The sequence below is a fragment of the Symphalangus syndactylus genome, chromosome 5 (assembly GCF_028878055.3).
Source record: "Symphalangus syndactylus isolate Jambi chromosome 5, NHGRI_mSymSyn1-v2.1_pri, whole genome shotgun sequence".
Lineage (NCBI taxonomy): Eukaryota > Metazoa > Chordata > Mammalia > Primates > Hylobatidae > Symphalangus > Symphalangus syndactylus.
Genome location: NC_072427.2, coordinates 127,684,654 through 127,747,382, shown reverse-complemented (window position 1 = coordinate 127,747,382; position 62,729 = coordinate 127,684,654). Strand labels below are relative to the sequence as shown.

At 44.6% G+C, this 62,729-nt stretch overlaps 1 protein-coding gene across 1 annotated transcript; it reads left to right on the top strand.

The window, feature by feature from the left end:
- Positions 1-21,851: 21,851 nt before the first annotated feature.
- Positions 21,852-62,520, top strand: SORD (sorbitol dehydrogenase). Its single transcript, XM_055278966.2, has 9 exons — positions 21,852-22,520; positions 38,468-38,501; positions 41,304-41,468; positions 49,210-49,369; positions 53,404-53,522; positions 56,275-56,340; positions 56,942-57,117; positions 60,013-60,134; positions 61,047-62,520. The coding sequence occupies exons 1-9, from the start codon at positions 22,332-22,334 to the stop codon at positions 61,210-61,212; spliced, it is 1,197 nt and encodes a 398-aa protein (XP_055134941.2). The 5' UTR covers positions 21,852-22,331; the 3' UTR covers positions 61,213-62,520.
- The last annotated feature ends 209 nt before the right edge of the window (positions 62,521-62,729 follow it).

Sequence of the window (62,729 nt, the reverse complement as noted above, 5' to 3'; positions counted from 1 at the left end):
ACTCCAACAGACCTGCAGCTGAGGGTCCTGTCTGGTAGAAGGAAAACTAACAAACAGAAAGGACATCCACACCAAAACCCATCTGTACATCACCATCATCAAAGACCAAAAGCAGATAAAACCACAAAGATGGGGAAAAAACAGAGCAGAAAAACTGCAAACTCTAAAAAGCAGAGCACCTCTCCTCCTCCAAAGGAATGCAGTTCCTCACCAGCAACTGAATAAAGCTGGATGGAGGATGACTTTGACGAGTTGAGAGAAGAAGGCTTCAGACGATCAAACTACTCTGAGCTACGGGAGGAAATTCAAAACAATAGCAAAGAAGTTAGAAACTTTGAAAAAAAATTAGAAGAATGGATAACTAGAATAACCAATGGAGAGAATGGCTTAAAGGAGCTGATGGAGCTGAAAGCCAAGTTTTGAGAACTACGCGAAGATTGCAGAAGCCTCAGTAGCAGATGCGATCAACTAGAAGAAAGGGTATCGCTGATGGAAGATGAAATGAAGCGAGAAGGGAAGTTTAGAGAAAAAAGAATAAAAAGAAATGAACAAAGCCTCCAAGAAATTTGGGACTATGTGAAAAGACCAAACCTACGTCTGATTGGTGTACCTGAAAATGATGGGGAGAATGGAACCAAGTTGGAAAATACTCTGCAAGATATTATCCAGGAGAACTTCCCCAATCTAAAAAGGCAGGCCAACATTCAGATTCAGGAAATACAGAGAACGCCACAAAGATACTCCTCGAGAAGAGCAACTCCAAGACACATAATTGTCAGATTCACCAAAGTTGAAATGAAGGAAAAAATGTTAAGGGCAGCCAGAAAGAAAGGTCGGGTTACCCACAAAGGGAAGCCCATCAGACTAACAGCTGATCTCTCGGCAGAAACTCTACAAGCCAGAAGAGAGTGGGGGCCGATATTCAACATTCTTAAAGAAAAGAATTTTCAACCCAGAATTTCATATCCAGCCAAACTAAGCTTCATAAGTGAAGGAGAAATAAAATACTTTACAGACAAGCAAACGCTGAGTGATTTTGTCACCACCAGGCCTGCCCTAAAAGAGCTCCTGAAGGAAGCACTAGACATGGAAAGGAACAACCAGTACCAGCCACTGCAAAAACATGCCAAATCGTAAAGACTATCGAGGCTAGGAAGAAACTGCATCAACTAATGAGCAGAATAACCAACTAACATCATAATGACAGGATCAGATTCACACATAACAATATTAACATTAAATGTAAATGGGCTAAATGCTCCAACTAAAAGACACAGACTGGCAAACTGGATAAGGAGTCAGGACCCATCAGTGTGCTGTATTCAGGAAACCCATCTCACGTGCAGAGACACACATAGACTCAAAATAAAGGGATGGAGGCAGATCAATCAAGCAAATGGAAAACAAAAAAAGGCAGGGGTTGCAATCCCAGTCTCTGATAAAATAGACTTTAAACCAACAAAGATCAAAAGAGACAAAGAAGGCCATTACATAATGGTAAAGGGATCAATTCAACAAGAAGAGCTAACTATCCTAAATATATATGCACCCAACACAGGAGCACCCAGATTCATAAAGCAAGTCCTGAGTGACCTACAAAGGGACTTAAACTCCCACACAATAATAATGGGGGATTTTAACACCCCACTGTCAACATTAGACAGATCATCGAGACAGAAAGTTAACAAGGATATCCAGGAATTGAACTCAGCTCTAAACAAAGTGGACCTAATAGACATCTACAGAACTCTCCACCCCAAATCAACAGAATATACATTTTTTTCAGCACCACACCACACCTATTCCAAAATTGACCACATAGTTGGAAGTAAAGCTTTCCTCAGCAAATGTAAGAGAACAGAAATTATAACAAACTGTCTCTCAGACCACAGTGCAATCAAACTAGAACTCAGGATTAAGAAACTCACTCAAAACTGCTCAACTACATGGAAACTGAACAACCTGCTCCTGAATGACTATTGGGTACATAATGAAATGAAGGCAGAAATAAAGATGTTCTTTGAAACCAACAAGAACAAAGACACAACACACCAGAATCTCTGGGACACATTCAAAGCAGTGTGTAGAGGGAAATTTATAGCACTAAATGCCCACAAGAGAAAGCAGGAAAGATCCAAAATTGACACCCTAACATCACAATTAAAAGAACTAGAAAAGCAAGAGCAAACACATTCAAAAGCTAGCAGAAAGCTAGAAATAACTAAAATCAGAGCAGAACTGAAGGAAATAGAGACACAAAAAACCCTTCAAAAAATTAAAGAATCCAGGAGCTGGTTTTTTGAGAAGATCAACAAAATTGATAGACCGCTAGCAAGACTAATAAAGAAGAAAAGAGAGAAGAATCAAATAGATGCAATAAAAAATGAAAAAGGGGATATCACCACCAATCCCACAGAAATACAATCTACCATCAGAGAATACTACAAACACCTCTATGCAAATAAACTAGAAAATCTAGAAGAAATGGATAAATTCCTCGACAAATACACCCTCCCAAGACTAAATCAGGAAGAAGTCAAATCTCTGAATAGACCAATAACAGGTTCTGAAGTTGTGGCAATAATCAATAGCTTACCAACCAAAAAGAGTCCAGGACCTGATGGATTCACAGCTGAATTCTACCAGAGGTACAAGAAGGAACTGGTACCATTCCTTCTGAAACTATTCCAATCGATAGAAAAAGAGGGAATCCTCCCTAACACATTTTATGAAGCCAGCATCGTCCTGATACCAAAGCCTGGCAGAGACACAACAAAAAAGAGAATTTTAGACCAATATCCTTGATGAACATTGATGCAAAAATCCTCAATAAAATACTGGCAAACCGAATCCAGCAGCACATCAAAAAGCTTATATACCATGATCAAGTGGGCTTCATCCCTGGGATGCAAGGCTGGTTCAACATACGCAAATCAATAAATGTAATCCAGCATATGAACAGAACCAAAGACAAAAACCACATGATTATCTCAATAGATGCAGAAAAGGCCTTTGACAAAATTCAACAACCTTCATGCTAAAAACTCTCAATAAATTAGGTATTGATGGGACGTATCTCAAAATAATAAGAGCTATATACGACAAACCCACAGCCAATATCATACTGAATGGGCAAAAACTGGAAGCATTCCCTCAGAAAACTGGCACAAGACAGGGATGCCCTCTCTCACCGCTCCTATTCAACATAGTGCTGGAAGTTCTGGCCAGAGCAATCAGGCAGGAGAAGGAAATAAAGGGTATTCAATTAGGAAAAGAGGAAGTCAAATTGTCCCTGTTTGCAGATGACATGATTGTATATCTAGAAAACCCCATTGTCTCAGCCCAAAATCTCCTTAAGCTGATTAGCAACTTCAGCAAAGTCTCAGGATACAAAATCAATGTACAAAAATCACCAGCATTCTTGTACACCAATCACAGACAAACAGAGAGCCAAATCATGAGTGAACTCCCATTCACAATTGCTTCAAAGAGAATAAAATACCTAGGAATCCAACTTACAAGGGATGTGAAGGACCTCTTCAAGGAGAACTACAAACCACTGCTCAATGAAATAAAAGAGGGTACAAACAAATGGAAGAACATTCCATGCTCATGGGTTGGAAGAATCAATATCATGAAAATGGCCATACTGCCCAAGGTAATTTATAGATTCAATGCCATCCCCATCAAGCTACCAATGACTTTCTTCACAGAATTGGAAAAAACTACTTTAAAGTTCATATGGAACCAAAAAAGAGCCCGCATCGCCAAGTCAATCCTAAGCCAAAAGAACAAAGCTGGAGGCATCACGCTACCTGACTTTAAACTCTACTACAAGGCTACAGTAACCAAAACAGCATGGTACTGGTACCACAACAGAGACATAGATCAATGGAACAGAACAGAGCCCTCAGAAATGATGCCGCATAGCTACAACTATCTGATCTTTGACAAACCTGACAAAAACAAGAAATGGGGAAAGGATTCCCTATTTAATAAATGGTGCTGGGAAAACTGGCTAGCCATATGTAGAAAGCTGAAACTGGATCCTTTCCTTACACCTTATACAAAAATTAATTCAAGATGGATTAAAGACTTATATGTTAGACCTAAAACCATTAAAATCCTACAAGAAAGCCTAGGCAATACCATTCAGGACATAGGCATGGGCAAGGACTTCATGTTTAAAACACCAAAAGCAATGGCAACAAAAGCCAAGATTGACAAATGGGATCTCATTAAACTAAAGAGCTTCTGCACAGCAAAAGAAACTACCATCAGAGTGAACAGGCAACCTACAGAATGGGAGAAAATTTTTGCAACCTACTCATCTGACAAAGGGCTAATATCCAGAATCTACAATGAACTCAAACAAATTTACAAGAAAAAAACAAAAAACCCCATCAAAAAGTGGGCAAAGGACATGAACAGACACTTCTCAAAAGAAGACATTTATGCAGCCAAAAAACACATGAAGAAATGCTCATCATCACTGGCCATCAGAGAAATGCAAATCAAAACCACAGTGAGATACCATCTCACACCAGTTAGAATGGCCATCATTAAAAAAGCAGGAAACAACAGGTGCTGGAGAGGATGTGGAGAAATAGGAACACTTTTACACTGTTGGTGGGACTGTAAACTAGTTCAACCATTGTGGAAGTCAGTGTGGCGATTCCTCAGGGATCTAGAACTAGAAATACCATCTGACCCAGCCATCCCATTACTGGGTATATACCCAAAGGTCTATAAATCATGCTGCTATAAAGACACATGCACACGTATGTTTATTGCGGCACTATTCACAATAGCAAAGAGTTGGAACCAACCCAAATGTCCAACAACGATAGACTGGATTAAGAAAATGTGGCACATATACACCATGGAATACTATGCAGCCATAGAAAATGATGAGTTCATGTCCTTTGTAGGGACATGGATGAAACTGGAAAACATCATTCTCAGTAAACTATCGCAAGGACAAAAAACCGAACACCGCATGTTCTCACTCATAGGTGGGAATTGAACAATGAGAACTCATGGACACAGGAAGGGGAACATCACATTCCAGGGACTGTTGTGGGATGGGGGGAGGGGGGAGGGACAGCATTAGGAGATATACCTAATGCTAAATGACGAGTTAATGGGTGCAGGAAATCAACATAGCACATGGATACCTATGTAACAAACCTGCACATTGTGCACATGTACCCTAAAACCTAAAGTATAATAAATAAATGAATAAATAAATAAATAAATAAAAATGCTAAAAATAAATAAATAAATAATGTAGAGAAACTTAGACAAAAGAAATAAAGAAATGAAAAATTAAAAAAAAAAAAAGATTTAGGTGAGGACACAGAGCCAAAACATATCATATAATATGTACATACATGCACACACACACACACACACACACAAATGGTTTTGATTCTCTGGAGAACCCTAATACAAGTGGTTTAACAGAGTTTTTGTTGTTTTTAAATTACAAGTGGAAGGAGCTTTCTGTTTTATGATTTTGGATTTTTTTGTTTTAACTGCAGTATGTTCAAATAATGGTATTTATATTATTTCAACTACGCATACATAATTTTGTTGTTTAGGAATTCTATAACTATATTGTTGTGGGGCAATGTTAGAACATGACCTGTTTTGGCTTTAGAAATGTGTAACTCTCCTTTCAGTCATTGATGTTTTTTATTTGTCCTTGAGACTCCTGTGGCTTCTGTTTTATGAAAGTCATTTCTATGGTGTATTCAACCTACTGCTCTAAACTGTTTGCTTAAACTGGAATGGTAAATTGGAGAGAAATAAACTTATATTTTTTGAGACTGCAAAAAAAAAAAAAAAAAAGAAGGCCATTACATAATGGTAAAGGGATCAATTCAACAAGAAGAGCTAACTATCCTAAATATATATGCACCCAACACAGGAGCACCCAGATTCATAAAGCAAGTCCTGAGTGACCTACAAAGGGACTTAAACTCCCACACAATAATAATGGGAGATTTTAACACCCCACTGTCAACATTAGACAGATCAACAAGACAGAAAGTTAACTAGGATATCCAGGAATTGAACTCAGCTCTAAACAAAGTGGACCTAATAGACATCTACAGAACTCTCCACCCCAAATCAACAGAATATACATTTTTTTCAGCACCACACCACACCTATTCCAAAATTGACCACATAGTTGGAAGTAAAGCTCTCCTCAGCAAATGTAAAAGAACAGAAATTATAACAAACTGTCTCTCAGACCACAGTGCAATCAAACTAGAACTCAGGATTAAGAAACTCACTCAAAACTGCTCAACTACATGGAAACTGAACAACCTGCTCTTGAATGACTATTGGGTACATAATGAAATGAAGGCAGAAATAAAGGTGTTCTTTGAAACCAACGAGAACAAAGACACAACATACCAGAATCTCTGGGACACATTCAAAGCAGTGTGTAGAGGGAAATTTATAGCACTAAATGCCCACAAGAGAAAGCAGGAAAGATCCAAAATTGACACCCTAACATCACAATTAAAAGAACTAGAAAAGCAAGAGCAAACACATTCAAAAGCTAGCAGAAAGCTAGAAATAACTAAAATCAGAGCAGAACTGAAGGAAATAGAGACACAAAAAAACCCTTCAAAAAATTAATGAATCCAGGAGCTGGTTTTTTGAAAGGATCAACAAAATTGATAGACCGCTAGCAAGACTAATAAAGAAGAAAAGAGAGAAGAATCAAATAGATGCAATAAAAAATGAAAAAGGGGATATCACTACCGATCCCACAGAAATACAATCTACCATCAGAGAATATTACAAACACCTCTATGCAAATAAACTAGAAAATCTAGAAGAAATGGATAAATTCCTCGACAAATACACCCTCCCAAGACTAAACCAGGAAGAAGTTGAATCTCTGAATAGACCAATAACAGGCTCTGAAATTGTGGCAATAATCAATAGCTTACCAACCAAAAAGAGTCCAGGACCTGATGGATTCACAGCCAAATTCTACCAGAGGTACAAGGAGGAACTGGTACCATTCCTTCTGAAACTATTCCAATCGATAGAGAAACAGGGAATCCTCCCTAACACATTTTATGAAGCCAGCATCGTCCTGATACCAAAGCCTGGCAGAGACATAACCAAAAAAGAGAATTTCAGACCAATATCCTTGATGAACATTGATGCAAAAATCCTCAATAAAATACTGGCAAACTGAATCCAGCAGCACATCAAAAAGCTTATACACCATGATCAAGTGGGCTTCATCCCTGGGATGCAAGGCTGGTTCAACATACGCAAATCAATAAATGTAATCCAGCATATGAACAGAACCAAAGACAAAAACCACATGATTATCTCAATAGATGCAGAAAAGGCCTTTGACAAAATTCAACAACCTTCATGCTAAAAACTCTCAATAAATTAGGTATTGATGGGACGTATCTCAAAATAATAAGAGCTATCTATGACAAACCCACAGCCAATATCATACTGAATGGGCAAAAACTGGAAGCATTCCCTCTGAAAACTGGCACAAGACAGGGATGCCCTCTCTCACCGCTGCTATTCAACATAGTTCTGGAAGTTCTGGCCAGAGCAATCAGGCAGGAGAAGGAAATAAAGGGTATTCAATTAGGAAAAGAGGAAGTCAAATTGTCCCTGTTTGCAGATGACATGATTGTATATCTAGAAAACCCCATTGTCTCAGCCCAAAATCTCCTTAAGCTGATTAGCAACTTCAGCAAAGTCTCAGGATACAAAATCAATGTACAAAAATCACCAGCATTCTTGTACACCAATCACAGACAAACAGAGAGCCAAATCATGAGTGAACTCCCATTCACAATTGCTTCAAAGAGAATAAAATACCTAGGAATCCAACTTACAAGGGATGTGAAGGACCTCTTCAAGGAGAACTACAAACCACTGCTCAATGAAATAAAAGAGGATTCAAACAAATGGAAGAACATTCCATGCTCATGGGTTGGAAGAATCAATATCATGAAAATGGCCATACTGCCCAAAGCAATTTATAGATTCAATGCCATCCCCATCAAGCTACCAATGACTTTCTTCACAGAATTGGAAGAAACTACTTTAAAGTTCATATGGAACCAAAAAAGAGCCCGCATCGCCAAGTCAATCCTAAGCCAAAAGAACAAAGCTGGAGGCATCACGCTACCTGACTTCAAACTATACTACAAGGCTACAGTAACCAAAACAGCATGGTACTGGTACCACAACAGAGACATAGATCAATGAAACAGAACAGAGCCCTCAGAAATGATGCCGCATATCTACAACTATCTGATCTTTGACAAACCTGACAAAAACAAGAAATGGGGAAAGGATTCCCTATTTAATAAATGGTGCTGGGAAAACTGGTTAGCCATATGTAGAAAGCTGAAACTGGATCCCTTCCTTACACCTTATACAAAAATTAATTCAAGATGGATTAAAGACTTAAATGTTAGACCTAAAACCATTAAAATCCTACAAGAAAGCCTAGGCAATACCATTCAGGACATAGGCGTGGGCAAGGACTTCATGTCTAAAACACCAAAAGCAATGGCAACAAAAGCCAAAATTGACAAATGGGATCTCATTAAACTAAAGAGCTTCTGCACAGCAAAAGAAACTACCATCAGAGTGAACAGGCAACCTACAGAATGGGAGAAAATGTTTGCAACCTACTCATCTGACAAAGGTCTAATATCCAGAATCACAATGAACTCAAACAAATTTACAAGAAAAAAACAAACAACCCCATCAAAAAGTGGGCAAAGGACATGAACAGACACTTCTCAAAAGAAGACATTTATGCCGCCAAAAAACCCATGAAAAAATGCTCATCATCACTGGCCATCAGAGAAATGCAAATCAAAACCACAGTGAGATACCATCTCACACCAGTTAGAATGGCCATCATTAAAAAGTCAGGAAACAACAGGTGCTGGAGAGGATGTGGAGAAATAGGAACACTTTTACACTGTTGGTGGGACTGTAAACTAGTTCAACCATTGTGGAAGTCAGTGTGGCGATTCCTCAGGGATCTAGAACTAGAAATACCATTTGACCCAGCCATCCCATTACTGGGTATATACCCAAAGGACTATAAATCATGCTGGTATAAAGACACATGCACACGTATGTTTATTGTGGCACTATTCACAATAGCAAAGAGTTGGAACCAACCCAAATGTCCAACAATGATAGACTGGATTAAGAAAATGTGGCACATATACACCATGGAATACTATGCAGCCATAAAAAATGATGAGTTCATGTCCTTTGTAGGGACATGGATGAAACTGGAAAACATCATTCTCAGTAAACTATCGCAAGGACAAAAAACCAAACACCACATGTTCTCACTCATAGGTGGGAATTGAACAATGAGAACTCATGGACACAGGAAGGGGAACCTCACACTGCGGGGACTGTTGTGGGGTTGGGGGAGGGGGGAGGGATAGCATCAGGAGATATACCTAATGCTAAATGACGAGTTAATGGGTGCAGGAAATCAACATGGCACATGGATACATATGTAGCAAACCTGCACATTGTGCACATGTACCCTAAAACCTAAAGTATAATAATAAAAACGAAAACAAAAACAAAAAAAATAAAAAATAAATAGAACATAAATAAAGATGATTTATAATGTTAAAAAAAAAAGAAACTGGTAAATGAAAAATCTTACAACTACCAGACCTTCTGACTGTCTGTCTATGTATATGTGTTGTAAGCACGATGTTTGTATAAAAGAGCTCTAATTGGCTTAGAAAAATAAGCACTTACCATGCTGTGGAAGCTTTGGTCTTTTGCTCTTCACAATAAACCTTGCTACCACTCACTCTTTGGGTCCGTGCCATCTTTAAGAGCTGTAATACTCACCGTGAAGGTCTGCAGCTTCATTCTTGAGGTCAGCGAGACCACGAACCCACCGCAAACCAACTCCGTACACATCTTGGGAGCTCGTCCAGTATAGCACCATGCAGTGAGTACCATTGGACCCCTTTCACTTGCTATTCTGTCCTATTTTTCCTTAGAATTCGGGGGCTAAACACCAGGTACCTGTCGGCCAATTAGAAGCAACTATTATGGCCACCTGACTAAAGACAGGGGTGTCAGGCTTTCTAGAAAAGGGCTCTCTAACAACCCCCGACTTGTCAGAGTTAGGAGCATTGCTTTGCCTGAAAACAGCCACTGCTTTTCCTATACTTCTGGGCTGAGCCGAGGGTCAACAGAGAGGAAAGCCATTCAGCTCTGGGGTCCCAACAAAAAGTTAATTGACCCCGCAGCCATGAACAGAGCTCTCAAAGTTACATTGCCCAAGCGAGACTCATCCATCCATCCTATCTATCCTATCTATCCCGACCATTGCCTCCTGGGTCCTAATGCCTGTCAGACAAACTTCCTCCCACCTCTCTTCTCTGAGGCTAGTCCTGCTTCTAAAAACTACTCCCTGTCCCTGGTGCTCTTCTAGTTTCTCTGAAAAGAATGGTTTCTAGTATACATTTCGAGATTCTGTTCCCTTTTTTAGGCACCCGGGCTCACCAATCAGACATAATTATTGCCCAAAGCCCCGTCGCAGAGGGGACTACCTGGAATTTTAGGATTCCTCTTCAGACTAGTAGGCCTAACAAAGGCTATTCCCAAAGCTAAGATATGGGGAGCCTCAGAAATTATAGACTCCAAAATTGGGGGTGGATATCCTTCCTGTTCATATGATGAGAAGTGAGGACAAAAGGCATCACTCTTACAACCCTGGAGATCCCGTCCCTCCCTCAAGGTATGGCCCTCCACTCCATTTTGTGGCATATCATCTGTATAGGACAAGGGTAAGGTCCCAATACCAACAGAAGAAAATGCTTAGGACTCTAACAGGTTTTCAAGAATGTGTCAGTAAGGGCCACTAAATCCGTTTTTTCTCAGTCCTTTTTGTGGTCTAAGAGGAAAGGCAAGGGTGCAGGTTTTCGAGAATGCGTTGGTAAGGGCAACTAAATCCGACCTTCCTCGGTCCTCTTTGTGGTCTAGGAGGAAAACTAGTGTTTCCACTGCTGCTTCTGTGAGCAAAACTATTCTGAACAGCAGCGTCCAGGACCTGTTGCAGGTTCTTGGGCAGGAGAAAAAAAAAAACAAACCAAAACCACGGGCATTTTTTTCTTTCAGATGGGAAACACTCAGGGATCAACAGGCTCACACTTGAAGTGAATCCTAAGCCATTGGGACCAATTTGACCTGCAAACCCTGAAAAAGAAGAGGCTTATTTTTTTCTGCACTATGGCTTGGTCCAAATATTCTCTCTCTGATGGGGAAAAATGGCCACCTGAGGGAAGTATAAATTACAATAGTATCCTGCAGCTTGACCTTTTCTGTAAGAAGGAAGGCAAATGGAGTGAAATACCTTATGTCCAAGCTTTCTTTTCAATGAAGGATAATTCACAACTATGCAAAGCTTGCAATCTACGTTCCACAGGAGGACCTCTCAGCTTACCCCCATATCCTAGCCTCCCTACAGCTCCTATTCCTATTAACGATGAGCCTCCTCTAATCTCCCCCACCCAGAAGGAAACAAGCAAAGAAATCTCCAGGGGACCACAAAAAACCCCGGGGCTATAGGTTATGTCCTCTTCAAGCTGTAGGGGGAGGGGAATTTGGCCCAACCCGGGTACATGTCCCCTTCTCCCTCTCTGATTTAAAGTAGATCAACATAGATCTGGGGAAGTTTTCAGGCGATCCTGATAGGCATATAGATGTCCTACAGGGTCTAGGGCAAACCTTCGCCTCACTTGGAGAGATGTCATGCTATTGTTTTGTTGCTGTTGTTGTTGTTTTGAGATGGAGTCTCACTCTGTCACCCAGGCTGGAGTGCAGTGGCACAATCTCAGCTCACTGCAAGCTCCACCTCCCGGGTTCACACCATTCTCCTGCCTCAGCCTCCCGAGTAGCTGGGACTACAGTCGTCTGCCACCACGCCTGGCTAATTTTTTGTGTTTTTAGTAGAAATGGGAATTCACCGTGTTAGCCAGGGTGGTCTCAATCTCCTGACCTCGTGGCCTGCCCGCCTCAGCCTCCCAAAGTGCTGGGATTACAGGCATGAGCCACCTTGCCTGGCCAATGTCATGCTATTGTTAGATCAAACCCTGGCCTTTAATGAAAAGAATGCAGCTTTATCTGCAGCCTGAGAGTTTGGAGATACCTGGTATCCTAGTCAAGTAAATGATAGAATGAGAGCTGAAGAAAGGGACAAATTCCCTATCGGTCAGCAAGCCATCCCCAGTATGGATACCCACTGGGACCTTGACTCAGATCGTGGGGACTGGAGTCGCAAACATCTGTTGACCTGTGTTCTAGAAGAACTAAGGAGAATTAGGAAAAAGCCCATGAATTATTCAATGATGTCCACCATAACTCAGGGAAAGGAAGAAAATCCTTCCACCTTCCTCAAGTGACTATGGGAGGTCTTAAGAAAATATACTCCCCTATCACCCGACTCCCTTGAGAATCAATTGAACTTAAAAGATAAGTTTATTATGCAATCAGCTGTAGATATCAGGAGAAAGCTCCAAAGGCGAGCCCTGGGCCCTGAACAAAATCTGGAGGCATTATTAAAGCTGGCAACCTCAGTGTTCTATAATAGGGACCAAGAGGAACAGGCTGAGAAGGAAAAGCAAGATCAGAGAAAGGCCACAGCCTTAGTCATGGCCCTCACATGAACAAACCTTGGTGGTTCAGAGAGGACAGAAAATGGAGCAGGCCAATCACCTGGTAGGGCTTGTTATCAGTGTGGTTTGCAAGGACACTTTTAAAAAGATTGTCCAATGAGAAACAAGCCGCCCCCTCACCCATGTCCACTATGCCAAGGCAATCACTGGAAGATGCACTGCCCCAGAGGACAAAGATTCTCTGGGCCAGAAGCCCCCAACGAGATGATCCAACAACAGGACTGAGGGTGCCCAAGGCAAGCGCCAGCTCACGTCATCACCCTCACTGAGCCCCGGGGAAGTTTAACCATTGAGGGCCAGGAAATTGATTTCCTCCTGGGCACTGGCACGGCCTTCTCAGTGTTAACCTCCTGCCCTGGACCGCTGTCCTCAAAGTCCATTACCATCCAAGGAATCCTGGAACAGCCTGTAACCAGGTATTTCTCTCACCTCCTCAGTTGTAATTGGGAGACTTTGCTCTTTTCACATGCCTTTCTTGTTATGCCTGAAAGTCCCACACCCTTATTAGGGAGGGGCATATTAGCCAAGGCTGGAGCTATTATCTATATGAATATGGGGGACAAATTACCCATTTGTTGTCCCCTACTTGAGGAGGGAGTCAACTCTGAATTCTGGGCATTGGAAGGACAATTCAGAAGGGCAAAAAATGCCCACCCAGTTCAAATCAGGCTAAAAGACCCCACCACTTTTCCTTATCAAAGGCAATATCCCTAAAGGCCTGAAGCTCATAAAGGGTTACAGGATATTGTTAGACATTTAAAAACTCAAGGCTTAGTAAGAAAATATAACAGTCCCTGCAACACCCCAATTCTAGGAGTACAAAAACCGAATGGTCAGTGGAGACTAGTGCAAGATCTCACACTAATCAATGAGGCAGTAATTTCTCTATATACAGTTGTACCCAACTCCTATACCCTGCTCTCTCAAATACCAGAGGAAGTAGAATGGTTCACTGTTCTGGACCTCAAGGATACCTTCATCTGCTTTCCCCTACACTCTGACTCCAAGTTTCTCTTTGCCTTTGAGGATTCCACAGACCACACATCCCTACTTACATGGACAATCTTGCCTCAATGGTTGAGGGATAGCCCTCATCTGTTTGGTCAGGCACTGGCCCAAGATCTAGGCCACTTCTCAAGTCCAGGCACTCTGGTCCTGCTCCTTCAGCATGTGGATGATTTACTTTTATTATTATTATTATTATACTTTAAGTTCTAGGGTACATGTGCACAATGTGCAGGTTTGTTACATATGTATACATGTGCCATGTTGGTTTGCCGCAACCATCAACTCATCATTTACATTAGGTATTTCTCCTAATGCTATCCCTTCCCCTGCCCCCCACCTCACAACAGGCCCCCATGTGTGATGTTCCCCACCCTGTGTCCAAGTGTTCTCATTGTTCAATTCCCACCTATGAGTGAGAACATGTGGTGTTTGTTTTTCCGTCCTTGTGATAGTTTGCTGAGAATGATAGTTTCCAGCTTCATCCATGTCCCTGCAAAGGACAAGGACTCATCCTTTTTTATGGATACATAGTATTCCATGATGTATATGTGCCACATTTTCTTAATCCAGTCTATCATTGATGGACATTTGGGTTGGTCCCAAGTTTTTGCTATTGTGAATTGTGCCACAATAAACATACCTGTGCATGTGTCTTTATAGTAGCATGACTTACAATCCTTTGGGTATATACCCAGTAATGGGATCGCTGGGACAAACGGTATTTCTAGTTCTAGATTCTTGAGGAATCGCCACACTGCCTTCCACAATAGATGAACTAGTTTACACTCCCATCAGCAGTGTGAAACATTCCTATTTCTTCACGTCCTTTCCTGCATCTGTTGTTTCCTGACTTTTTAATGATTGCCATTCTAACTGGCGTGAGATGGTATCTCATTGTGGTTTTGATTTGCATTTCTCTGATGATGAGCATTTTTCCATGTGTCTGTTGGCTACATAAATGTCTTCTTTTGAGAAGTGACTGTTAATATCCTTTGCCCAATTTTTGATGGGGTTGGTTTTTTTTCTTGTAAATTTGTTTAAGTTCTTTGTAGATTCTGGATATTAGTCCTTTGTCAGATGGACAGATTGCAAAAATTTTCTCCCATTCTGTACGTTGCCTGTTCACTCTGATGGTAATTTCTTTTGCTGTGCAGAAGCTCTTTAGTTTCATTATATCTCATTTGTCTATTTTGGCTTTTGTTGCCATTGCTTTTGGTGTTTTAGTCATGAAGCCCTTGCCATGCCTCTGTGATGAATGGTTTTGCCTAGGTTTTCTTCTATAGTTTGTATGGTTTTAGGTCTTACATTTAAGTCTTTAATCCATCTTGAATTAATTTTTCTACAAGTTGTAAGGAAGGGACCCAGGTTTAGCTTTCTACATATGTCTAGTCAGTTTTCCCAGCACCATTAATTAAATAGGGAATCCTTTCCCCACTGCTTTTTTGTTTGTTTGTTTTTTGAGATGGAATCTCACTCTGTCACCCAGGCTAGAGTGCAGTGGCACGATCTTGGCTCACTGCCAGCTCCACCTCCTCACCTCCTGGGTTCACGCCATTCTTCTATCTCAGCCTCCCGAGTAGCGGGACTACAGGCGCCCACCACCATGCCTGGTTAATTTTTTGTATTTTTAGTAGAGATGGTGTTTCACCGTGTTAGCCAGGATGGTCTCAATCTCCTGACCTCATGATCCACCCACCTTGGCATCCCAAAGTGCTGGGATTACAGGCATGAGCCACAGTGCCTGGCCTCCCCATCACTTGTTTCTATCAGGTTTGTGAAAGATCAGATGGTTGTAGATGTGTGGTGTTATTTCAGAGGCCTCTGTTCTGTTCCATTGGTCTATGTATCTGTTTTGGTACCAGTACCATGCTGTTTTGGTTACTGTAGACTTGTAGTATAGTTTGAAGTCAGGTAGCATGATGCCTCCAGCTTTGTTCTTTTTGCTTAGGATTGTCTTGGCAATGCAGGCTTTTTTTTTGGTTCCATATGAACTTTAAAGTAGTTTTTTGCAATTCTGTGAAGAAAGTCATTGGTAGCTTGATGGGGATGGCACTGAATCTATAAACTACCACGGGCAGTGTGGCCATTTTCACGATATTGATTCTTCCTATCCATGAGCATGGAATGTTCTTCCATTTGTTTGTGTCTCCTTTTATTTCATTGAGCAGTGGTTTGTAGTTCTCCTTGAAGAAGTCCTTCACATCCCTTGTGAAGCTGGATTCCTAGGTATTTTATTCTCTTTGTAGCAATTGTGAATGGGAGTTCCCTCATGATTTGGCTCTCTGTTTGTCTGTTATTGGCATTTGCACATTGATTTTGTATCCTGAGACTTTGCTGAAGTTGCTTATCAGCTTAAGGAGATTTTGGGCTGAGACGATGGGGTTTTCTAAATATACAATCAAGTCATCTGCAAACAGGGACAATGTGACTTCCTCTTTTCCTAATTGAATACCCTTTATTTCTTTCTCCTGCCTGATTGCCCTAGCCAGAACTTCCAACACTATGTGGAATAGGAGTGGTGAGAGAGGGCATCCCTGTCTTGTACCACTTTTCAAAGGGAATGCTTCCAGTTTTTGACCATTTAGTATGATATTGGCTGTGGGTTTGTCATAACTAGCTCTTATTATTTTGAGATATGTTCCATCAATACTTAGTTTATTAGAGTTTTTAGCATGAAGGGCTGTTGAATTTTGTTGAAGGCCTTTTCTGTATCTATTGAGATAATCATGTGGTTTTTGTCGTTGGCTCTGTTTATGTGATGGATTACGTTTATTGATTTGCGTATGTTGAACAAGGCTTGCATCCCAGGGATGAAGCCGACTTGATCATGGTGGATAAGCTTTTTGATGTACTGCTGGATTCGGTTTGCCAGTATTTTATTGAAGATTTTTGCATCGATGTTCATCAGGGATATTGGTCTAACATTCCCTTTTTTAGTTGTGTCTCTGCCAGGTTTTGGTATCGGATGATGCTGACCTCATAAAATCAGTTAGGGAGGAGTCCCTCTTTTTCTATTGTTTGGAATAGTTTCAGAAGGAATAGTACCAGTTCCTCTTTCTACCTCTGGTAGAATTTGACTGTGAATCCGCCTTGTCCTGGACTTTTTTTGGTTGATAGTCTATTAATTATTGCCTCAATTTCAGAACCTGTTATTGGTTTATTCAGATATTCAACTTCTTCCTGCTTTAGTCTTGGGAGGGTGTATGTGTTGAGGAATTTATCCATTTCTTCTAGATTTTCTAGTTTATTTCCATAGAAGCAGTTATAGTATTCTCTGATGGTAGTTTGTATTTCTGTGGGATCGGTGGTGATATCCCCTTTATCATTTTTTATTGCATCTATTTGATTCTTCTCTCATTTCTTCTTTGTTAGTCTTGCTATCAGTCTGTGGATTTTTTTGATCTTTTCAAAAAACCAGCTCCTGAATTCATTGATTCTTTTGAAGGGTTTTTTGTCTCTCTATCTCCTTCAGTTGTGCTCTGATCTTAGTTATTTCTTGCCTTTTGTTAGCTTTTAAATTTGTTTGCTCTTGCTTCTCTAGTTCTTTTAATTGTGATGTTAGGGTGTTGATTTTAGATCTTTCCTGCTTTGTCTTCTGGGCATTTAGTGCTATAAATTTCCCTCTACATACTGCTTCAAATGTGTCCCAGAGATTCTGGTACTTTGTGTCTTTGTTCTCATTGGTTTCAAGGAACACCTTTATTTCTGCCTTAATTTCATTATTTACCCAGTAGTCATTCAGGAACAGGTTGTTCGGTTTTCATGTAGTTTTGTGGTTTTGAGTGAGTTTCTTAATCCTGAGTTCTAATTTGATTGCACTGTGGTCTCAGAGGCACTGTTTCTGTTCTTTTACATTTGCGGAGGAGTGCTTTACTTCCAACTATGTGGTCAATTTTGGAATAAGTGCTATGTGGTGCTTAGAAGAATGTATATTCTGTTGATTTGGGGTGGAGAGTTCTGTAGATATCTATTAGGTCTGCTTGGTGCAGAGCTGAGTTCAAGTCCTGGTTATCCTTGTTAACCTTCTGTCTTGTTGATCTGTGACAGTTGGATGTTAAAGTCCCCCATTATCATGGTGTGGGAGTCTAAGTCTCTCTGTAAGTCTCTAAGGACTTCTTTTATGAATCTGGGTGCTCCTGTATTGGGTGCATATATATTTAGGATAGTTAGCTCTTCTTTTTGAATTGATCCTTTTACCATTATGTAATGGCCTTCTCTGTCTCTTGATCTTTGTTGGTTCAAAGTCTGTTTTATCAGAGACTAGGATTGCAACCCCTGCCTTTTTTTTTGCTTTCCATTTGCTTGGTAGATCTTCCCCCATCCCTTTATTTTGAGCCGATGTGCGTCTCTGCAGGTGAGATGGGTCTCCTGAATACAGCACACTGATGGATCTTGAATCTCTACCCAATTTGCCAGTCTGTGTCTTTTAATTGGGGCATTTAGCCCGTTTACATTTAAGGTTAATATAGTAGGCTTCAGAAGGTTGGTAATGACATACTTCTCCCAGCTAAAGAAGGATGTTTGAACCCATCACGCATTGTTATGTGTGAATTTGATCCTGTCATTTTGATGTTAGCTGGTTATTTTGCCTGTTATTTGATGCAGTTTCTTCCTAGCATCGATGGTCTTTAAAATTTGGCATGTTTTTGCAGTGGCTGGTACTGGTTATTGCTTTCCATGTTTAGTGTTTCCTTCACGAGCTCTTGTAAAGCAGGCCTGATGGTGACAAAGCCTCTCAGCATTTGCTTGTCTGTAAAGGATTTTATTTCTCCTTCACTTATGATGCTTAGTTGGCTGGATATGAAATTCTGGGTTGAAAATTCTTTTCTTGAGGAATGTTGAATATTGGCCCCCACTCTCTTCTGGCTTGTAGAGTTTCTGCTGAGAGATCCAGTGTTAGTCTGAGGGGCTTCCCTTTGTGGGTAATCCAACCTTTCTCTCTGGCTGCGCTTAACATTTTTTCCTTCATTTCAACCTTGGTGAATCTGGCAATTGTGTGTCTTGGGGTTGCTCTTCTCGAGGAGTATCTTTGTGGTGTTGTCTGTATTTCCTTAGTTTGAATGTTGGCCTGCCTTGCTAGGTTGTGGAAGTTCTCCTGGATAATATCCTGAAGAGTGTTTTCCAACTTGTTTCCATTCTCCCTGTCACTTTCAGGTACACCAATCAAATGTAGATTTGGTCTTTTCACATAGTCCCATATTTCTTGGAGGCTTTGTTCATTTCTTTTTACTCTTTTTTCTCTAAACTTCTCCTCTCGCTTTATTTCATTAATTTGATCTTCAATCACTGATATCCTTTCTTCCATTTGAACGAATCAGCTGTTGAAGCTTGTGCATGCATCATATAGTTCTTGTGCCATGGTTTTCAGCTCCATCAGGTCATTTAAGGTCTTCTCTACACTATTTATTCTAGTTAGCCATTCATTTAATCTTTTTTTAGCTTCTTTGCGATGGGTTTGAACATCCTCCTTTAGCTGGGAGAAGTGTGTTATTACCAACCTTCTGAAGCCTACTTCTCTCAGCTTGTCAAAGTCATTCTCCGTTCACCTTTGGTCTGTTGCTGATGAGGAGCTGTGATCTTTTGGAGGAGAAGAGGCACTCTGGATTTTAGAATTTTCCGTTTTTCTGCTCTGGTTTCTCCCCGTCTTTGTGGTTTTATCTACCTTTGGCCTTTGATGCTGGTGACCTACAGATGGGGTTTTGGTGTGGATGTCCTTTTTGTTGATGTTGATGCTATTCCTTTCTATTTGTTAGTTTTCCTTCTAAGAGTCAGGTCCCTCAGCTATAGGTCTGTTGGAGTTTGCTGGAGGTCAACTCCAGACCCTGTTTACCTGAGTATTACCAGTGGAGGCAGCAGAACAGCAAATATTGCAGAACAGCAAATATTGCTGCCTGATCCTTCCTCTGGAAGCTTCATCCCAGAGGGGCACCTGCCTGTATGAGGTGTCAGTTGGCCCCTACTGGGAAGTGTCTCCCAGTTAGGCTACATGGGGGCCAGGGACCTACTTGAGGAGGCAGTCTGTCCATTCTTAGATCTCAAACACCATACTGGATGAGCCACTGCTCTCTTCAGAGCTGTGAGACAGGGACGTTTAAGTCTGCAGAAGTTTCTGCTGTCTTTTGTTCAGCTATGCCCTGCCCGCAGAGGTGGGGTCTACAGAGGCAGCAGACCTTGCAGAGCTGCGGTGGGCTCTGCCCAGTTCAACCTTCCTGGCTGCTTTGTTTACCTACTCAAGCCTCAGTAATGGCGGACGCCCCTCCCCTGCCAGGCTGCTGCCTCAGACTGCTGCACTAGCAGTGAGCAAGGCTCTGTGGGCATGGGACCCACTGAGCCAGGCACAGGATTTAATCTCCTGGTGTGCCATTTGCTAAGACCGTTGGAAAAGTGAAGTATTTGGGTGAGAGTGTCCTGATTTTCCAAGTACAGTCTGTCACAGCTTTTCTTGGCTAGGAAAGGGAAATCCCCTGACCCCTTGTGCTTCCCGGGTGAGGCAATGCCCTGCCCTGCTTTGGCTCACCCTCTGTCCAGTGGGCTGCAGCCACTGTCCAACCAGTCCCAATGAGATGAACCAGGTACCTCAGTTGGAAACGCAGAAATCACCGTCATCTGCGTCGATCACGCTGGGAGCTGCAGACCAGAGCTGTTCCTATTCAGCCATCTTGGAACAGAATCTGGATGATTTACTTTTGGCTACCAATTTGGAAGCCTCATGCCAGCAGGCTACTCTAGATCTCTTGAACTTTCTAGGTAATCAAGCGGGCAAGGCATCTAAAGTGAAAGCCCAGCTCTGCCTACAACAAGTCAAATATCTAGGCCTAATCTTAGCCAGAGGAACCAGGGCCCTCAGCAAGGAACAAATACAGCCTATACTGGTACCAGTCCCTCAAGGAGTAGCACCAACCAGATTGATAAACTCACTTATCTGATCTTGTGGCCCTCAGCCAGAAACTGACTCAGTCCAAGAAGACAGCTTAGATCCGCTATGATTTCATCTCTGACCCAAACAATCAGCACTCCTGACTCACTGGCCTTTCCCCACCCATCAAACTATCCTTAAAAACTCTGAGTCCCCGTATGCTCGAATGCTTGGGGAGCCGGATTTGAGCAATAATGAAATTCCAGTCTCCTGCATAGCTGGTTCTGCATGAACTCTTTCTCTATTGCAGTTCCCCTGTCTTGATAAATTAGTTTTGTCTAGGCAGCAGGCAAGGTGAATCCACTGGGCGGTTACATATTGGGGAGGGGGGACTGTAAGGGAATGAAATCCTGAGCATTGTCCTCAAAGGAGGGAGGGGCCTTATAGACTTAGGCGTATCTAGAAGCGCCTCTGTCCTCAGAGAGTAAAACCTCACTGTTTCTCAGAGGGCTGAGAGGCTTGAAGGAAGAGTTTGAGCAGAAACTCTGCTTTGAATAGAAGCAGCAGATCCAGTTGAGAGAAAGAGGTTCACAAATTCCATTTCGTGGCTTTTTTTTTTTTAAGACAGATTTTCACTCTTGTTGCCCAGGCACAATCTCAGCTCACTGCAACCTCTGCTTCCCAGGTTCAAGCTATTCTCCTGTCTCAGCCTCCTGAGTAGCTGAGATTAAGGCGCATGCCACCACGCCCTGCTAATTTTTGTATTTTTAGTAGAGACGAGGTTTCATCATATTGGTCAGGCTGGTCTCGAACTCCTGACCTCAGATGATCCACCTGCCTCGGCTTCCCAAAGTGCTGGGATTACAGGCGTGAGTCACTGCGCCTGGCCTCATGTCTTTTTTATACTTAAGCACCAGGCCCATGTAATGATGCACGAATTCATTCACTCCTACACGTGCCAGGCCCTTTGCTGGGGGCTGGAGACGCAGGGCCCACGTGGACGCTGCGTCATTGTAGCACCTGTCTCGCAAAGTGCACACCGTGCTCCACCCACAGCCTCAGCATTCTCGTTGCTAGGAATATGGACCCTCGGGCGGCACCTCAGACCTAGACCTACTGTATCAGAATCTCGGTGCTGGTCCTGACAATGTGCATTCCCAACAGCTCCTCACATTCCCCACCCCCATTCTTCTGCAGCTAACGTTTGAGAGCGCGGGTCTGGTGCCTACTGCCTCCTCAGGCGGTTTTCAGGGCAGCCGTGTGTGCTTGGATGTGAGGCGGCAAAAACAGCGCGCTGCAGGGCCGGCGCGGTGGCTCACGCCTGTAATCCTAGCACTTTGGGAGGCCGAGGCGGGCGGATCACAAGGTCAGGAGATCGAGACCATCCTGGCTAAAACGGTGAAACCCCGTCTCTACTAAACAAAAATACGTGGTGGCGGGCGCCTGTGGTCCCAGCTACTCCGGAAGCTGAGGCAGGAGAATGGCTTGAACCCGGGAGGCGGAGTTTGCAGTGAGCCGAGATCGCACCACGGCACTCCAGCCTCGGCGACAAACAAACAAACAAAAACAGCGCGCTGCAGATGGAGCCAGCGCCCAGGCTTCTCGCCCCCAGCCCCCTCCCGAAGCCCCGCCCCGCCTCCGCGTCTGGAGGAGGCCGGGAAGCTCCGCTCTTCCACGCTAGCGCCGCCCGGGCTGTCACAAAGGAGGAGGCCTAGTCCCGCCCCTGCATGCGGCGCTTCTCCCAGGCCCCGCCTCCCACCCAGTGCCCTGGACCCTCGGCTGGGCAGCGCCACCAGAGCGACCAAACGTCCCACGCCTTCCAGGCCGCACTCGAGAGCCAAAAGAGCTCCATGGAGGCGGCGGCCAAGCCCAAGAACCTTTCCTTGGTGGTGCACGGACCGGGGGACTTGCGCCTGGTAAGCAGGGAAGGAGGGTGGGAAGAATACCGATCCTGCCTCACTCTCCTCTGAGCCCAGCCGCAGTCCTGGCTTCCCACTTCCAGCCCGGCGCCGGCCCCGCACCTTAAGCGCCCTGGCTGCCCAGATCCCAGCTGGTTCCCCTAGGGGTGTGGGGGCAGCGGGTAGTGGCTGTTGCGAAGGGCAGGGATCTAGTCGTGTGCCTCCCAGAACCTAGCCCCGTGGCTGGCACGTGGCCGGTGCCCAGGACGGTTGCAAACTGTTTGAATGAAGTTTTCTCTCTCCTTTGCCAGCTGCAGATTCATAGTCCAGCCTCTTGTCATTGACCTTTTCAAAGAAAATGCTAAGGCTGTCTGAATTATCAGGGCAGACAGTGCAGAGCAGAGAAAGGGGGGCCAGAGGACACTTAGAAATAGCAGAACTTCTATTTAACTCCCTTGCTTGGGACTGATAAACCTCCCTTGCTGGATTATTATGATCACAAGAGTACTCAGCACTTAGTACGTGCTCAGAAAGTGCCAGCTCCTTCTCCTTTCCTTCCAGTCTAGGCCTCCATCTCCAGAACTCCTGGTGTTCCCCTTGCCTGTGCCAGACTTCTGGACCTTGATAGTTCCCTTGTCTGTAAGGCTCCTTCTCTCCCTAAGTCCCTGTCTGGTTCACTTTCCAGCAGTTTTTCTTTCTAATCCCATGCCTCTGTCCCTTTAGGAGCATTCTGTATGTGTGTCCTCTGCCTTAGACCCTGCCTTTTGCTCCCTGGCTTGTGGCACCAAAGTTTAGGAAGTGGCTGAGTCAGCACCCTAGTCATGCCAAGTCTCCCTTGACAAAGTTCCTCTCAGATGGGCCTGGGATGGCAGTGGGTATGTGGGATGAGTGCCAGCCATCTCTGCTGCTCCCTTGTACCTCCTTTCCCTCAAAGTACATGCGTCAGTAAGTAAACTGCAGTAATTCAGAAGCTTATCCAGATTAGCAGTTCTTGAATATTTAAGAATCAGTGGTGACCCCTCCACAGAATGCAAACAGACTGAGTTTGGCAACAATTTCAGATTGTTCAAGGACTGTCTTTAAGCCACTCTAAGCCCCTCTATAGAACCCTTGTCCCAGCCGACTCTCCATCTCCTCAGTTGAAGAAAGTGCCATACCCAAGGTGATAGGTTTTGTTAGTTAACAGAGCCATGATGAGGACTCAGATGTTCAGACTCCGCATTCTAGTGCTCATTCCACTGTTTCGAGCCTCTACCCAAGGTCCTGAATTAAAGTGAGGCTGTTAGCGTTTATTGTTGCAAATGCCAGATGGTATTATGAGGAAGGGAAAGTGGTCCAGCTCTACACAGCTTGCAGAGTGATTTCCAACTCAGTACTTCATTCTACAAACATTCACTCGTGAAAGGGTGCCTGCCATGTGCCAGGCACTGGGCTGAGGGCCCAGAGAGGAGGACGCAGCCCCTGCTCCCAAGTTTACCGAGGGAGGCAGACAGATAAAGTCAACAATTGTGACAGAGCCCGAGAGCTTTGATGGAGGCCTCAGAGAGAAAAGACCCCACAGGGAGGGGCCCTTGGGCCTCTATCTGCTCACAGCCTGCTTAAAAGTCATGGTGCAGAAACACAGTTAAGTTCTCCTCCATCTTAACTCAAACTCATGGCTTCCACTGCTCAGGCAGACTACCTCTACTATGGTTCTGTAGACAAAGCCTTGAAGATTAGAGCAGCAGCAAACTAACCTTGATCTCATCAGCTTTGCATTAGAACCCACTCTCTGACTGGATTAGGGGCTAGGCTGGGGTGGCTGTAACCTGAAGTATCTAGAAAATATGATGGGCTAGAGAATTTCACCTGTGGTTGTGTGCTGGAATACTAGCTGGGTAAAAGAGTTCAGAGGAGGATTTAGGAAATGACACCTAGGCTCAGTTTGAGAATGGGAAGTGGTAGGGTCATTTACTAGTCAGAGTAGATTAAAATGATGAGATCAGGTTTGAAAAGTTGAGTTTAAAATGTCTCTGGAGGCCAGCTGTGGTGGTTCATGCCTGTAATCCCAGCACTTTGAAAGGCCAAGGTGCACAGATCACTTGAGGTCTGGAGTTTGAGACCAACCTGGCCAACATGGTGAAACTCTGTCTCCACTATAAATACAAAAATTAGCTGGGTGTGGTGCCGCATGCCTGTAATCCCAGCTACTTGGGAGGCTGAGAATCGCTTGAGTCTGGGAGTCAGAGATTGCAATGAACTGAGATCGCACCACTGCACTCCAGCCTGGATGACAGCAAAACTCTGTCTAAAAGAAAAAAAGAAAAAAGAAAAGAAAAGATGTCTCTGGGACAGGACACAAGGTGCCTTTGAGAAATTTCCTTGGGTGCAGGGGTCTGGAGTGCAGGGATCCTATCTAGGGTGGAAATGTAAACTCAGGAGTCCTTTGCTCCTCTACTGAGCAGTACTGCACTGCCCCCCCCACCCAGGAGGCATTTGGAAATGTGTCAGGGAGGCTTGGTTGTCACAATGACTGAGGAGCACTACTGCAGATTTTATTCAGTTCATAGCACTGTCCTGCACAGCAAAGAGTTGTCCGGTCCCAAATAGTGCCCTATGGGGAATTGTGGAAGGATGAGCTTGCCTGGGCTGAGTGAACCATGTAGAGTGGAGAAGGAAAGAAGAGGAGGACATTACCCTGGAGAGAGCCCCAACACTGGAGGGGAAAGGGCAGAAAGCGTTGTCAGCAGAGGAGACCCACTGTGCTGCCTCAGGTGCACCTGCAGCTCAACACAGACCTTCTGGGCCCTCGCCACTCCTTCTCAGGCATGGTCTTCCACCAGCACCTCCACAGGGCCCACTCCCACCCCCAGTGTGGTATCACTGCTCCTCTACCTTTTCCATAAGACAGATAGGCTCAGTGGCTTGGGTTTGGGGTCAGTAGTGAACCAGAGATATCAACTAGGAGGAACAATCCTGGGGAAGCTTTGAGGGGAACCACCCATTTTCCTCTCTGCAAGAGGACCAAAATGAAACCCAGGATTTCCTGGGCTTAATAAATTGTCAGGGGATGCATTTTTGGGGGAAAAAAAGCCTTGGTTGGATATGAACTACAAAAAAGATAAGGGGAAGTGGGGAGAATTTGACTGTTTTCTTCTTTTGATGTAAGACCACCCAGCCACAAATTAAAAACGCTTCCATTTCTGGCTGGCTGGGGAACTGAAGCCCAGCAAACTGTGGCCGGTTTAAGTATACCGGGGGCAGGGTCTGCTAATAAAATGGTTCAGTGCCTCAGGAACTCCTATGAAGGGAATCGTTTGGTGAAACTCTCATTCCTAAAATCTTTTCAAAAAATGTATAAATTTTCAAGGGAAAAGTGTATCATTTAACTTACATCATTATTTGCTTTCCAAAAAGTGTATAAATCATTCCTAAAATCTGAAGCAGGGTTCCGAAGGGTTCTGAAGCAGGAAGCAAAGGCTCAACCCTTCTCAGTGCTGCCTTCCTACTTGAGGTAAGGCCAGGAACCAGCCAGCGTCCAGGGCAATGGTTCTGTGGGGGAATGTGACCTGGTCCACTTTACTTGTCCCTTAACTGGCAGGAAGGAAACCTACCGTACAGCCTCCCTACTGCCTAAGGAGACTGCACCATTCTCTTCTTTCTTGATATATGGCTGCAGGGAACAAAAAATAAACTCCTCGCCTACTAATTAGTTAATGATCACCTTGACCACAGCAAGGAGGAGCATTTATAAATTGGGTGGTAAGTCAGACACACACTAAGTCCAGTGGTTTTCTTTTATAATTAGGAGAACAAAACGAAACAACAATCTGAGACTAAAGGACTTTCGCTTTTCCCCTCATTTTAAATAGAGAAAGTTTGAGAGTTGGAGGGAGGGAAAGGGACTGATGACCAAGTTAATGTATAAAGAAGCAAACAGTGTCAGCTTGCTGGGGTTCTCTCTAAATGGAAATAGTACGAAGTTCCCAAACCAGGCTGGGGAGCCAGAGCGGGGTTTAGTCCCCGTTCTACTGCTGCTAGTTGTATGACTCAACAAATTATTTTCCTCTTCAACTTCCCAGTGAAATGGGGATAATGGTAGTATTCATCTTTGGTTGTATGAGGATTCAGTGGGACCAATCGTGCGTGTGAAAGGCCTAGCACAGCATCCAGCACTCTGTTAATGGTACGTGCTAACTGTGGAGATGAGCAGGAAGCCAGGGCCCCTGAGGATGGACACTTAAACCATTATCGGCTTAAAAAGAGGTGGACGGAGACCAGGGCCTTCAAACACAGAGACAGTTTTCCTAACCAAATTATTATAATGTGGGCCCAGGCAATAATCTTGCTTTCCACTGTATTTACCAGTTTAATTACTGTATGCCCCTTTGATCAGTCTGTAGAAACCCAGAAGCTTTTAATTAGGACATGAATTATGGGTTCATGATGTTAGAATATAAAACAGCCAAATTAGTTTTTCCCCCACAGAAGCTATGTTTGGTGGTGGGGGTGGTGGGCAGCTTGTTTTTATAATGTAGGGTTCGCTTGAATGGTAAGGAAATGAGGGGAATTAATATGTTGACTGCCTACTGCATTCCAGGCATTTGCTGGGTACTTTAATACAGGGCTTTACAAACTGTCCACAATGAAGGACCGATTTTACTTTTTCCAGTCGGCCATGGACTGATATGTTTGCATCAATATATTTGAAAGCTGTGTCATGTCAAAATGCTATAAACGGGCAAGCACGGTGGCTCAGGCCTGTAACCCCAGCACTTTGGGAGGCCAAGGCGGGCAGATCACTTGAGGCCAGGAGTTTGAGAGCAGCCTGGCCAACATGGCAAAATCCTGTCTCTACTAAAAATACAAAAATTAACTGGGTGTGGTGGTGCACGCCTGTAATCCCAGCTACTCAGGAGGCTGAGGCACGAGAATCACTTGAACAGGGAGGCAGAGGTTGCAGTGAGCCAAGATCACACCACTGCACTCCAGCCTGGGTGACAGAACTCAAAACAAAAACAAACAAAAAAATTCTATAAACATTTCTAAATGCTCCTCTCAATTTCTGTACATTGCATTACAAATCAGTTCATCAGTCACCCTCTGAGTGCACTTTATCTTCCCTCTTCCTGAAAGCTGTCTCTTCCAGACTTCAGGCAGGAGCATCTGAACAGGGAGAAATATAGGAACAAACCAGGCTCCACTTCCAGGAAACAACACCGTGGAGGGGATGTAGTCAGATTTTTGTTATGATCAGCTATATGAGGAGACAATAAATTAAAGGAAAAAATAATAATTTCAGAATGATGGGTTAATGTTGTTTAATTATAAAGGGCAGAAAAAAATAATACGTTGGCATCAAGTTTAGACATTACTCGGAGGTCCATGAAGATATTTCTTGAGTTTTTGTCCATTGAGGCAACGTATTATACCTTAGGTCAGAAGAATTGCTTTGACCTAAGCATTTTTAAATACTCTTATTTATTTTTTAAAATAAGATAAATCTATATCTGTAATACAGCACATTCAAAATGTCCCCTCCTTGCCGTCTATACTTTACTGTTAAGATTTTGGGATGAGAAGTGGATTGTATAATGAGAGGGCATGAACATAGGCAGCTCAGATGGTCCTGGGCATCATGGCTGTTTCTCTGAGCCAGCTGCTTCTATGTGATCAGATTAAACGGGCTGATAGTCATGAAGCAGGAGCTGGATTAAACCAGATTACCCTGATAGTGATCAGATGCAGGCTACTTAACCCTTACAAGTCAGAGACACTCAAGAATGAAACGAGAATCTGAAACTCCTCCAGAAAAAGAGAAATTGGGTAGCAGTAAGTAGCCCAAAGAAGCATCTTTCTTGCTTTTATCTTAATTATGTTTTAACAACAAAACAAAACCCAAACTAGACACACCATTTCAAATTCAAAACAAGAAATTAAATCCAGCAAACACTCCCACCTCCACCAAGAGCTCTGGAAAGGCAATGCCTTTGTCTGTGAAAGACCACTAAGCACAAAGGTAGCATTTTCCTCTCAAAGTGATGCAAGCTTTTTCTTGGCCCCTTCGCTGGATCTATGCAGTACTGGGCCTACTGTGCTCAACCCCTTGTGGGAGGGAGCACATGAATGAGCGAGTGCGGGATCCAGCCAGCTGCTCCAGGCACTGACACAGGAGCAAGCTCCTTGAGGGGAATGCGGCAGCACCCGGGTGAGGGTGTCCATGATGCTGAAACCACAGAGGGGCTGTTAAAGTGCTCATTTAGTTCCACCATCTGCAGATGGTGGCATGTTATTAGCAGCTCAGTTGGCCCCTTGCCTCACTGCACAGGGCATGCCACTGGTGAGGGGCAAAGGGCCAGTTTGACAGCCTTTTCTGAGTACCTGCACTTGGTGGGCCCTGAACTCTTGTCCAGTGTCCAAGAAGAATGAGGTCACACAGATGATTGAAGGATGGTGAAGGTGGAGAATTTTACTGAGTGATGAAAATGGCTTTCAGCAGAGAAGAGAACTGGAGAGTGGATGGGAAGCGCAGGTCGTCTTCCCAGAAGTCAGGTTGTCTCCTCCCCGAAGTCAGGCCATCTGCCCCCCTACCAACTGAGTCTGAGATCTTTATAGGCACAGGATAGGAAGTGCGTATTGATGGGTTTGTGAGTATGCAAAAAAGGTTAAAGTGAAGACACCACTCAAAAGTGGGCAAAACAGTGTAGAAAACTACTTAGGAAAGGTTAGGTATATGTAAAATAGGTGAAGGGTGGGGGTCAATCAGAGGAAAGCATCCAAACAGAAAGACAAGTTCTCGATCCAGTCCCAGGATTTAACTTGTAGCTTGGCTTTCAGGCTTTAAACTGTCTTCTACTCGGAGGTGGAATTTCATTGGGTACCCACCCCTATCTCCTAGGCATTTGGCCACTTCCTTTTGCTATCAAAAGTAGGAGAAGCAAGCAATATCACAAACATGATTTTACCATTCTATAAAAGCAGCCCTATTCTAAGGGGAGACCCTGGAATTATGGATGTAGGGGAAATTTCTCTTTAAAACTGCAAGACACATGCACACGTATGTTTACTGCGGCACTATTCACAATAGCAAAGAGTTGGAACCAACCCAAATGTCCAACAACGATAGACTGGATTAAGAAAATGTGGCACATATACACCATGGAATACTATGCAGCCATAAAAAATGATGAGTTCATGTCCTTTGTAGGGACATGGATGAAACTGGAAAACATCATTCTCAGTAAACTATTGCAAGGACAAAAAACCAAACACCGCATGTTCTCACTCATAGGTGGGAATTGAACAATGAGAACTCATGGACACAGGAAGGGGAACATCACACTCCGGGGACTGTTGTGGGGTTGGGGGAGGGGGGAGGGACAGCATTAGGAGATATACCTAATGCTAAATGACGAGTTAATGGGTGCAGGAAATCAACATGGCACATGGATACATATGTAACAAACCTGCACATTGTGCACATGTACCCTAAAACCTAAAGTATAATAAAATAAATAAATAAATAAATAAATATTTAAAAAAAAAAAACAAAAAAAAAACTGCATGACAGAAATTAAGAAGGAGGAGAAATATGTACACGCAGATACAATATTAGCATCTAACTTAGAAGTCTTTTAGTGTGGCTGTTAAAGCTGGCAGTTTTCCCCAAATCAGGTTTACGCTAAGAACATTAATTACCAGGGAAAATATATTCAAATTTTGCAAAGTAATATTCAACTCAGCAATTTTAAAAAACACGGAAATATTCAATTACATAGACCTGAACACAGTGAGCACTTATCAAGATCACGGACAGACTAGAGCATCCAGCAAAGCTCAGAGACTTAGAATTTTTGCTCCATATATAGAACCATTTAATAAGATCATGTATGGTTATGTTCATACACTTTGAATTAGGAGGAAATTTTAATATATTTATCCCTGATGAAAATTAAATAGTCCTTAACTATCCTGTGTGGGTTCAATGCTAGGTGCTGGAGAAGTGCAAATGAGAGAAAGGAGTCACCTCTCCAGCCTGGTTAGGACAGGGGAGACTTCTTGCAGGAGGTGATGCCTGAGCACCAGTCCCAATAACCAACTGCCTGTTGAACAGCTGTGATGTCAGGTTCCAGCTTACTTGTGCTGACTCCGACCAGGAGCCCAGAGGTTTCACAATAACTCAATGGCCAATTAAATGCGAGGCTTTCACATACCAACAATCATGCAAATATATTCAACACACACAGGCAGTGATAGGGGAAGTCAGGGCGGGCATGGTGGTTCCCACCTGTAATCTCAGCACTTTGGGAAGCTGAGGTGGGAGGATCACTTGAGGCCAGGAGTTTGAGACCAGCCTGGGGCAAGACCTCGTCTCTACAAAAAATGTAAAAAGTAGCTGGGTGTGATAGCACACTCCTGTAGTTACAGCTACTCAGCAAGCTGAAGTGGGAGGATCGTTTGAGCCCAGGAGTTCGAGATTGTGCTGAGCTATTAATATGCCAGCCTGGGCTACAGAATGAGAACCCATCTCTTAAAAAAAAAAAAAACGAAAAAAAAAAACAGAGGGAACGAACCATGGCAAGTAGCTCCAGACACCAGCACGCTAACTGATGAACCGATTTGGATTTCCCTTGAAACAACAAAGTAGGAGGAGTGTTGTTGCTGTTCTTCTCCCAGCAGAACTTATGGCAGCCTCTGTTGGTGAGGAGGAGGCCTCAGAGGTCTCACGGGCAGAGCTTCTACAGGCTGTCGGCCATGGTCACTTTCTTTGCTGTCTTTATACTCTGCACAGGAATGTCCACTGTCATATCTTAGCCACCTTTTGGCTTCACTTTCTTATTTTATTTTATAAAATTAATTTTGGAGACAGGGTTTTACCATGTTGCCCAGGCTGGTCTGGAACTTCTGAGTTTAAGCAATCCACCTGCCTCGGCCTCCCAAAGTGCTGGGATTACAGGTGTGAGCCATCCCGCCTGGCCTTGGCTTCACTTTCTTGTCAAGTTTTGGGGTTGCCTGGCCACAACAGGTGTTGTCATCTCAGTCCCACATACATATGCTTATCACTTTGAGCAGTCAGCAGTTTCACTGTGAGCTGAGTCACTTATTGTGACTGCATTTTGTTGGTGAAAACAACCCAGATGTTATTCAAGTAATGAACATTCTTTAAATGTGGGATATAGATATACAATGGAATATTATTCAGCCCTGAAAAAAAGTTTTGTCACATGCTTTGTTAAAAATAAACCTTGAGAATATTATGTTAATAAAAACAAGCCAGTGACAAAGTGACAGATAGTGTGTGATTCCACTTATATGAAATAACTAGCCAAACTCACAAAAAGTAGAATGGTGTTTGTTAAGGGCTGCTGAGGGGGTAAAATGGGCAGTTGCTACTTAACAGGTATTCAGTTTCAGGTTTACAAGACATAAAATTCTAGAGTTCTGTTGTATAACAATGTGAATATAGACAACCATATTGAATTATACACCTAAAATGATTTAAGATGATAAATTTTGTTATGTATTTTACTGCAATATATTTTTATAAAACAATAACAAGAAGAAAAAAAGACTCCATTTTGAGGCATTTAGAATCACAAAACATTATTGTATATCAATAGCCCCACCTGGATGTCCCAAGACACCTCAGTCCCAGCATGTCCAAACCTAAGTGTCTGGTAATTCTTGTAGGAATTTGGGAGTCATCCCAGATGCCTCACTTCCCACGTCCTGCGGGATCTGAAAGAAGGAGAGGGATTAGGCAATGGGAAAGGGTGAGTGTGGTGTAGTTGGAGGTAAGATGGGGGCGTGGTGGCCACCACGTGAGGGGTTCAGGAGTCTCCAGGGTCACTGGCGACTTGATACAGATTTGCATTTCAGCAAGATTGTTATCAGCAGAACAAAGTTGAATGGAGCCAGGAGAGCTTGGGCTGGAGACCAGCTCATTGGACCTTGGGAGGACATTCTACCTCCTACTTTGACCTCAAGTTTGCCAGGACCAACGCGGCAAGAACAAAGCCTCTCATGACAAAATAGCCAATTGGGAAACCTTTGAATTTTCCTCCCACCCTCAAAACACCCTTCAGGCACTCAAGGGAAAGGGAAAATGGAAGGGGAAAGGAAGAAAAACAGGGTCTCTTGGGCTCTGCAGGTGTGCAGGGCAGCCCTCCACAGGCCCACAGGAGGCTTGGCAGCAGGGAGCAGGTGACTCTGTGCATCTGGGATGAGACCAGCACCTTCCCCATACTCTGCTAGCCGTCCCCCACCCTAAGACAGTGGGAGCACATTGTACTCTTTCCACAACTGGCAGAGTCAAGCCTAAAAACTGCTAGAATCCCTTCACTTTCTTCCAAATTCCAGCCTTGTAAAGAGTGGTCAGATTTTCTTAGTGTTGATATGAAAACCATGATACTCGGTATCCTGGAGTAGGGGAAGGACTGGCTCCAGGAACCCTTTGTGGATGCCAAAATCCAAGGATTCTCAAGTCCCTTGTTTGTAATAAAATGGTGTAGTATTTGCATATAACCTACATGCATCCTCCCATCTACTTTAAATCCCCCTAGATTACCTCTAATACCTAACACAATGTAAATGCTCTGTAAATAATTGTTATACAATATTTTTCATTTGCTTTATTTTTATTGTTATATTGCTATTTTTTATTTTTTGAATATTTTTATTCTGAGGTTTGATTGAATCCAAGATGCAGAACATAACTTTTCCACAGAACAATTTAAAATACTTGTCAAAAGATAAAATTACTGCAATTTAATTTAAAAGATTTTCTTTGGCTTTATTTGCAATTCTAGAATTGGGCAACACTTCATTCCATAAAATAGCATGTGTTCCAGTGAGGTAAACAGAGGAGGTTGGTTTTACAAACAGAAAAGAGCTAAAGAAAGCAGAAACACAAGAAAAAGCAGATTGGTCATTTCAGTTATTTTCCTTGTAAGGTGGGAACAGCGAAATAGAACAACAGAAAAATAACTGATTGGTTAAGGTCAGGTTTCTTCAGGTCGTTATTTTTTATTTTTTGGTAAGGATTAAAGTAGAGGGAATTTTATTATCATGCTGACTGAAACTGGCCTGTTTGGGATATTTGGCTATTATCTCTCCTGATTTCTCTGAAGGTCATATAACAACTTAGTTTTGCTTTGATGATGTGGAACTTTAGTATGAGGGGCTCCATTTTGGGTTTTTAATTCTGTTCTCTTGGGGCCCAGTGCAGGAGCAAAACAGTGGCCTCCTGTAATTTCTATTTAACATGCTGTACTCTTGTCAAAAGGACAAGATTGTCCAGGGTTGTTTCAACCATAGTGTGAGCTAATTATGGAAAAAGAACTTTGATTTTACTTCTTTTGTAATAAGAGTGAATGTATTTACTGAGTCGGCATTCCCTTTCATGATTATCGTTATATGAAGGAGGAAATGGGGGCACACAGGGGTTACATAACTACCCTGAGGTCACGCAGCTGGTGGGGGAAGCCTGGGTTGGGTGTAGACAGGCAGTTCCAGAGTCTGAGTTCACTGTGCCACTCAGGTTGGCTGGAGGAGGGAAAAGGCATCTTCCTTCCATTTCTCCTTGTGTTGAGGCCGTTGCTACAACCCAAGCAAGACATGTTGAGGGAATCAACGCAGTTATGCAGGTGGAAGTAGAGGAAAAGGGGCCAATGACGACATAGCTAGGAAATATCTATTTAGGCTAATGTAAAAAATGGATTTAGGAAAAGCAAGATAACATTTAGTATGTGAGAGGTACCTGAGATGATTCCATGTCCCCACAGAGAGCACTTCCTGAAGTATTTCCATGAGTTACTTCAGGAGTGGGCTGGTGGGGCAGTGGGAGGAGCTGAAGGGGATAGAAGGGAGAGTATATATGTGATTCAGATATGTATTTTTGACTTGAAGTGAAATATGCTGGAAAACTCACACAACTATGGTAAAGAAGAATTACTCAATTCCTTTTAACCCTCTTGTATAGTCACTCATTAAAAGATAAGAAATTCGGCCAGGCACGGTGGCTCACGCCTGTAATCCCAGCACTTTGGGAGGCAGAGGCAGGCAGATCACTTGAGGCCAGGAGTTCGAGATCAGCCTGGCCAACATGGTGAAACCCCATCTCTACCAAAAATAAAAAAAATTAGCCATGCAGCGTGGCATGCACCTGTAATCCCAGCTACTCAGGAGGCTGAGGTGGGAGGATGGGAGGATCACTTGAGTTCAGGAGGTCGAGGCTGCAGTGAGCCGAGATCGTGCCACTGCACTCTAGCCTGAGTGCGGTGACATCTGACATCAGGGACGGCTGATGAGTTACAAAAATAAATAAATAAGAAATTCGTTTAGGAAACCTTGAATATGATTGAGATGACAAAACCCTTGGGAATGAGAAAAAAAGGAGCTGTGGAGATAAAAGTGAAAGTTCGGGATCTCAGAGAAGCTAAGAAACTTTGGTAGATCAGAAATAGGATAAATAGAAGAGTATCTGAGACAGAAAAAGAGATTAAGCAAACAGAGGATTGTGGCCAACCTCATGGCAAGGAAACATGAAAAGCAAGGTTTTGAGAAACCATGCTGTAATAACTTTCTAAAACACTATAGTCTCCACAGTGTGCTTAGGGCAATATTTACAAACCTACGGGCTGATGTTAAGATGGTTTTGTGCTCAGGTAGCATGTCTCCTACAGAGACAGGAGGCAGGAGACAAGCCTGAGTTGTAAGGGTAATTAAAATCAGCAAGAAAAAGAATGGAAAAAGAAAGTTGATGTGCAGGGAGAGGAATTTATTTTAACTTCTCCATCAAGTGTGTTCCGCTATAGGCACAGCACAGGGTGTTGGCACAGCACCCTCTAGTGTCTGGGAGAGTCACTGCACCTTTGCTGTGTGGTAGGAGCACAATTGTTCAGCTCTGTTAACTTGAACAAGTATTTACAGTAGTGTTCTCTCTAGTGACCCAGGGCCTACTTGGTGTGCCTGACTGTTGTTCTAAGCTTTAGTCTTACCACCTCTCCACCTCCAAATGGGGCTTTCAGGCCTGGCCTGGCTGGAGGCAAGGCTATGAATTGTATGCTGTGGAACTGTCTTTCAGTGTCTGTGAATTTGCCTACTAGTGCCTTTAGCAGGGAAGGTGGGGTGCTCTCCCATGTTTGAAATAAAGGCCTTAGTCTTTAGTTTCAATTTAACCTGCAGTTTAACATTTCACGCAGTATAATGCAGCCATAAAAAAGAATGAGATCATGTCTTTTTCAGGGACATGGATGAAGCTGGAAACCATCATTCTCAGCAAACTAACACAAGAACAGAAAAGCAAACACCACATGTTCTCACTCATCAGTGGGAGTTGAACAGTGAGAACACATGGACACAGGGAGGGGACCATCACACACCGGGGCCTGTCAGGGGGTGGGGGGCAAGGGGAGGGAGGGCATTAGGAGAAATACCTAATGCATGTGGGGCTTCAAAACTAGATGACGGGTTGATAGGTGCAGCAAACCAGCGTGGCACATGTATACTTATGTAACAAACCTCAGGTTCTGCACATGTATCCCAGAACTTGAAGTAAAAACAAAAAAAAAAAATCCACGTGGTATAACAGAAGCATCACTTTACACAGCGGTCCCTGATGTCTGATGTGGGACCAGCAACAACTTTGAGGAAGGTTTTGGTGACAATCAGCTATCATGAGGTGGCTATTTCTAGACTGATTCCCTCCCTCCCTCCCTCCCATTCTCCCTTCCTTCCTTCCTTCCTTCCTTCCTTCCTTCCTTCCTTCCTTCCTTCCGATGTAGCCAGTCTAAATTATTAAGAGATAAAAAACTCCCTTAAGCCCTTTTTCCCCATAAGGCTGCTTTGGATGCAGCTCCACCATTTACTACCTTAGTGTTACCATGGGCGGGTTCCTCAGTCTCATCATATGAAAAGGGGACAATAGTAGGATGTACCATGTGGGGTTTCTGCGAGTATTAAATGAGGTAATGCCTATAAAGCACACAGTACCTGACACGAAGAAGCCATTGAGCAATGTCAGCTAGGCAGCAATAGCATTAAAGCTTTGAGCTTTGTTTCACTGGAGAAGAGGTTCAAATCAGCACTGAGCCTCTTCAACAGAAAGGGCTGGTAACTTGAGATGAGTGAAAACCTCTGACCTTCCTTGGAAACACTAGTTTGGATAGTGGTTATTTAACAAATAGAAACACTTGAGTTTGGGGCCAAGCAGTGTACCTGATGCTAAAGAGATGGAAGGCGTGGTCTTTGGCTTCAAGGTGTTTATTATCTTGTTAGGAAAAATAAAAAGCCACTGATCACTAAGCACAGTGACAGTACCGAGCAGCATTTGTCTAGTGCCCTTTGGTGTTGTTTAGTGTGGTGGGGCTGCCTATACAAGCAGCTAGATAGGCCCTTTTGGAAGGAGGTAAGCGTTGAACAGTGCCCCCTCCCAGAGCTTTCTTCATGGGGCCCAGCTCTGACATTCTCATCACTTGTTTGGCAGCTCTTTGCACCACCCCTGAAGGAGAAAAGACATATTCCACCTTGGGCCTACAGTAGGGTACCGTGGAAGCAGGCTTCATCCACTCTCTGGTAGCATGACCTTGACCAAGTTATTTAACTTCCCAGCTTCGAGTTTCTCGTTTCCAAACTAAGTGCTATGGTGAGGATAGAGTCCAGCCTACTGTCTGGCACATGGCAGGTGCTGTGGACATTTCCATCTCTCTCTCTTCTTTTTTTTTTTGAGACGGAATCTCACCCTGTCACCCAGGCTGGAGTGCAGTGGCACAATCTTGGCTCACTGCTACCTCCATCTCCCGGGTTCAAGCAATTCTCCTGCGTCAGCCTGCTGAGTAGCTGAGACTACAGGCAGGTGCCACCATGCCCGGCTAATTTTTGTGTTTTTGGTAGAGATGAGTGTCACCATGTTGGCCAGGCTGGTCTCAAACTCCTGACCTCAAGTGATCCACCTGCATCAGCCTCCCAAAGTGCTGGGATTACAGGCATGAGCCACTGCGCCTGGGTGCATCTCTTTTCTTGATTACCTTCAAAGAATAAAATGAACACTTGGATTTTCCCACTCAGTGGCCTTCCTTGTCACTAGGACTTTCCTAGCCCATTGACAATGAGGAAAGAAGGCTTAGTAAACAACACTACTACAACTACTGCTGCTGCTGCTACTACTACTAGCTGTGAACACCAGAATAGCTCAGATTGCTTTTGAACCTGTGAGAGGGGCCAAAATGCAGGTCTTACGTGTTCCCAAGGGGCCCCTAAAATGCCATATGGGAAGTTTAGGAAAAGAGGACCGGGTATCAGTCTTCGTGCTGATGTAAAGGAAAGAGGTTGGCAGCACAGACAATTTCTCCTACCTGTCTAGAGGGAAACATCCTCACGTGCAACTGTCGGAAACGCCTGCAACCTTTCCCTGGAGGAGTTTGTCAGACCAAACAAATCTGTATCTAAGAACATGTTTTTCCAGGAAGGCAGGATCTGATATGGATGGCAGATCTAGAGACCCAAAGATCCCTTCTGCCTAGAGTTACCTGGACTGTGCTTTTTCCTTAGTCCTGGCGAAGTTGCACCAGTGGGTGGGATGAGGTCAGCAATTAGAGTCAGCTCTTCCTCAGTTAGGATTGTGCCTTCGGCTTGTAGGCTGTTTCCCAGGGAGGGAACCCAGCATCAGAACTTTATCTCACCCTGTGACATGTCACTAGAGACAACAAGTGTGGTCCTCTGTATGCTCTGTGAGTATGCTGGGCATGCTGCTGTTGGGTCCGTCACTGTGTGATGCAGAAAAGTGATGGAGGGCTAGGCAGGTGTGTGCAGCGTGCCATTTAGCGTATCCCCTCAGGCATGCACCCAGGAGCAGTGTGATCTGAGCTTGTGTTAATTCTAAGAAGAAATAAACTAATGATGAAACTCTAATTGTTTCTAACAGAAAATGTTCATAAGGTAAAGTTATTATGCATGCTAAATGATTTTTTAAATTTTGTTTCTTTTAGGAGAACTATCCTATCCCTGAACCAGGCCCAAATGGTAAGTTCTTGGGAAACATGACTTATATTTTGTTATTTCCTGTTGTTTCCTTTGGAGTCACATGTATATTGTTCCCTTACCTCTCTTTTCCTACTGTTTATTACTTTCGCGTCCATTAAAAAATCTATGCTTTTGTTAGGCTGAGAACAGAGTCTACTGTCCACAGCATGACTTGGTGGGAAGTTTATCTTGGCTGCTACATGAAATAAAAAGAATAGTGATAGAATCAGAAAAATTACCGCACCAGACCGCTGACTTGTCCCAAAGAGTTTTTGATGTGAAGTATATGGACCAATGACAGAATTCTTCCTCTTTTGACCTAATGACAGTGTACTCTCTCTACCAGAAGCTGCTGTTGGAGTGGCCAAGTGTCCTAACCCTAACCCAAACTTTGAAAAGGAGTGAGTCTACAGAACTTAATCTTTAACAAAGGGAGCATCATGCCAGCTTTCCCCACTCCCCAGGAAGGCCAGTCACCGAAGTGTGGGGCAGCCCAGGACCTACTGTCCAGTGGGGGTGCGAGGGGCTGCATGAGGCCCTGTCCCCTGCCCTAATCAACCAAGCACAGAAAGTGAGTGAGCACACTGGGGCAGGGTTTCCAGCACCTTTACTCCACTCCTTCCAGGCCTCTCACTTGCTAAGCCTGTGGGGCTTAGCTGACATGCTGACACCCAAGGTGGAATCTGCAACTTCCAGCTTTGGGTTTCTCATGTACAAACTGAGTGCTATGGTGAGGATAAAGTCCAGCTCACTGTCTGCACATGTGGCAGGTGCTATGAACATTTCCATCTCTTTTTTTCTGTTGGCTTGGGCAGATCCGTGCTGACAGCTTTCTAATCCCTCCCATCCCTGGAATTCCACTTTGTCATAATCATGCAGGACCCTGAAGTGAGGCTGGGGGCAATGGGCAGAGTGTCTGTAGATACTCACCCTCCCCCTCTCACACCTAGACAGTCAGGTCGCCTTTCTGCCCTTGAGGAGTTGGGGGTGTCCTTTCCCACTTTGTCCTACCTCACGCCAGAACCGCAGCTTCTGGGTGAACATCAGATCGAAGGCAGCTTTCCTGGTAGATCCAGAGCTTTGCTACTGAAAGGTCAGTTGGGTTATCAACTTGTAAGTGGTAAGAATACAGACTAGACAGAATACAGCCATTCTATGGGTGCTGAGTAAGTATTGCATAGTTAGGGTTCAAGGATTTTCACCAAGATACCATGTTCAGAGAAGTGAAAGAATTACCTCACTGTGTCCTGAAAAGTTGACTGTTCATTCCAGAAGTGGCCAAATGAGGGCTGTCTTGGACCCAGAGTACAAGCTTGGCTCCTGGTACAGCTTTTCTCCCTGAAGCAGCATTCTGCTCGCACTCTCGTCTCTTGCTCCACTTGCATTTGAAGGGAAAAGAGTGCATTTCAGCGAGTGTTCTAGCAAGTCAAATCTAATCTCTCGCTACCAATTGCTACTTCAAGAGAGGAAATTCTGAGATGATTTTCCTAACTCAAATGACTTCCCTGCATTTGACCTGAGAATTCACCCTGCCATTTCTTACTCTCTTCACTAAAACTAAGGAGGAAGAAAGTTCTGAAGCGCCACCCCTGGTAGTCTGTGGCAAGTGCAGTGCATAGCAGAGATGTGGGTCTCTGTCTTTCTAAGGCAGAGTGTTTTCAGGGAGGTATTCATAACCATCATCTCAGTCAGAGACGATGGCACTTATTGGTACTTATTCCACCAAAGGGGCTCAGTACCATCATTATTTTAAACTTAGAAAACTGGCCAGGCGCAGTGGCTCATGCCTGTAATCCCAGCACTTTGGGAGGCTGAGGCGGGTGGATCACCTGAGGTCATGAGTTCGAGACCAGCCTGGACAACATGGCGAAACCCTGTCTCTAGTAAAAATACAAAAATTAGCTGGGCGTGGTGGCACATACCTGTAATCCCAGCTACTCGGGAGGCTGAGGCAGGAGAATTGGTTGAACCCGGGAGGTGGAGATTGCGGTGAGCCGAGATCCTGCCCTTGCACTCCAGTCTGGGTGACAGAGGGAGACTCTGTCTAAAAATAAATAAATAAATAAATAAATAAATAATAAATAAAGGAAAGAAAACAATAGGCATGAAGAACTCAACTTGATAGTTCACAAAATGTTGCCAAGCTGAGATTCTACCAGACCTTTTCTCATAAATAGATACGAATCACACATAGCATATTAATTGTCTGGAAAGTTATCTTTTGGAAAATAGTTTGTTCTCTTAAGTGGTTGGTACATTTCATCCTACTAATGATATCTTGTTTACCCAGTGTATTGGTCAGTGTTGTCCAGAGAAGCAAAACCACTAAGATATATGTGTGTGTATGTATGTGTATGTGCACAAAGTTCAGGCTGGAAATTCAGGTAAGAGTTGATGTTGCAGTCTTGAGGAGAATTCCTTCTCCTTCAGGAAACCTCAGTCTTTGCTTTTAAGACCTTCAAACTGATTGGATGAGGCTCACCCACATTGTGGAGGGTAGTCTACTTTACTCAAAGTCTATTGGTTTAAAAGTTAACCATGCCCAACACGTATCTTCAAACAACCAGGCACTATAGCCTAGCCAAGTGGACACATAAAATTAGCCATCACATGTGGAAGCCTGTTTGCCTTGCGAGACTTAATCAGGGTTTCTATGGAGCTTGTTTTCCTCTATGGCCTAAATTGTGTACCTGGCCTAGTAACCCAGCCCTCTCCCCTGGGCAGAGGGAAATCACCAGGTCACCTCAGAGTGATAGGGGTTCTTCCCTCTCTCACTGTTTTTTTCTTCCTTTCTTTTGTCAGAGGTGTTGCTGAGGATGCATTCTGTTGGAATCTGTGGCTCAGATGTCCACTACTGGGAGGATGGTCGAATTGGGAATTTTATTGTGAAAAAGCCCATGGTGCTGGGACATGAAGCTTCGGGAACAGTCGAAAAAGTGGGATCGTTGGTAAAGCACCTAAAACCAGGTCAGCAAGGTCCTTCGACTTATGTGTTCATTCAACACAAATATGTGTGCATGCTTTCTTTGGGCCAGGCCCTCTGTTAAGCTCTGGGTACAGCAGGGAACAAGACAATCTTGGTCCATACTCACATGGATCTTACCTTACACAAGAAAAGAGGGACCTGGAGCAGACAGATAGCTACTCAGTCACAATGTGTTAAGGGCAGTAGAGGAGAATGCAGGGTGTGATTAGTGTATTTTACCCAGACCCTTGGTTCATTTGAGGACGGGACAATTAATCCAACATCCGGAGCCAAGTAAGAAATAAGCCAGGTAAAGGGCTGGAGAAAACATTTGAGGCACAGGAACGCAAACTACCTTTACATGCTGTGAACCACGGCCTTGGATATAATGTTTGATTTTTATTAGATGGCTGGGAAACCACCATTATTCCTCCTAGATTTGCTTAATTCATTTTCCCAGAGGGAGGAATTCTCAGCTGTGGCAGCCTGTGTTGTTCCCTGATACCGTGAATTAAATCCAAGTTGTCTTGGCATAGTTAGCTGTTGGCTTTAACCTTCCTTTACTGATGAGGCTGCTGTGCAGCCTGGAAATAAGGTCACATTATTTGGGGGAAGGTGGAGGTTAACAGGAGGCCCCATCCTGTGTTAGTTATAAAGTTCTCTGAGCCCAACCACATGGAGAGGGATTGACCAGCTGTGAAGAAGTCAGGCATGTGTCTTGTTTAGGGATGTTAAATCATTCATCATTAGCGGAAGTCAAGAAGGTTCCTGTAGTGTTATGAGGTTATTTCATAGTGGAATGTTTATAGCTTCCAACAGCCACTGATGATCGGTTCTCACGTATGGGACAAAGTCTCTGACTATAAATTATAACAAAGAGTGGGGTTCTCTAAATGTAAATTATAACAAGGGTTTAGTCAGTTGCCTACAATGAGCTCAGTCTTATGCCATGAGCCTTGAGGGATATAGAAAAATGAGCAGATATGATCCCTAGATGCTTAGATCTATATGGAAACACTAGATGTCAGGCCCTTTATAAATACCAGCAATTAGACAGCAAGCCCACAGGGTACAATTAGGTGTGGGAAAGAATAGGCTTTAGGAGTTCAAAGGGCATTTGTTGTGGGCAGAGTTGGTTAAACAGTTCATGGAGGAGATAGGTCTTTGAGCTAGACATCTAACAGTAGTAACATTAATAAGAAGGTGGCTACTATTTATTGATTTGCTACGTTAGTCTCCATGTTAAACACTTAGATGTACAGTTCTTTCTTTCTTTCTTTCTTTCTTTCTTTCTTTCTTTCTTTCTTTCCTTTCTTTCTTTCTTTTTTTTTTTAGATGGAGTCTTGCTGTGTCACCCAGGCTGGAGTGCAGTGGTGCGATCTTGCCTTGCTGCAACCTCCACTTCCTGGTTCAAGTGATTCCCATGCCTCAGCCTCCCGAGTAGCTGGGATTATAGACATGCACCACCACATCTGGCTAATTTTTGTATTTTTGGTAGAGACAGGGCTTCACCATATTGGCCAGGCTGGTCTTGAACTCCTGACCTCAAGTGATCTGCCCACCTTGGCCTCCCAAAGTGCTGTAATTACGAGCCTGAGCCACTGCGCCTGGGCTATTTATTTCATTCTTGAAACAACTCTATGAGATAGGCATTATTATCTTCATTAATTGAAGAAGAAATTGAAGCCTGGTTATTGCCCAGGGTCACTCACTAGTTCGTCTCAGAGCTGGGATATCCCCCCTGGTCTTTTGGACTCTAGAGCAAGTGCTCAGAACCACTGGGCTACCCAGCATCTTCATACTTGAGAAAGGTTTTATATTTGAGTTATTGAAGAGGTCAGAGCTAATATTCTAGTTCAGAGGAAGTGAACAGGCTGGGTGCGGTGGCTCATGCCTGTAATCCCAGCACTTTGGGAAGCTGCGGTGGGCAGGTCACTTGAGGTCAGGGGTTTGAGACCTGCCTGGCCAATATGGTAAAACTCTGTCTAAAAATAAAAAAATTAGCTAGACATGGTGGCACGCACCTGTAATCCCAGCTACTTGGGAGGCTGAAGCAGGAGAATTGCCTGAACCCAGGAGGCGGAGGTTGCAGTGAGCTGAGACTGTGCCACTGCATGCCAGCTTTCCAGCCTTGGTGAGACAGAGCGAGACTCCATCTCAAAAAAAAAAAAAAAAATAGGACGCGAACAATAAAATTATAGATGTGAGAGTAACACATCTGGGTGTAGATAAATCTGTGCTGCTCAGAGCAGAGGTTTTGTGTTGGGGAGTTACTGGAGATGATAAACATGCATAATCTTTATAAAAGTCCCCCTTTAAAAAGCACTTGGCTGGGCATGGTGGCTTACACCTGTAATCTCAGCACTTTGGGAGGCCGAGGCAGAAAAATTGCTTGAGCTCAGGAGTTTGAGACCAGCATGAGCAACAGAGGGAAACCCTATCTCTACAAAAAATAAAATTAGCTGGGTGTGGTAGTGTGCACCTGTAGTTCCAGCTACTCAGGAGGCCGAGACAGAAGGATCACTTAAGCCCAGGAGGTTGAGGTTGCAGTGAGCCATGATTGCACCGTTGCACTCCAGCTTGGGTGACAAAGCAAGACTCTATCTTAAATAAATAAATAAATAAATAGAATTTAAAAAGCACTGTAAAACTGTGAAATGTCATGTTATCATAATATAATCATAATTAGAAGGTAAAACTGAATAATATGAAAACTCCACCTGATTATGGAGGATTTTGAAGGCTAGGTGGAAGAATTCATCCTTAATGGCATAGGCCTAATTTGCAGAAAGTTCACTGGACAGGAGAGAAAGCAGAGGCAGTCAGAGGAGGTAGAAGGAAGAGACAAATATAAACATTTTTTTTTTTTTGAGACGAAGTCTCACTCTGTTGTCCAGGCTGGAGTGTAGTGGTGCCATCTCAGCTCACTGCAACCTCTGCCTCCCAGGTTCAAGTGATTCTTGTGCCTCAGTCCCCTGAGTAGCTGGGATAACAGGCACACACCACCACGCCTGGCTAATTTTTGATAGAGACTGGGTTTCAGTATGTTTGCCAAGCTGGTCTCAAACTCCTGACCTCAGGTGATCAGCCCTCCTGGGCCTCCCAGAGTGCTGGGATTACATAGGCATAAACCACCATGCCCAGCTAAATATAGACATATTTTGGTGGTCATAAGGATTTCTGTGGGTCCTTTTCTTTTCTTAGGATACAAAATTTGGATTTAAAGTTTTCATATGTTAACTTTGACTTGAAATTCTAATCAACTAATCTAGAAAGAAAACCACAACTCATTGAATATTTCCTAATGTTCATTTACAGAATTTAAACATATAAGTCAGCCGGGTGCAGTAGCTCACGCCTGTAATCCTAGCACTTTAGGAGGCCGATGCAGGCGGATCACTTGAGGTCAGGAGTTCGAGATCAGCCTGGCCAACATGGTGAAACCCCATCTCTACTAAAAATACAAAAATTAGCCAGATGTCGTGGTGTGCATCTGCAATCCCAGCTATTCAGGAGGCTGAGGCAGGAGAATTTCTTGAACCTGGGAGGTGGAGGTTGCAGTGAGCTGAGATCATGCCACTGCACTCCAGCCTGGGTGACAGAGCAAGACTCTGTCTCAAACAAACAAACAAACAAACAAACAAACAAACAAACGTACATATAAGTCAATAACTCTAAGCCATGGAAGCATTCCTATTTTTTTTAAGACTAGTCAAGTGCAGTAGTGAGAAGCGGGGAAAGAGTAGAACAAGGAGTATTATCTGTAACTGACTATGGACAATCAATTAAGATGATGCACTACCTTCAGACCAGCCTTCACCACCTATTTTAATGAGCACTAACTATGTACCAGGACTCTACAGTATTCTGTGAGTACTTTCAACACAAAAAGACTTAGGAAAAATAGCTTATCATGTCCCTGCTGAATAAAGGCCAGACCTTCCATGGCCTCAGTAGGCCTCACCAGGTTCCTAACATCCTCTTCAGGCTCCAGAGGGCCCAAACACTAGTACAGAGGTGAGCGGACAGTCAAATCTCCACAGCTTATCACTGTGTGACCACCCGACCTTCTGTTTCCTCATCGCTAAAGCAGAGATAACACCATCTTGTTGGTTTATGGTGAGGGAAGGGAGATTTTGTGATGTGCCTTTCCTGGTACCTGGCACACAATGGGCATTTGGTAAATGGCAGGACTGGATCCCCCATTATTAGTCAACTCTATTCTGTGTAGTAGGTTTAAGCGCCCCTTCCCAGTGGAGTTTGTCCATCAGACTTTTCCTGAATAACCAGGTACTGAGGCAGGATAAGGCCTGTGGGTCCTTTCCTGGGCTCCTGCCACATGGCTTCCTGCCTCACTGGCGTTCAGCCGTGTTGGTCTCCAGCTTATTCTTGGCTGCTAGAGAGATTTCTGCTGTTCCCTGTGGAGTTAGTGCCTAAGCTCAGGCAGGAGGGTCTGCCAGGGTTTCTAGTCTGGTCTCTGATTAGCTGGTATGGGTCACTCCCCAAATTCAGACAGAGTTTAAATCCAATTGTAACTTTGATGTGTAGCAGCAATACCTGTGATATTAAAATCCCCTGTAAGTCTGCTTTCTGTTTTCTGCCAACATGGAGGCCATTGCTGTATTGACAGTGTATTTGGAGTTCCCCTACACAGGGCTGGGTACCTGCATGAAGATGAACCATCTAAACCATCCCAAAACCTCAGGATGACCATTTGTCCTCAATTACTCCTACCTCTCTCCCTTTCCTTTACAACAGAAAAGTGCTACTGTCTTTAACCAACTGCTTTTACTTGTCACATTCCAGGGGAAATTTTTGCCAGTAAGTAATGCCCTTCTAGATACTAATGACATTTGTGTTCCATGGTTTGTTTCCCCCCAATCCACAAATTCTATGTTTAGCAATAAAAATTTGTCTAGCACAACACTAGACACTATGAAAAAATAATTATGGAGCAGAAGACTGACTAATCCTGAGGCATTCCCATCCTTGATGAGGAGGCAAGATAGTCATGAAAAACAACTAGGGGTGGATGTGGTGGCTTACACCTGTAATCCCAGCACTTTGGGAGGCCAAGGCAGGAGGATTGTTTGAGCTCAGGAGTTTGAGACCAACCTGGGCAACATGGAAAAACCCTGTCTCTGCAAAAACAAAAACAAAAATCAGCCAGGCATGGTGGCATGCACCTATAGTCCCAGCTACTTGTAAAGCAGTCTAGGGTCAATATAGCAATCTCACTGTCTGAGGTGTTATCCAGAGTTCTTTGTCTCATGACCAGGAAAATTAAGGAGTGTAGACACCAAGGGTGAGGTTGCAGTGAAAGTTTAATAAGTGAAAGAGGAAAGCTCTCAGCAGCAGAGCGGGGGACCTGAATGAGGGTTGTTGTTTTACAGTTAAATACGAAGGTTTTTATAAGAAACTTCCCTTATCTGTGTAGGTGCTGTGTAACTTACCTTATCTGTGTAGCTACCTGTGTAGCTTCCCTTATTTGTGCAGCTGTGAGCATGTCTTAGGCAAGCCCAGGGTGCAGCTTCTCTTGCCTGAGCAACTGCAGGCATGTTTTAGGCAAGCCCCCACCCCAGCCCATGCAAGTTCTCATGGAAGCCACTGTGTACATGCCCAAAAAGGGGAGGAAACTTTTTCCTGGGAGTCCACTGATTACACAGAGAACCAGGCATTTCTATGTTGGACCTCACTCCCTTATCTGTGTCTGTAGCTTGAGTTTTCCAAGCTGTTCTTTATATGCCTGCAGCTTTTTTCCAGACTGCTCTTCTGTTTGAAAGAATTTCATCAAGGGCCTGCCCTAACTGTCCACCTGTTTTTTTTTCTTTGTCCTTCCTCACTTGGGAGGCTGAGGCAGGAGGATCACCTGAACTTGGGGAGGTCAAGGCTGCAGTGAGCTGTGATTGCACCACTGGACTCCAGCCTGGGTGACAGAGTGAGATCCTGTCTCAAAAAATAAACAAACAAAAAAACCAAAGAAATATACACAAAAAAACCCCAAAAAACCAGCAATGAGAAAACTGGAAACAACCAGGTTTTTTCCATCAATAAGAGAATGGCGATACTGACTGTGGTATACTCTTACACTAGGCAAGCACAGGGTGCAACTGCTCTTGCCTGAGCTACTACAGGAACGCTATTCAGCCATGAAAAGGAACAAACTGTCATTTGTTTTTGAGACAGTCTTGCTCTGTCACCCAGGTGGGAATGCAGTGGTATGATCATGTCTCTCTGCAGCCTCAACCTCCTGGGCTCAAGTGATTCTCCCGCCTCAGCCTCCCAAGTAGCTGGGACCACAGGCACACACCACCATGCTCAGCTAATTAAAAAAAAATTTTTTTTGTAAAGATGAGGTCCTTCTATGTTGCCCAGGTTGGTCTTGAACTCCTGGGCTCAAGCGATCCTCCTGCCTTGACCTCCCAAAATGCTGGGATTATGAGATTATAGGCATGAGCCACCACACCTGGCCAGACAGTTCATACCACAACAACCCAGATCAATCTGAAAAGCATTAAGCTAACTGAAAGAAGAAAGATACGAAAGAGTATCTACTGTATGATCCCATTTTTGTGATGTGCTAGAACAGGCAATACTAATCTGTGGTACAAAAAAAAGTCAAAACATTGGTGTCCTCTGGGGATGGGGCTGGGGATTGAATGGGAACAGATACAGAGGAATAAGATTTCTGAGGTAGTGGTAGTGTTCTGTATCTTAAAAGGAGTTTGCATTCCTAGGTGATACCTTTAAAAAAGAACCGTAAACAAATACTGAACCCTAGTTAATGATATGCAGGCTGAAGCATTTAAGGGTGAAGTATACTGATGTCTGCAGCGTGCTTTGAAATGCATCGGAAAAGAAGATAGATTGATGGAAGGAGACAGAGATGAGATGGAGGGGTAGATGTATAGACATGTGATAAAGTGAACATAGCTAGATGTTCCTTGAAGAATGTAGGAGGAGGGTATCCAGGTGTTTGCTATACAATTCTTTGAATTTTGCTGTGTGTTTGAAATTCTTCATAAAAAAGATAGAAAAAAAAAAACAATTAGAGAGCAGTTCTCAGGCTGGGTTTCCAAGCAGGTGTTGTGAGGCATAGAGTAGAAATATAATAGAGCTAGCTGTTCAGAAGCCTCAAGTATTACTCTCCACTGTACGAGGCTTCTGCAGGTCATTGGCCTTTGCAGTTCTACTACCAGGAATCAGGTGACTCCTAATTATTGTCTAAAAACGACCAGACTGGACATAAAACATGCTGTAATTATAGCTCTTGTCTTTGTAAAGGCTTTGCTCCCTATCTTCCAAACAGATGAAGAAAAAATGCCTGCAAACTCCATGTATTAGCTACCCCTTTTCCAGCAGTGTGAGATGGGAACTATACTTGGCTTGCCTTAGCTGGGAAGTGGCTGTGGAGATAGAGGGGTGGCTTGGCTTGTTGCAGGAGTTGGAAAAAGGGCAGGCCACACTGGACTGTGGAGGAGGGGGCTGGTCCTTTTCCCCCAGAGTGCATCTGTGCTTCATCCCGAGTTTCCTTACTTGCCTAGGACACCCTGGGTCCCCAGGGAGGAGGGTGGCTCATTAAGCTAGATTCTCTCATCTGGCATCTGCCCGTGAGCATGCAAGCCTTCATAACATCTCTGCTTCTGCTGTTTTCAAAGGTTGGAAAACAAAGAACCAGACCAAAGACGAGGCAGACTCTGCTCCCCTCTTCGGACATGGTGCCATCTTTGTTTTCCTCTCCAGGTGATCGTGTTGCAATCGAGCCTGGTGTTCCCCGAGAAAATGATGAATTCTGCAAGACTGGCCGATACAATCTGTCGCCTTCCATCTTCTTCTGTGCCACACCCCCTGATGACGGGAACCTCTGCCGGTTCTACAAGCACAATGCAGCCTTTTGTTACAAGTTAGTGTCCACATTCCCACTGGGTCACCTGGGACCTCTTTCCCTTCATTAGCTTGGTGCTGTCTCCTGTGGTTATTTCTTTATTCTTTCAGCTCATAATTCCAAACATGAGGCATCGCCTGGGCAGGCTACTCTTCTTGGTGGCATTGAGAGAGTGTAGCCTCCCTAGGAATAAGACTGACTCACAGTGGTTGGTTTTAGTCTTTCAGTTTCAGTTTCCCTTACTTAGAGCAACAATAGAAAATTATTGCTGAAATCGCTCACCCTCTGCAGACATCCTGGAGGGAATTCCTGTGGTTCACCCTCTGTTATTAGTTTCCACTGCAACCACCAGAAAGGTCATAACAACAATGACCTCGGCCAGGTGTGGTGGCTCACGCCTGTAATCCCTGCACTTTGGGAGGCCGAGGAGGGTGGATCACGAGATCAGGAGATCGAGACCTTCCTGGCTAACACAGTGAAACCCCATCTCTACTAAAAAAATACAAAAAATTAGCCGGGCCTGGTGGCGGGCGCCTGTAGTCGCAGCTACTTGGGAGGCTGAGGCAGGAGAATGGTGTGAACCTGGGAGGTGGAGGTTGCAGTGAGCCGAGATCCCGCCAATGCACTCCAGCCTGGGTGACAGAGCGAGACTCTGTCTCGAAAAGAAAAACAACAACAATGACCTCGACAATAACAACAACACACCATGACAGCAACAGCTGACATTTCCTGAGGTGCCGTGGTGTGCTGCCAGGGCTTGAGCTCTGGGACCCTGGATCTACTCCCTCCCGGCAAGTGATTTTGGAGAAATGATTTAACTTTTCTCCGCTTCAGTTTCATTTAATCGCCAAAATATTAAATAAGGTGATGCATGAAGAGTCATAATTATTATTACTATGTGCCTGCCCTTGTGCTAGTAAGTGGTTTGCATGCTTTAATTTATTTAATCTCCACAAGAATAATGGTGAGGTGGGCACCGTTATTGGGTTAACCAAGGCAGAAGGAAGCTCATTGACTTGGGCACAGAGCAGAACCAAGAGTCAAACTGGGGTCTCTGTGAGTCTCAAGCTCCTGCCCTGTGCCCACTCCCTTACCCTACTCCAATTCTCACCCCTGAAATTGTGAAGTTGAGTCTGGAGGAAGCAAAGTGCTTCTCTTTCTGCACGGCCCCTCCTGGCCCCAGCCATGGAGCTCTAGGGTGCCAAAGTGCCACTTTCCCCCTGACCGAACCCGGATGCATTCTTCTCCCACCGCAGCCTGGCCCCAGTGATGGTTTTCAACCAGGATGGGGCTTGTCTGATGGAGGCCAGGTGCCAGTCACAGGAGCAGTCTGACAGATCTGAGTTTTTCTAGGGCCCACTGGGAGCCTTGAGAGGAGTCACAGGCCAGAGACCTTGTGATGGGTTTAAGTCAACACCTGAATCTGCTCTAGCAGTAAGCAGGTTACGTGTGCAGAGTACACCTTTCAGCAAGTGGTCCCTGAATGAGCCCATCTTTCTGGGGCCCTTTCCAAGTCAAGACACCAAACAAAAGTTTCATGGAAGGCAGAAGAGCATAGTGGTGAAGCCCACTGGTCTCTGCCAATTACAACTGTGTGACCTTGGGCAAGTCACTTAAATTTTGTAACCTCGATATCCTCGCCTGTAAAATAGAGATAGTAATGGTACCTCCCTCACAGAATTACTGATGAGATCCAATGAGAAAAGCATATCAAGTCTCCAGCATGAGGTCTGGCACATAGTAAGTGCTCAGTAAATGGTACCAAGCTATGCCATAGTCATGGCCTAGTGGTGTGGCGATGGAGGTGCAGGAGTAGGCCTGAAAGAGAGCCTTGTGCTGGTGGTTTATAGGGAATGATGGGGCTCTGGTTGGCAGTGGCAGTGGGGGTGCTGAGGAAGGTCTCTGGGGAGTCCCACAGCCCCTGCCTTTCTTCTCCTCCCAGGGTGCTTTCTCCTGTGTCCCCAGTTCTTCCCTAGACCCAAGCCCTCCTCTCTGATGTCTTTTTAGGATTCCCATACTACCACAGCCTCTTTATTTTTGTACTTATTTTCTTTCTATTTTCCTGCTTCTTCCTTGGCTTCTTGATCATGTTACCCGATTTGGACTGTTCCCTGAACCCCATTGTAAAAACTACCAAGTTGCCTCATCACTCTCTGGTGTTTATAAAGTCATGAAAGTTTGGGGCTGGGAAGAAACTTGGAGTCTTCTCATCCTCGTTCTCCATCAACCCCCACTGGACAAGATTGGGGAGGGTGGAGTCAGTGGTTTTCCCAAGGTCAGTGGCAGCAGGGCTGGCCTCCAGGACTCCTTGTGCACGCTTCTGCCTCCACACCAGGTGGCTTTCCATCACAGTTGGCTGTGTTGGGTACAGGTGGATGAGGTAACATCTGCTTAATCAGTAGAATATTCTTCCTGATAACAATCTTCCCTCATCACCTTCCCCAGTCCCATCTCTCCTTGATGTAGTTTCCACGCAGGCCACCCTCTGCATAGAGCCCTTACGAGTTCCTCAGGAGGCCCAGATGTGGAAGGGCAGGCGTGTCTAGGAGCCTGTGGAGTCCCTGAGAGAGTTTAGGAATCTTCACTATTTCATTTTAAACTTTTTCCTATTATATAGAAGGCATACTTCTAGGGAGAGTAGAAGGAGTGTGACCGCAGTCAGAGCAGGAGAGTGGATTGGAGTAGGGGAAGTGATGGGAAAGAAGCCGAGGGGAAGGGATAAGGGGGTGGTGGGTGGCAGCTGGGCCTCCATTGGCCTGGTGAGTAGTTCTGTCAAGGATCAGGGACAGTGACAGGAGGACTCTGAGTTATTCTGTTGAAGATCAGAGACAGTGTTGAAAGGATCATGGGGATGAGCACATGGTTTGGCTGCCACATTTATTTCTTTTTGGAACTTGAGGGTTTTCCTGTTCCTGTGTGTGGAGATTTGGGGTGCTGGGTAAATCCTGGGCAGTGAGGAACTAGCAGAAATTGGATATTAATATTAGCTCCACAGCTGCTCATACCAGGATGGAGCTGATATGGGACAGGCAGAGGATGAATCAGGACACCTTGGTTAAGTCTGGCCTTCATTCCCTAGCTTCATAACCTTGGCAATTCTCTTAATGTCAGTGAGTTTCAGTTTCCTCTTCTGTAAACTAAAGGTTTTCTAAAAAAAGCCTGCTCTACCTGCCTAACGTGGTTATCATGAGGATTAAATGAGATAATGGATGAGCATGCTTCCTAATCTGTATAGCTTTATGCAAATATTTGCTGTCATCCTCAGCAGTATTATTGATAGGGTCAAGATGCCAGTGGAAGTGAAAACCTAGAACCCAGAGTGAAGGTGACACAGCATTTAATCAGCTATGTGGAACAGGTCCTTTTTTCTTCTTAACTGATCCTGGGTGAGCAGGGCAGCCGCTGTCCTCAGATGTGGTTATTCTGGAATGTATAATATGGGGGGCGACTATCAGAGTGATGCCCATTGCGAAATCACTGTTCTGCAAAACTGGTGATAGTCAGGATTGTTTGCTAAAGTGAAACTAAAAAGGCTGTAAGTTTGAAAAGCAGATGAGATGCTGGAACGTGGCAATGTTAACTCCTTGTTAAATAAACTTTTCATTTATTAATGATAACCACCATACCGTAGCTTGGATAGCACATTAAAGAAAACATAATGTGTTCATTTCACTGAATTGATTTCTCCAAAGAAAACCAAGTTGCCTTCAGATGGGGACATTGTGGCATGGGTTCTGTGATGAGAACATATCTGGCTTCTAATTTGAACCCTTTGGGCCCCTCACTAGCTTTGGACCGTTGGGGCAAGTCATTTAACCCACCACGCCTGTTTCCTCATCTATAAAATGGGAATGATAGTACCTACCACAGAACTATTCCGGGATTTACATGGGTTAATGTATATAAATTGCTTAGCACATTGCTCTGCACATAAATAAATGCTCAGTAAATGTTAGCTATAGTCATTATTACAGTGACGTTGGGCATATATAATACTATTGTTAGCACTGTAGTTAACTCAGAGGATCTCTGTGTGTCGATTGACTCCTCAGGCTTCCTGACAATGTCACCTTTGAGGAAGGCGCCCTGATTGAGCCACTTTCTGTGGGGATCCATGCCTGCAGGAGAGGCGGAGTTACCCTGGGACACAAGGTCCTTGTGTGTGGAGCTGGTAAGAAACAGAAGCCACCCTGTTGCGGCTTCATTGACTGGGAATGTGGGGACCTCTCTGCCCATCTCATTCCCCCTCCAAGGCTTGAGATTTGTTCTAGAATCCTTCTGGGTAAGGGAGGATTGCAGTGTCCCATTCCCTCAGTGACTAGCACTTTGCTAAACAAGTGAGTATCTGCAGACATGATATCAACTAGGGTTATATGTCCTAGGCAACATAGCCCTTTCGTTCATTTAAAGAATGAATTGGCTGGGCATGGTGGCTCCTGCCTATAATCCCAGCACTTTGGGAGACCAAAGCCGGTGGATCACTTGAGCCCAGGAGCTTGAGACCAGTCTGGGCAACATGGTGAAACCCCATCTCTACAAAAAAATACAAAAATTAGCAGGTGTGGTAGTGTGTGTCTGTAGTTCCAGCTACTCAGAAGGCTGAGGGGGGAGGATCACTTAAGCCTGAGAGGTCAAGGGTGCAGTGAGCCATGATTGTGCCACTGAACTCCAGTCTGGGTGACAGAACAAGACCCTGTCTCAAAAAAAACAAGACCCCATCTCAAAACAAACAAACAAAAAGAATGAATCTGGGCCAGGCACAGTGTCTCATGCCTATAATCCCAGCACTTTGGAAGGCTGAGGCGGGTGGATCACTTGAGGCCGAAAGTTCAAGACCAGCCTGGCCAACATGATGAAACCTCATCTTTACTAAAAATACAAAGATTAGCTGGGCGTGGTGGTGCACCCCCTGTAGTCCCAGCTACTTGGGAGGCTGAGACAGGAGAATCACTTGAACCTGGGAAGCAGAGGTTGCAGGGGGCCAAGATTGTGCCACTGCACTCCAGCCTGGGCGACAGAGTGAGATTCTGTCTCAAAAAAAAAAAAAAAAAAAAAAGGGAATTAATCTGGTGATTATTTTTGAACGCTTGATGGGAAACTAGGAAATTTTTCTTGTTTTTTTTTTTTTTGAGAGGGGCTGGAGTACAGCAGTGCGATCTTGGCTCACTGCAACCTCCAACTTAGAGAAATATTTTTGATAGTAAAGGGAGGGGCAACTCTTGGAACTTTCGAATTATACCAGCAAAGTGATAGCCTAGTCCCATCTATGAATAAGGTAGACCCTACTCCCAGCCAGTGGGAGGAGTGAGCAGTGGTCTGCTCCCACACCACTGGGAGCCAGCAGTCTGCCTGCAGTAGGGTTGTAGCTAGCTGCCTTCTCTCATCCCCTGTTTCCAGCCATCTGGAACAGGCCCTAGCAGCCTTAGACCAAATCATTCTGGCGACCCAGACACTACACTCACACTCCTTGTGGGTGTGATCTGGTGTTCCTCATACTTGTTTGTGATTTTCTTTGGCTGGCAAAATAAGTGATCACAGGGCTTCCTAAGAGGGGTGATGGATGTAGAATAGACTTGCCACAATGGGCTAGCAGACTGCGGGACTCAGGTGACAGATTCTTGTACAAATCTGCATGGATCCAGTACCTTTTTACCATAGAAAAGGAAAATAAGTCACACATACCATACACATGCATGCCTTGCCCCCAACACACACACACACAGAAATTCACCTGCAGTCCCATCACTGATTAGCCCAAGAGAACAACTATTAATATTTGGGTATAGAATCTTTTAGTTAGTTAGTTTTTTTCTGAGACCATGCTAAATACGCTTCGTTTACCTACTCTTTTTTAAAAATCAGGCTGGGCATGGTGGCTCATGCCTGTAATCCTAGCACTTTGGGAGGCTAAGGCAGTCGGATCACCTGAAGTCAGGAGTTTGAGACCAGCCTGGCCAACATGGTGAAACCCTGTCTCTACTAAAAATACAAAAATTAGCCAGGCGTGGTGGCGGTCACCTGTAATCTCCACTACTTAGGAGGCTGAGGTGAGAGAATTGCTTGAACCCGGGAGGCAGAGGTTGCAGTGAGCTCGTTGCACCACTGCACTCCAGCCTAGGTGACAGAGCAAGCCTGTCTCAAAAAAAAATACTGTGAACATTTTTCCATGTCAATAGATAAAGAGTTATGGTGTAATTTTTAGTAGCCATGTAGTTTTTTAATCATGCTTTGTTGGACATTTCAGGTATTATTTTTCAGTGTTTTGTTTTCTGAGGGAGCTCACAAAATTGTTCTCGGGGGTGTGTACAAAAAGTAAATCCCCTCTGATTTTTATATTAAAACCATGGTGTCACATAGCATGCAGATACTATGGGGAAGCAGGTGTCTCAGGCAAATCCTTGGATACCTGAGTATCCTGGGGCTATCTGGGCAGGTGGGCCAACCCAGGAAGCCAGCTCACTTAAGAACCCTCTCCAGGTGGTCCTCAGAGGGCACCTAAAAGGAATATGTCTCTCTCTAGGGGAGGTGTGATGGGTTCTCATGAAGGTAGGGACAAAGAAAGAACAGGAAAACAAGTCCAGACCTTCTGAGATTTCTTATTTTCTGAGTAAGTTTGTGTTTCCTTGAATCCTGTGGTTCTTTGAGATTATCTCCACTAGTGCCCAGGAGTAAGTGGGAAATTTTTAGCTCTGAGGTTTGAGAGGATTAAATAGAACCCAGCACTAGGAGCGTATTTTATGTAGAGAATAATTCTTCATAGATTCATTCACTTCTGCATTCAACAAACAGCCACTAAGGTCTTATCCTGCCAGGCACTGGGATAGATGCTAGAGACACACAAAAGATATGGTTCCTGTCCATGGCCTGGACAAGTGGGAGAGATGTTTAATATTTCACAATCTTCCATCTTTTGCTTTGTTTAGGGCCAATCGGGGTGGTCACTTTGCTCGTGGCCAAGGCAATGGGAGCAGCTCAAGTAGTGGTGACTGGTAAGACTTTGTTCTTTATCAGTCTCCTTGACTGGGAAATAGCTGGGCCTACTGTATGTGTATGTGTGAGGAGAGGTTATCTGTGACAGTGTGGAGGGGGTGAGTGTGTAGTGTCATATGGATTGTGGAGATATAGAAGAGTGAGTGTGTGTTTTGTGTTAGGAGAAGCTATCAGAGACAGAGAGTGTGTGTGTGTGTGTGTATAGCTGTGTGGTGGGTATAGGGGTGTATGAGGGTGTAGAGCAGGGGTGTCCAATCTTTTGGCTTCCTTGGGCCACATTGGAAGAATTGTCTTGGGCCCCACATAAAATACACTAATACTAACAATAGCTGATGAGCTTAAAAAAAATTTCTTTTAATCTCATAATATTTTAAGAGAGTTTGTGGATTTGTGTTGGGCCATATTCAAAGCCATCCTGGGCTGCATGTGGGCTGTGGGTTGGACAAGCTTGGTGTGAAGAGTATGTGTGTTGGGCTCAACACCACCACCCATTGCACGAGAGCTTTGTTGCCATCAGATCTTACACCTCCATTTTCTTTTCTTCCTAATGAGTCATCAGATTTCTCTGTTTGAAAGAATATTTTTTTTTTTAACCTTCAGATCTGTCTGCTACCCGATTGTCCAAAGCCAAGGAGATTGGGGCTGATTTAGTCTTCCAGATCTCCAAGGAGAGCCCTCAGGAAATCGCCAGGAAAGTAGAAGATCTGCTGGGGTGCAAGCCGGAAGTCACCATCGAGTGCACGGGGGCAGAGGCCTCCATCCAGGCGGGCATCTACGTGAGTGGGCTGAGGGTAGCTTTGGGGAATCAGCGTAGGAGAGTGAAGGAGGCAGAAGTAGGGAGTCAAGCTTCTTTACCAGCTTGCTGTGTGAGCCCCAAGCCAAACTTACTCATCTTTTGCTATCTCTGTTTTCTTATCTCTAGTGTGGAGACTGTACTTGAACTTGCATTGGGCCATCTGAGGTTCACACAAGATAACAGCTATACATGGGCCTTGAAAAATGTTAAGGACACACACTTTGGGGACGCGGTTGGCTTCATGATCATATCTGTGTTGTTAAAAGTGCAGTAGTTTTGGTAAAAAGATCAAGAAGACAAACAGGGAACCATGCCTTAATTGTATGTGGGAAATCTCTGTCTTATTTTATTGAGGAAAACTGCAGTCTTTTAGTCACTGATATAAAGTGACAGTCATTCAGTTAGTCATGAAGGTGAGGTGATTTTCCAGGTTCACAGCTGACTACTGCTTGTTTTGTCTCCCAGACCTAGGAACAGATAAGCTGCCAATGCCTGACTCGCCCCTCAGCGACCCACCAGCCACTTATGGGAAGTTGGAAGTGGTGGGAGGGAGTGGCATTGACAGATCAAAGTATGAGGAAATGAAGGGAAGAGAATAACTTCCAGGTTCCGAGCCCTACTGTATGCCAGGTTCTCGGTGTACTTTATAAACATGAGGCCTAATCTGCACAATAGCCCTGAAAATCAGTTACCGTTTTATGCTGAGGGATGTGTGGTTTGTTTGATGCAAGCCGAGTCAGGCCCAGGCCCAGCCCTGCCAGGCCCCAGTGCCTGAGTTGGCCTGCTGCTTAGGAGAGGAAGGGAAGGAGGGCACAAACAACCATGCTAGGGTGGGGGGACAGGGCCAGGGCTGGAGAGGGTAGCAGGCAGCTGCCACCACAGGGGACTCCTGTCCCTGCCTCCCAGACAGTTTCCCCAGGGTAGCGTGGGCTTCCTCCTTCCTTCTGAGAGTCACAGCAGGAGGGCACTTTGCGTCACATGAGACATTCTAGGGAAGGCTGACCCACCAAGCTGAGTAGCAGAGCTGCCTAGACCTCCTCCTACTAAGTTGCCCAGTGGCCTTGGGAGCTGAGGAAGCAGTGGGGGAGAGGGAGGAGCGGGTGCCACCTTGGCACTGTCCTGAGTTTCAGCTGGAGTCGGCCAGCCCTCTGCTTCACTGTCATAGGCAGTGGTCACCATGTGGGAAGGGGCAAAAAGAAGCTGAAGCTCAGAGAGGAACAATGGGTCTGTGTGTGATTGATCTACCCATGGTATGTCTCGGGTACCTACCATGTGCCAGGCTTTGTGCTGGGCACTTTGAGGGCTAAGACATGAGTAAGTTGCATCTACTATCTTCAAGTCGTCGGCAGGTCAGTGACCTCCACCCCACGGAGAGGCAGTATGAGCTGGGGGACTTAAAGGACGTGGCTCTCCTTCCTCGTGTGCCCTGCCCTTAGAGCATTTGGAACAACTGGCATTTCCAGCTGTTGATGGTGGGGGCCTGGTTGCCAGGCTACCTGAGGCAGGCATGGAGGTGAATGTGACCCATGGGCCTCACCAGGCCTGAAGCAGTGTCTCTCCTGACGTCACTCATGACGGGTGCTGTAGAATGCTGTAGGCCACCCCGCCAATGAGCAGGCCAGGTGGCTGGACCAAATATGGACAAATCTGAGCACTGCCATCCTGCCAGGTTGTGACTGGATAGTGTTCGTGATGAGACGTGGCAGATGCCTTGGGGTAGAACTGAAGTCATATCCTTGGTGCAGATGCCATACCTACAGGACAGTGTCCAGGTGGTTCCAGCATTCCTTGACCCGGGGTCAGCAAACTGCTGGCATCTTGGCAGCTTGGGATGGCCAGTTGGGGTTCCTCCTCATCACTAGGTAGAGAGGAAGTGCTGATGAGGAAGTAGTTTCCCTAGAAAATGGGCTGAGAGGGCACACCCAGGGTCCCACAGCTCTGAAGCAGCAGCGCTGGGAGTCACTCTCACACCACTCAAACCCTGAGTTCACCTCTTGCTCACGGCACCGCGGGCCTCTCTCCATGGTGTATCCTTCATCTCAGAAGTGGAGGCTGTGATGTGTGCCTTTCTCGAGTTCCGCTGTTTAGCACCTAGAATGGTCCCAATAAATGCTTGCTGCTGACTATAATGAACACTCAGCATGATTGAATTGTCCATTGTTCTGTCTCTCACCGCACTGAGCACAGCCATCCCCAGAAAGCTCTGGAACAAGCACAGCACTCACAGGGAGTTCTGGGGAAATTTTCACGAGAAATTTCACTGCTGCCTGTGACCCACTCCAAGTGGGGAACTGATAAGGCAGATAAACATTCAAGGAAGACAAAACCCATTATGGCTCATACTGTTGAGGTAAACATCTCTGGAACAAAAAGGTTTCTAACTGCCAGCCTGCACGCACGTATGAAGCCTTTTTTAAGCCACAGGATACAAGTGGCCCATCTGTCTCATGTTTATAGTTTTCTCACCACCGGTGAGCTTAGAGGCCCGGTGGTTCCTTCCAGCTCTGATGAAAGTGCTGCTTGTGGAGGGGCGCTCTGGGGGAGGAACAGGTGCTTAGACTGTGGAGGTGGCTGAAGCCAATATTGGGTCCCGACTCTGTAAAGCTTTGGAAGACGTTCCCACTGTGCCTGGTTCTCCATGGGTTAAGTGTATTTCTTCAGAAGCTTTAAAGAAAACAGCGTTTACTCTGCCACTCAGTTAAGTTTGGTTGGCAGGTTGAGCAGTTCAGCAGTGTGCAAGAATCACATTCTCTGGAATTTTTGGATGCTCAGCTGATGCAACCAGAAGATACTCGTGTGATGACAATATGTTATTGTAAGTGCGAAGTCAGTATTTCTTGTCTTCTGAGCTTTCTTGCTTTTACCTCCTTTACAGGCCACTCACTCTGGTGGGACCCTGGTGCTTGTGGGGATGGGCTCTGAGATGACCACCGTACCCCTACTGCATGCAGCCATCCGGGAGGTGGATATCAAGGGCGTGTTTCGATACTGCAACACGTGAGTATGCTGTGGGTGAGCCGGGATGCCCAGCCTCCAGCAAGACCAGGGCAGGCCCCACTCAGCCTCCGGGCCCATGAGTCTCTGCCTGTTTGTTCATGGGGGGCACTCCCTGGCCACATTGATAGCTGTGTGATATACCAGGGATCCAAAGAGAGAACACTCACTCCCAGGTAAAGAATGGGAGGGACAGAAGGTTGGACGGAGGGAAGGAAGGAGGGGATTTTGAAGCATGCTCTTATTGAGTGTCTGCTGCTTATCCCCCCCAGGCCCCTTTTTCCCCCCCATTTCCTTAAGTTACCAGATCTCCATTTTCTCCCTTTAAAGGGAAGAAAGAGAGAAAGGAGGACAAAAGGAAGAAATCAAGTCCTGTGGCTTCCGTTCCTGAGCCCTAGGGCCCACCCTGGGGAGCGAAAGGGTCTTAGTTTGCCCCACCCATGTTCTGCAGCTCCACCCTCTCCCCTGCTGGGGCCCTCTGGCTGGGAACCCCCTCCCCAGCAGTGTCCCTTACTCCTGGCTTTAGGGGCTGTAACTCCATGCCCTCATCAGGGCGCCAGTTTTCCAGTAAGCTGAGCTGTTAGTGGGTGTGACTGGATTGTCCTGGGCTTCTCTGCCTTTTCCCAGTGGCATCCACCATATGCCTTGTACCTTCATGCCACAGGAATTCTAGGCTCCATGGCAGACATGGCAGAGTGAGTGGGTGGGTGAGGGGTGGGGACAATTGGAAATAGGCTCTGTACCCCTGAATCATAAGCCATAAGGTCCTTTCCTGGGCTGTTGGCCTGTAAAATTGGCTTTGCAGAACCACAGTGCTATCAATAAATACGGCCAAGCTGATCCAGTGCTTGGTAGTTTGGGGCACCTGGCTCTTTCCTCTTGAAGGCTGAATATAATGCTCTTGCTCTTTTACAGGTGGCCAGTGGCGATTTCGATGCTTGCGTCCAAGTCTGTGAACATAAAACCCCTTGTCACCCATAGGTTTCCTCTGGAGAAAGCTCTGGAGGCCTTTGAAACATTTAAAAAGGGATTGGGGTTGAAAATAATGCTCAAGTGTGACCCCAATGACCAGAATCCCTGATGTTAATTGGCTCTGCCCTCATCCCCACAGTCTCGGGATCTCAGGGCACAATGGCTGGACACGGGTGGGCTTTGATGCAGAACTTTCTCTTTTGAATGTTAAGAATAATTAATACAATTCATTGTGAACAGAAGTCCTTATGCAAAGGAATTGGTGTGCCTTAAAGATACAATCTGGGATAGTTTGGGGGAACTTGTAGCCAGAATGGCCTGTTCATGCTAAGCAAAGTTCAGCAAGTAGAGCAGAGTTTGGCAGGCAGGTGCCAGGAACTCCCGTTCTTCCTGGAGTGCCTTCACTGAGGAAGGAAATCTGGCCCTTGGGTTTCCTGGTTCCACTGCTACTGACCCGGAGGGGAATGAGGGCTGAGTTAGGAAAAGATAACTTCATGAAGACTTAACTGGCCCAGAAGCTGATTTTCATGAAAATCTGCCACTGAGGGTCTGGGATGAAGGCTTGTCAGCACTTTCAGTTTAGAGTGCAATGTTTCTAGAGACATATTGGCTGTTTGGTTTGATGATAAAAGGAGAATAAGAAAAGGCATCACTTTTCTGGATCCAGGATAATTTTAAAACCAATCAAATGAAAAAACAAACAAATGAAAAAGGAAATGTCGTGTGACGTTAAACCAGCTTGCATTCCCTTCATGTGGAAAAAGTAAGAGGACTTCTCAGCACTGTTTGAAGATTGCCTCTTCTTCAGCTCCTGAGAATTGTTATTTCACTTGCCAAGTGAAGGACCCCCCCCCCCCAACATGCCCCACCCCACCCCTAAGCACGGTCCCTTGTCACTAGGCAACCAGGAAACTGCTACCTGTGGACCTCACCAGAGACCAGGAGGGTTTGGTTAGCTCACATGACTTCCCCACCCCAGAAGATTAGCATCCCATACTAGGCTCATACTCAACTCAACGAGGCTCATACTCAACTGATGATTATTAGATAATTCTATTTCTTTCTGGTTATTATAAACAGAAAATCTTTCCTCTTCTCATTGCCAGTAAAGGCTCTTGGTATCTTTCTGTCGGAATGATTTCTATGAACTTGTCTTATTTTAATGGTGGGTTTTTTTCTGGTAAGATTTGGATCCAAATCGCATCGTGCCCACTTGTGACTTTGAGATTATTCATCAAGAGTGAGGATATAGTAGCCATGACATAGCTTGAGCTATAGCCTTTAATCCCTTACTTTGGCTGTGGGTGGAGGGTGAGTTTGAAGAGGTTCTGATTTTCTTGTAACCTGGGAAAGCCATGACCTTGTGCCCGAATCTTTCAGATTGCTTTGGGTAATAAATATTGTTGGTGGTATCTGACTCATGCTGCTGTTTATGGTCCTGTTTAGCGGGGAATGGACTTAGGTTACCCATTTCCCAGAGGAAAGGATCCCAGGATTTTTGAAGGTGACATATTTTCTGTACCAAATATAATTTCATTGACATGAATTTTCTCTAATCCTCACAGGAAGCCACATACACAATCATTTTGTAGATAAAGAAGCTATAAATGCCAGAGGAGACCTTAA

Bases quoted from the DNA above. Each gene is read 5' to 3' on its own strand.
- SORD (XM_055278966.2), top strand. From the start codon at position 22,332: ATGCGGCGCTTCTCCCAGGCCCCGCCTCCCACCCAGTGCCCTGGACCC. The intron at 38,502-41,303 runs GTAAGTTCTTGG...TTCTTTTGTCAG, and splicing joins CCCTGAACCAGGCCCAAATG to AGGTGTTGCTGAGGATGCAT. The intron at 41,469-49,209 runs GTCAGCAAGGTC...TTTCCTCTCCAG, and splicing joins GGTAAAGCACCTAAAACCAG to GTGATCGTGTTGCAATCGAG.